Source organism: Dicentrarchus labrax, unplaced genomic scaffold (genome assembly GCF_905237075.1).
Source record: "Dicentrarchus labrax unplaced genomic scaffold, dlabrax2021, whole genome shotgun sequence".
NCBI classification, from domain to species: Eukaryota; Metazoa; Chordata; class Actinopteri; family Moronidae; genus Dicentrarchus; species Dicentrarchus labrax.
The window spans coordinates 11,573,490-11,645,578 of NW_026136708.1; the positions used below are offsets into that span (position 1 = coordinate 11,573,490).

The 72,089-nt window shown below is 39.6% G+C and overlaps 3 protein-coding genes across 5 annotated transcripts in view; 2 read left to right on the forward strand and 1 right to left on the reverse strand.

The window, feature by feature from the left end:
• Positions 1-4,963: 4,963 nt before the first annotated feature.
• batf (basic leucine zipper transcription factor, ATF-like) lies at positions 4,964-10,687 on the forward strand. The gene is made up of 3 exons (XM_051408556.1): positions 4,964-5,327; positions 6,359-6,463; positions 9,736-10,687. The coding sequence occupies exons 1-3, from the start codon at positions 5,265-5,267 to the stop codon at positions 9,940-9,942; spliced, it is 375 nt and encodes a 124-aa protein (XP_051264516.1). The 5' UTR covers positions 4,964-5,264; the 3' UTR covers positions 9,943-10,687.
• Positions 10,688-11,102: 415 nt separating this feature from the next.
• On the forward strand, positions 11,103-30,846 carry flvcr2b (FLVCR heme transporter 2b). Of its 3 annotated transcripts, none has more exons than XM_051408555.1 (11): positions 11,103-12,225; positions 15,628-15,769; positions 19,249-19,389; positions 20,555-20,622; positions 20,964-21,067; positions 22,346-22,456; positions 24,019-24,124; positions 25,007-25,118; positions 26,531-26,586; positions 28,442-28,590; positions 30,193-30,846. In XM_051408555.1, the coding sequence occupies exons 1-10, from the start codon at positions 11,638-11,640 to the stop codon at positions 28,520-28,522; spliced, it is 1,509 nt and encodes a 502-aa protein (XP_051264515.1). In that variant the 5' UTR covers positions 11,103-11,637; the 3' UTR covers positions 28,523-28,590; positions 30,193-30,846. The 3 variants fall into 3 exon arrangements, with proteins under 3 accessions (XP_051264515.1, XP_051264514.1, XP_051264513.1); XM_051408553.1 differs by lacking the exon at positions 11,103-12,225 and adding an exon at positions 14,408-15,208; XM_051408554.1 differs by lacking the exons at positions 11,103-12,225; positions 28,442-28,590 and adding an exon at positions 14,402-15,208.
• Positions 30,847-66,329: 35,483 nt separating this feature from the next.
• LOC127368565 (transforming growth factor beta-3 proprotein) overlaps positions 66,330-72,089 on the reverse strand; it is an 11,706-nt gene continuing 5,946 nt past the window's right edge. Inside the window, exons 3-7 of the mRNA XM_051409496.1 lie at positions 70,602-70,731; positions 70,369-70,476; positions 69,714-69,879; positions 69,400-69,553; positions 66,330-68,247 (exon numbers count right to left, since the gene is read on the reverse strand). Coding sequence (XP_051265456.1) covers positions 68,089-68,247; positions 69,400-69,553; positions 69,714-69,879; positions 70,369-70,476; positions 70,602-70,731 — 717 coding nt within the window. The 3' untranslated portion in view covers positions 66,330-68,088. The remainder of the gene's footprint in view (positions 68,248-69,399; positions 69,554-69,713; positions 69,880-70,368; positions 70,477-70,601; positions 70,732-72,089) is intronic.

Consider the following 72,089-nt stretch of genomic DNA (forward strand, 5'->3'; position numbering starts at 1 on the left):
CTAATTTTGCTAAGCCAACCTGAGGAGGCTGCAAGCGAAACGTGTTGCTCTCTCTAAAATAAAACACAGTAAAGTTATTCCAGTGTGCGGAGGTCAATTCTGATTGCTTACTACATGCTCCTGCGACCTGCCAGCACCCGACTGTTGTTGGCAGTGCATGGGCATTTTTGTTTACAAGACCCATATTTATGTTTGTGTGTTTGTTTCATTGGTTGTTTGTAAAGCACTGTGTAACTGTGTTAAAAAAAGTGCTATATAAATAAAGCTTTACTTACTTACACCAACCACACTGAACACTCCTCATCGTGTCCTGAAGGAGGAGCCAAACGCAAACCACACACATTAAACTGCTTCCTGTTGAGTTACTCATAAACACACTTTTCCATTCACATTTATCTGTGTTTCTGTGGGGATAGTTTCGTTCTAGTGAAAGTGAAGCAACTGTTCAAATGAAGAAAACACAGCACAAAAACACAGAGCTCCTCCACTAATGACAATAGATGTTTGTAGGTTCATTGGTCCAACAAGTATCTGAAGGGTTGTAAAGCTGTTGTACCAAAGTTAAGCATTTCTTCTCTGTGTGATTATGGAGTGAAAATATTGTATCTGATGTTTCGGATCTGCTGTTTGAACCCGCTGACAGATTATTTACATCCTCACATAAAAAATCCATCTAATTCTTCCCCTCTGCTTTTCTACCAACGTGCTGTTTGCAGACATAAAGTGCCATCAGGCTGTCGTCTTTTCAACCCAACATGAAGCTCACTGACATTAACTCCTGGGTGTTTTCTACAGTTTTGCCTAAAGATAAATGAATTAGCTATAACTTCACATTGTTTAACAATGTCTCAGGTGTTAAAAGACCTGGAGTTTATCTATTTCTCCTCAGTTGTTGCTGCAAAGAGGCAAAAAACCCCCACACAGGTCCAGCTTTCTAACTTGACTCTTCATGTTCACAATAGTGCCTAAATGTCAAAAGATGATGGTTGTCTCTTCCCACAGTGTGAGTACATGGACTGTTTGATCTTTTAAAAGGGTTAAAACATGTTTCAGTGAGGTTCAATCACATTTGGGTCAGAGTGTATCCTGTAGAGTTGTGGTGAGTAAACAGGTCTTTAAAATGTAGTAGTAAAAGATAAATAAAAGCTGGGTAAACTGGCTTCAGGGGGGCTTACATCATGATTGTATTACAGGATTTCTTGTTAGTCAGTTGACTGTTGAAAAGGGCAGAAAACCACAGAGACCCATCCTGATAACTTGACTTCATGTTCACAGCAGAGTGAAAAATCCCACAGATTAGTCGTTGCTGTTTTTCCACAGTGTGAGAAGATTGTTTTATCAAGGTGAAATGTTTCCCTCTGAGGGTTGATGACACGAGGATTGCTTAGAGATTTTAGATTTATTTCACACTGATAATGTTTTTGTTGACAGATAACAAAGTTTCAAAACAGCTCTGACTGATTATAAAGCTCTAAGAGGTAAATGTTGATTTTTTTACACACTGATTTTCTGTTGAGCTGTTGTTTGATTCTCATAATAAAACTTTGTTATTCTTCTCAGGTTGTCTTGTCAGTGATACTGTTGTATGTGTGTAAGTGACACATAAAGATGTGTTTGTGTGTAAATTGTTGTGACACTGCAGTTCTTGTAAAGTTACATCACTGTAGAGTTTCAGCACAAACAGATCAGCTGATTTATGATCACATCAAATCAGACATTAAAAACTTTTAGCAGTGAGAGTTAATCCAGGATCAACCTTCATCAATGCAGCTGCACTTTTCTTTCACGCGCTACGTGATGACGTCACATTACTCCAGATCAAAACTCTTGTGAGCTCGTGAGTCTGTCGCCGGGTGCGGTGGCGCGCGCCTGTAATCCAAGCTACCGGGAGGCTGAGGCTGGCGGATCGTTTGAGCTCAGGAGCTCTGAGCTGCAGCGGACTATGCCGATCGGGTGTCCGCACTAAGTTCGGTATCGATATGGTGCTCCTGGGGGAGCCCGGGACCACCAGGTCGCCTAAGGAGGGGTGCACCGGCCCAGGTCGGAAACGGAGCAGGTCAAAGCCCCCGTGCCGCTCAGTAGTGGGATCGCGCCTGTGAATAGACGCTGTAGTGCAGCCTGAGTAATACAGCGGGACCCAGTCTTTTTATACTCACCAATAAACTGCTCTCACTACACACACACTCACACATTAGATCTTTACACCACACTGCAGCTTCAGCACTCACTCTTCATCTTCTTATTCCATCAAACATCTTCACAAACCTGCTGCTCTGCTCGTCCTACACCGCCTCCCCCTGGAGGACACCTGCAACTACACCAACCACACTCAACACTCCTCATCGTGTCCTGCAGGTGGTCAGTATTACACAACAATAAGGAAGTTTGTTTTGTGTATTTGTTCCCATATGGACAGTTCACATTCAGTGGATCCTTATAAATTACCTTTAAATCAGTTTATTAGAAGGATGTAATGTAATCTAGGATTTTTTTTCCCATGGTGATCCAGTTGTGACAGAATTACAGATCAAAATCCAGCATGTTCTCATGAGGAAGTGTTGCCCCACATCTAAACTGATGCAATGTGCACACAATACAACATTTTGGAATAACTCGAAGAAATCTTCCTGTCTTGAATAATATTAAAACACAGAACGACCTTAAGGGCGGTTCTAAACCTAATATGAAACTGTGTAAGGGTGGGAATTTACCACCATGTTGTTTCCCAGATTCACAGTGGTCATACTCTTCTCTTTCTTGAGAAACAGGTGACTTCTGTGGTCAACCAGAAAGCATGCCAATTATAAAGTAGTGACCATTATTTTAAGGTGCAGTTACTGTTCATAAGTCTGAATATTGGTCAAGTATATGTGTCTAAAGAAGGCACACACAGTATCTGAGGGGTTAAAATATCATCATAACAGACTGGACTTTACACCTTCAATGACTCATGGCCTTTGTTTTGAAGTGAATATAACTGTGTTCAGCATAATTAAACCCACAATACGTGTGCTATTTGCGGTCAGTTCTTTACTTTCTCTCTATAATTCAGTGCTTATTAGAAACCTCCCACAGCCATTTCCCAGGAAGACGTAGCTCAAATGAAGGCAGCTCAGTTTTCTATCTAAATAAATTGCCCTTTAGGGTTTTTCCAAAGTAAAAGCCCTCAAGAAGAGGAGTGACTACTGTTGACAGCAGCAGTTAAAATTCATTTAAACCGTACTTATCGTTTCTGCTAAATTCTACTCAGGATTTTATGTTGTGCGGGCGAGCGTGTCTCTAGATTGAACTCTACTCCCTTTAATAAGCTGCTATCAGGTCTAGTAGCGAGTTCTTGCTAAGAGCTTGATTGAGCACCAGAGAGAAACAATTGTAAAAAAAAAGACCAAAAATCCACTTACAGTGCACTGAAATAATGTTGAATTAAATAGACAAACAAATACATGTCTCTTTGTGTTGCAATGATCACAATGCACTCCACATTGACTGTAAGACTGTATTTCAAGCACCTTCAGGTCATTTAAGGTTTTGGAAATATACTGAACACAGAAATTAGGCCGCACTAAGTCAAAGCCGTAGATTTGTTTTGTTTGTCTATATTTGTACTGTATTGTGTCTGCGTCCTGGTTAAAGCAGAATTTGACTAATCAGCTTTCCTCTGCGTTCTCTCTTTTCTTTATACAGTCTCAACTCTTTTGGACAGCGTTAAATGCCAAGCATTAGAAATGTCTGCCCTTGCCCAAGCGCTTCAAAATTCCTGTGATGGTAGAACATGTTTTTGTGTGGGAGGGCTGTTCTGCCAAGCAAAGCTGTTTTGGTCCTGATTCTTTTTTTTTTTTTTTCTCACAAGAAAATCTTGTTCTTGCATCACCAAATGCTACCTCGTGATGGGGGCAAACAAGAAAATAATAAGAGCTCACATATGCAGCCTCGCCGCCGTCACCCGAGTCTTTAACGCAGGTTTTTTATTGGACGTTAAAGCTGCAGTATGTGTCAGACACACACTGATGTTTCTTTTTTAGACGCTTTCTAAAGTCATACAGTGGGAACTCAAAAATCTTATTAACTTCCAACACGTTCAAACCCCTAAACCACTGTGTACATTCAGTGAATTCTCCTCAATCTGTACATTTTCTAGAAGATTCCCCACGTCTTCACAGAGTCATTTAGAGTGAAAGACAACGAGGGATTTCTAAGTGGGGTTCTGGGGAGCCCCTTGGACATTTCTCAATGCTCAAAGCCCTTGACATTGCCTCACCTTATTGCAGCTGGTGTGTTACAAAGCAAGAGAGCGCGCTACAGCTCTGGAAATTACCATGAAGCATGTGTAAGCCAGTCATCCATGTGGAGTTTTAGGATGCTCTGTCTCTTGAGGATTTATCGAAACATGATAGCATATGTGCCTGCTAAAAAAAGAGGAAGAGGGAATGCCCACGATGCCTGTCTAACACACTTGCACCCAGACAAAGCACCCCAAACACACACACACACACACACACACACACACTAAACACACATATAGGTCTAATAACTTGTGAAAAATAGGTTGCAGCAAGGTTAATATCTTGTCTTTTAGGAGAAAGTTAGTTTTTCTTTAATTTCGATTGTGCTGCTACCAAATATTAAGTTCTTCTTAAATTATTTCTTCCAGTATGTTTCACGTGTCAGGTAGGTAAAAAATTTAAAATCTTCCTGAGATGGCCAGTATCGCCCATATTTATTCAAATTGTACCTTATACCCTCAATATGTAATTTTTCTGGAGTTTACAAGATTACCTTATGTGCTTTAACTTTCCATCAGACATGTGACTTCCAGTCTATTGCAACTTACCCAGATGATTCTTACCAGAAGCCACATCTGATACAGCTAATTAGGCAGACAGCTAGTCTCACAGTGTATGTGTGTCAGAGAGAGAGAGAGAGAAAGAGAGAGGGAGGGAGAGAGAGAGAGAGAGAGAGAGAGAGAAAGAGAGGGAGGGAGAGAGAGAGAGAGAGAGCGAGACAGAGAGAGAGATAAAGGAAGAGAACACAAGCGAGAGAGTGAAAGAGAAGGAGGAGTGACAGAAAGGGAAAGAAAAGAGGGAAGAAAGAGACTCATTAAGCCAAGTTCCTCTCAGCACTCGTTCTGCTACACAGACTCTCTCTCTCCTCCTTTCTCTCTCTCTCTTTCTCTCTCACTCACACACACACACACACACACACACACTCAAAAACACAAAGCAGAAGTGGACAAAGACACACGGTTTCTGTCGCCGCAGTTGGCTATGGCTCAGGGCTCTGACAGCAATGACACAAGTTACAAGTCCCCATCTCCTGGAAGCAGACCGGTAAGTGTGTACTTTCATGTACTTTCTCGATAATGTGGCCAGTTTACCTGCTTACATCTGAAGCTCTATGGGTGTGTGGAGACGTACATTTTAAATACAAATCCTGGGGCTCAAATGCTACACATTTCTCCTAAACCTTAGATTGGATGTAGTGTTTGATGCATATTTGGTGGGCAGCAACAATCAGCAAGCTGGCTCTTTTCACAGCTCCTCAGAGTGTTTCACTTGCACACATGGGCTGCAGGCATGACTCGCTTCAAGTGTAGGCTTTTGTGAATTGCAAAATGTATCACTTATCCAAGCAGTGGGAATCCTTTGTTTTTGCAAGTCCTCAAACTGTGAATGATTTGAGAGCTGTCAGGAACAGCCAGAGTGGTAAATACAGTGTGTACTATACTGTTTCTGTGCATGTGAGACTCATCATCCTCAGTGCTGACTGGTTTCACGTGTGCCACTCTTGTAGCACATTGTTGCTTCTGTTCTTGGTCAAGAGTGTAGAAATATAACATTCAAATGCTGTTTTTTTACATGTTTGTACATGTTACAAGCTTGAGGTGGCTGGGGGGGGGCTTCACTTTATGTGGCTAAAGCAGTTTTAAAGCAGTATCAGTTGTTTTGGGTTTTCATTATGCGTTAACGGACGTTATAAATAATTTGTTATCTCTTTGATGTACAACTGACTCAGCATTTTGAAATGAGTTTAGTTATAACGATACCAAGAAAATCGAGTGTTCAGGACATGAAACAGGGTGTGCGTTATACCTAAGCGATGACTCAGCCACTCCCCGACCCTGCCCTTCACATTATGTGTTAAGTTTAGCCCATCTTCTGTCAAACTGTCATTAAAACAGATAACGCTTCCATTTCACACGTAAACCCTCCAGCAGGAGCCAGTGACATACACTGCTTCAGACTGATCTTAATCAGCAAATTCACTTTATCAGGTACAGGAAACTCTCTGTGCGTCTCACTTTGTCATTTGACGTTTATGAGTGTGCAAACAGTAACTATCAACACTTGTATTTTCATAGAGCTCCTCAGATGATGCGAAGAAGGTGATGAGGCGGGAAAAGAACCGGATTGCTGCTCAGAAGAGCAGGATGAGGCAAACTCAGAAAGCTGACAGCCTACATTTGGTAAGGAGACTTTTCTCTGCGGCACACACCGCCTTCTTCTTAAGACATTTGTCAAAGAGGATATTACATGTAATACTGCTGTTCCTTAATGAAGTACTGCACAGTTTAGAAGGACAATCAAGGATGGGAAATTGAATGATGACTCTGTACACAAGCTATATTTCTAGCCTGTTTAGTTTAGCAGATACAGCATTAGCTAGGGCATCCTTACAAAAGTTTGTATATAGTAATGAAGGGAAATCTATAATGAATATTGTCATCTCAATATTTTCCGTGAATAATGATAAAAGAGCAAAGGTGTCTGTGCAGCCAGAAGGCTCTGCCAACTGTTCAGTGTCCAATAGAAGTCCATATGTGGATGTGAACTTACAGTAACTGTGTCTGTAATACTTTCTAAGTGCCCATACAGCACTTTCAAGCATTTGGGAATGGGTTTGTACTATATTTACAAAATGCTACCTGACCATGTGGCGAATGTGTCATGGCTTCTGTTGGGCTGCACACTTGGACGCTGCTCTGTGTGTTTGCAGAAGCTTAAGGAATAAATTAGCACGTGTGGGCAATCACTCCCTTTTTGCAGTAGAATCCAGCACTAGAGATTGCAGCACTGAATTGCAACGCTTTGCTCATTGCCCCCATTGTTCTTTAATGCAGCTTGTTTCATGTGATAGTTGGTCGTTGCTGTAAGAGATCCCTCTTTGGTTTCAGCTTTGACTGCCAAGGTTCAGGTATTTGTCAGTGAGAGGCCACACATCTTCAATTTGTTTTCACATCTTCAGTTAATTAACGGACCTGTGTATGCAGCAGGTCTATGAACATTATGGCTTCTTCGGCAATTATGTAATTATCTTATGAACCTTTATAGCCTGCAATAACTCTACATGCTGTCACCTCTTACATCAGCACCCATTTCAGAGTACTGACCACACAGCCACTCGCTGTGTGACTTCCTCGTACGAGCAAAGATGATTTGTGCTGTACTGTAATTGTGGCACCATGATGCTTTCACAGCAGCTGTTTCTGTGAACTTTATCAGATGAACTGAAGACATTTTGACCTTCAGAAAAGCCACACAGTAGGCAGTAGTAGATCCATCGATTTGAGTTCACGAGAATCCTTCTCATGAATTACTGTTTCTCTCTAAATCTCTTTAAACCCTGTCATAGTCACAGAGACCAGGGGACCACAGCTCTGTGGTTTAGCTTTCATCGTCTCACTAGATAAACAGGAAGACGAATTTTCCCTCTCTATGACACGGTGGCTTATTTCCTGTTTCTTCAGTAGTATTTTTTTCTTCTGTGTAAATGAACTTGAAATTGTATGTCGTGGGCAGGAGGGGAGAAAAAGACAGTCACTTCTTGTAAAACACTGATAGCAGTGGGCTGTATTTGGCTAAGTGACGCAAGTGCAGGGGTTTGCCCAAAGGTTCTGTGACAGTAAGGACCCACAGCTCAGTATTATAATCTTTCGGCCACGGTATGATGACCTTTTCATTTAAGTGGAATATTTCTCCCCTGCTATTCCCACAACAAAGAAAAAAAATATTTTGACGTACTGTTTGCTCTACTTATATTATTTCGAAGGCGATCAGTACAAAACACACAAAAACTTGTTTTGGAAAATCTACTTACATCTTCCAAAGTGTTAGAATGGCAACTTTTCAGTATTTGTACTTTTACCTTGAAGTGAAGTAGCTAAGGCAAGCTGAGGTGTGCTCTGGGTTTTCTTTTATTTATTTTTATGTTTTTACTAACTCCCAAGCAACTTTTGGTCTTCATTCATTTCAGTATGTTTGTTTTTCAGGCCAGACAAATAAGTTGAATAGACTTAAACATTAATAGTTGCTCTACCTGAAGATAATGTGGTTTTATTACTTATGTTATGGTATAGTTGTAAAACAACAACAACAACAACAACAACAACAACAAAAACATGATTAACACCATCATTACCACCTGGTTTCAATATTATTATTATTATTATTATTATTATTATTATTATTATTGATAATACCATGTTAAGCAGGTTTTAAAAAAACATTTCAGCCCACATTACTCCCAACAAATACCTCATATTTATGATATGTAATATATGCTATATATATATTTGACTGGTCTTCATATAGCTTGTGTATCAAATAAAAATGGACTTAAAGAGACTTGCTGGATATACACAGCCCCAGTTTATACACATACACAGTTGAATTATAATTCCACTGAAAGTAGAGATGATGCCACCACAGATAACAAAAGTAGGATATCTTCATGTTGAATCTCACATCTACTGAACTGAATGGAAACTTTTGGCTGCTATGAGTTTAGGAAAACATGACAGAGAGTCTCCAGCCATGCTAGCAGCTCTGTGAGGCTGTGGGTCTACTGCTACTGCAACCACCAACACCATGTTGTGGGAGAAGTGATAGTAAAACAAGACAATAAGAGTACACACTGGATACTAATAGCCTGTAGAGTCTATAGCAGCGCTAGCAGCTCTGTGAAGTTGTACTGCGATGCTAAATGCTAACGCCAGCATGCTAACATTCAACCAGTCACAACATGCTAATGTTTAGCTGGTACGGTGTTTACCCTAGCTTAGTTTAGCGTGTTAACATGCTAACAGTAGCTAGTTAGCAATAAACACAACACACAACTGAAGCTATTGGGAATGTCATTAGTTTAGCAGGCCTGTATTCATTAACTAAAGTACTGAACACCTGATGGTGCTAGTTTAAAAGTGGCCACCAACTTATTACAAGTTATTTGAAAGGGTCGGCCCTCTCTAGACCCCGTGTTTGGTTTGTCCATTCTGGGCTACTGTAGAAAAATGGTGGTTCAACATGGCGAACTCTGTAGAAGAGGGACCCGCTCCCTCTGTAGAAGAAAACGGCTCATTGTAATGTTACGAAAACACAACAATTCTTATTTTCAGACGATTATACACTAATGAAAACATACCTATAGATATTATATTTAATTTCTGCCAATACATCCTCCTAAATATTACACACTGGACCTTTAAGATATAATCTGGACCAAACAGATGGACCAACAGATACCCATAGAGTGAATACATTCAAATAGAAATCATGCTTTGGAAAATGCTAAGGGGAACAAAATATACTTGAATTTCTGGTTAAGACTCAAAAGCATGCAAAGATTTGGCTTTTCCTCGAAAGAGTATCACTTCTGTGTCGTCTTATCTGACTTATCTAACCACACAGCCAAACCACAGTCACTTTCTGATCACTTATCCTGTCCCTGTGTGTTTCCCAGGAAAGTGAGAACCTGGAGAAGGAGAACGCTGCCCTGAGGAAGGAGGTGAAGCAGCTGACCGAAGAGGCCAAGTATCTGTCATCCGTGCTGAGCAGCCACGAACCTCTGTGCACCGGCCTGACTCCCCAGACCCCAGACCTCCTCTACCCTACTCATCACAGCAGCTATCACCACCAGCACATCACTGTACCACACTACCAGCACTGACCTGGATGACTACTGAGACGGCCGAAAGACGTGCTGCGAACAGATGACTGACCTCAATGGAGAGAAAGACTGACTGGAGATGTGTCTATAAATGTTAATCACTGTTCAAAACTGATCAAGGAGTAACATGACAGGCCAATATGTCTGCCAAACAATGACAGTATGGAACCCAAACTGTATGCAGTATTCAAAACTATTTATTTTGCTTCTGCTCATGTCTTTGCTTTAATCTGATAATATCAGTGATCTGTATGTGAACTTTCACGGCTCAATAAGTAGAATTATAAACCAGTCTTATGTTTACATTGGGAGAAAAAAAAAACATACTGTATGTTCAGGTGACTCAGATGACACAGTATTTTTGTAAATTGCTTATTTTTAGTGTCACAGAGAGATCCTCTGTCACCTCGTCATATTTTGAGTTTCTTGTGTTTATTAATGTGTTTTAGTCTGTAAATGTGGATCGATAATGCTCAGGAGCTTTTTGACAGATTTGATTGTGGACAAACAAGAATGTAAAGTCAAGATCCTCAAAAAAAGGCTTTTGGTTTACCAAAAAGAAATGACTGGCAGTGAGGAGAGGGCATTCAAAGGGTCTTGACTTGTGTATTGGTGATAATTGCTGGTACGTGACAAGACCCAGCAAAGATATTTATTAAATGTAATGCCTTTTAGGTGATTGTTTCTGACCTTGTTTCATGTCTGCATGCAACATGTAAAGTCTGAACTGGTGCTTCTAACAGGGGACATGTGGCCTTGGTGTTTTATTTCTTTGACGAGGGAGTCCCTAGATGGCACTGTTCACCATTATAAGAGATGCAGTTAGTGCAGCAACGTTGTAAAGCACAAAAATAGTAATGCACAGCCTGCCCTGTCTGGGTATGATTTCACATTTGTCCTTGAAGACAACTGATGCTTTCATGGTATTCACACTTTTTGTAACCAGTTTGTTATTAATAGGGCAAGAGGACCAAATAAATGATCAGTTATATTCAATTAGTTTAGACTGGGAAGTAAAGTAGAAGTTATTATAATGGGTTGTGTGTGTTCCACATATCCTACGACAGATATATTGCATCAGAGAGGAAATCGCTGACATTTAAGGACGTTACCAATTGTAACACTGTGAGATATCTCAGCGTTACAGGCTGTCCAGATAACACAAAGAACAGTGTATGAAACTCCGCCCTTGTGCCTGCGTTGTCCGACTTGTTTCAAGATCCCAAAGCGGTTTCTAGGTCCGGGTGGAGGGTCACAGCAGGCGCTCCTACACGTGTTAACACTGGGAAACTCGGCTTGAAAGAAAGGATCGCCACCATTCATGAAATTAACTGTAACTTGTTTAAACTGTGCAAGCTTTGTGCGTAAGTTCGGCTGCTGAGCAAACTTCAACTCGGGGGAGGAAATGAATTTATGGACCCGGCCGTTCCACAGAAAGTGGGAGTTGTAGAGCCGTCACTACTTGCTTATTAACTATTCAGATACACATACTGAAAGACATGTTTAGATTTACTTCTCCTTTTAGCTGACAACATGAAGTTGTAGGCCTGTCTGTCGTTAACGTGACGCGCTGGATGTTCACCCATGAAACAGGGCGACTTTCAACCACTTTCAGTTCAGTTTGCAGTGGTCTAACCCACACTAGTTGAGTGAAAGCTTCATACTCCATGAGTATATTGAGGAGATTCGTTTAATATGAGCGAGAAACAAGGGCTAGGAGATACTAAACTAAACGAGGATCAAACCAAGACGGACTTGGAGAACCATGTCAAGCCGGAGGCGGGTGACGCGGTGCAGCGCGCCGACGGGCAGAGTCAGCTGGACGGTCATGAAGCACCACGACCCACCCGTCTGTACAAGCGGCGGTGGATGATTGTCCTCCTGTTCAGCTCGTATTCACTGTGCAACTCCTTCCAATGGATACAGTACGGCATCATCAACAACATTTTCATGAAGTTCTACAACGTGGACGCCTTCACCATAGACTGGATGTCTATGATCTACATGCTGACATACATTCCCTTCATCTTCCCGGTGACCTGGCTGCTGGACAAGAAGGGGCTCCGGGTCATCGCGCTGGTGGCCACTGCGCTCAACTGTGCGGGGACGTGGATCAAAGTGGCCAGCGTCAGACCCAACCTGTTCCCCGTCACCTTTCTGGGGCAGTTCTGCTGCTCGTTCGCGCAGGTGTTCATCCTCGGGATGCCGTCGAGAATTGCGTCAGTGTGGTTCGGTTCGGAGGAGGTGTCCACCGCCTGCTCCATCGGAGTCTTCGGGAATCAGGTAGGCGGTAAACCAGGCTGTCCTCCAGTCAGTAACTAGGTCAAGTGGTCTCTTCATCTACTTGATCACTGATTTAGACATGTATTATCTCAATAACTAACCACTGATCATATGGACATCCCCACGTCTATTTGGCACGTGTGCGTAATTACGCACGTTCAAGCGACCACAGAGCGTCTCCTGTGCACCCAAGCCACAACACTGCATGCTGAGAATGTGGGGGGATGAGTGGCAGCAGTATACAGTGAAGCAGCTTGCGAGAAAATACATACAGGCATTTATATGTAACCTTTCATGGAGGTGTTGTAGCTCACTGTACAGAACAAACACGTTGTATCAGTGAGAGATGAAGACAACAGTTCATCTAATCATGTTATATTAAACTCAGTAGAGAAACAGATCCCTACACACAGATAAAACTGTCATTGCTCATAATTCATCAACATGAAACACAAGGATATTTGTTTCTAAGAGACCATAATAGCAAACACACAAAGGATACCATGAAAACAAGCTGTCTGTATGAAATACAATAGAGAGTTAAATGGACGCAGCTGAACACTTTATAATTCAATGCAGATGAGTCTGCCCTAAAAATGTTTTTTTTTTAAAAGGGGAACAAGCCACAGCCACACTGACAAAGTATCTCTTGTAGCTGTGAGTAAGTTCAGATGTCCTCAGATCCTCTGGAAAAGATGCTATTCCACATATGTTGGTCCTGGTCCAGGGAACACCTAAAGGAGAGTTGGACAAATTCTTAGAAAGAACATCATGTATATATATATATATACTGATATGTCTTCAGGCTTTGTGTGATAGAAAAACCAAACAGTCGCCAATGCCTGTACTTGGTGGCACATAATGTGCTCTAACTGCAGTGCATTCAAAACGTTCTTAGTTAGACCAGAGAAGTCTGCTAAGATACTGTAGTTTAGGCCTATATTAACTGTAATTAGTCAAAAAAAAACAGATCAAACTGTAAATAAAGAAGGACATAATTTTGAATGCAATATACCATTTATTACACGTTAAACACACAGAGCTGCAGGACATTACCCATGAAAACTGTTTTTTTTATCTCTTCTATTATGAAAACAAATCCACACACATACGACAACAGTTAGTGTGCTGCTATTGTATTATAAATTAGTAGCAGCAGGGCATTTGAAAATCCACTTGCAGCCAGACAGGAGTGCAAAGATCAGCATCGTGCCTCTGTTAATATAAGCTCCCAAGCCTCAGCTTTAACACATTGAACAAACAACACTTGAGTCAACTTTCAGTACATCAACTTCAAGCAAATGTCAGTGAAAAGTCATCACTTAGTGCTGGAGAATTTGCAGAGGGCAAGCTGGGTTTACTGGGTGCACTTTTAATAAGTAAGAAAAAACATTTGCTTTCAGATTGACATCTATAATTTAAGATGTTGTCTTTTAACAGATTTGCTTTCAACTTGCAATCTTGGTGTATCCGTCGTTTACAGACACCTAATCCAAATGTTCCTTCACACTATTGCACAGAGTCATTGGAGATATGAAGAGTTTATTTTCTTAACGTCAGAAGCACTGTCATTTATGCATGACATAGATATGAATTGACTCTCCTAGATATCCTGTACAAATTGAGCCTCAATTTGTGTCATCATTTATTTTATTGCATCCAAACTGCTTTTATATCAGCACATTTAATCATATCACACCCTTAAAGACATCTCATCGCATGCTTTATTGCCACATTATTGTCCTCTGATTCCAAAGTCTTGAATAACAGTTAATGTCAAGCACGGTCAGCACAAACTGACTGAGTTGTTCATTTTATAAATAATATAAAACAATTTAAAAGTCTGTGGTCTAAAATTTGAACGAAATGCGTACAAAATGTTGGAGGAAGGGGCTATTTTAAGTATTATCCTTAACAGTACAGGTGATCAATAACAAAGACATGAAAACATTAACCAGTTGCAGCAATGCCAAAATTTTTCTCACATTCAAATGAGTTAGCATTCACTAAAGACTTCATTAAAGTTCAACAGAGAAATGTTTGTTTTCTGGGCTTTCTCACTCTTATTTGGACAGTTAACTAAAGAGGCAATGCAGGGTCTGGATTGGTAGGAGTGGTTTAGGTAGAATTGAAAGATTTCCTATATTAACACCACATGACATGACTGAAGACATTGTGAATGGACTGCAGTAACTCCAGCTGTGCTCGCTCTCTGGCTTCTCTGAGAAAAGCGTCTTTCCACAACAGGCAGTTTGCACTCAGGACAGCGAGCCGTTAAGGACACAAGACCTCTCACCTCTCACGTACCAGGGGCCCGCTTCAGAACTTTAAAATGCCACAAAACAATACTTTGAAAGGCAACCATGAAAATTCTGACCTCGGTGGTGAGGAATGGCCGAGGTCCAAGGCTGCAAAGAACCTCGCTCCGGGCCTCGCTTCGCTGCAGTGGAGTCCGGGACCTTTGGGCAGAGCCATCTCCATTGGTTCACGGTTAGACATTGAGGCTTTACAGAGTGACCAAGTAGAATTGGTGTCCAAGGTCGAGACCAAACTTTACCATCGTCGCTGGGTAATGCTGTTTCTCTTCAGTGCCGTCTCAGCCAGCAATGCCTTCATGTGGCTTCAGTACGGCATTATTAGCAACATATTTATGCGCTTCTACAACATTGACTCTCTGGCCATTGACTGGTTGTCCATGATCTACCTGCTCACCTACATCCCACTTATTCTGCCCGTTCTGTGGCTTCTGGACAACAGGGGAATCCGGGATGTTGTCCTCGTTGGGTCAGCCTTTAACTGCATTGGTGCTTGGATAAAAATTGGTAGTGCCAGTCCAGAACTGTTCCCAGTCACCTTTTTTGGCCAGTTTGTGTGCTCAGTAGCCACTGTGTTTGTCCTTGGTATTCCCTCTTACCTTGCCTCAGTGTGGTTTGGAGAGAAAGAGGTTTCCACTGCTTGTTCCATAGGAGTTCTGGGAAACCAGGTTGGTCTGAATGTCTAATTAATCCATTTAATTTCTGCTTCTGCAGGAGGGTCCACATAGCGAGGCTGTCTGTAGATTATGCAGGGTTGCACTGGATGCCAGAGACACATAAGACTTCTAGTGTCCTGGTGCGAGAGTCCTGAGAAAATTGTGTTAACCATTCGCTGAAACCTTCTCGTTGAACTTTGTCTGTTTAGGCCGATCGGGAACTTGTGTGTTGAATTAGTCAGATGACATAGATGCTGTTAAAACATGCTCATATAGCAACCTGATTTGGTTGTAATAATATAAAAATATGGCTGTAATGTGTTGTGTTTCATTTATCTGCATGTGCGAATTTCAGATTATTGTATGGTTGTTGCAGCAAAAATATCAGTTTTTTTATTTAATTTGTGTTTTCTGTGTTCATTGTCTTAAAGCTGGGTATTGCCATTGGTTTCCTGGTGCCTCCGATCCTGGTGCCCAATGTGGATGACATGGACGAGCTGGCTCACCACATCAGCATTATGTTCTACATCACCGCAGGAGTGGCTACCTTACTCTTTATCCTCGTTGTCTTCGGTAAGATTTGCTAAGTAGCACATAAAGGGTCAGTCCACCCCAATAACAAAAAACTTGTATTTTCTTTCTTACTTATAGTGGTATCTAGAAATGCAGATTTTCTTTGTTTAATGTGTTTTGAGACTTGCATTTCTGAAATATTTCCTGCAACCCTAATACAATAGACTTACTTGATGACTTGATTTATGCTGCTCAAAGCACTGAAAACTGCATTTTTTGAAATTTGTATTGGGATTGTTTTCTCAATAGAAAGTAGTTCAAATGAAAACCGTTTGCTTCAAAGTCTGTGAATTATTCTAACCAAGATATAGTTTTAGGAGTAACAAAGTGGTGTTGTGCAGTAATTTTTAGATAATTTGTGAAGTTCAGAGCAAGATATCTTAAATCCTCAGCAGATGAAACGGAAACCTTCCGCATGGCTAGACACCATGAAGGGCAATATGTTTTTTGCAGTTTCGGCAGTTTTGGAATTTACATAAAATGTAGATGAACTGGATTTAAATGCAATTTTAAAACCGATTTTACTGTACCATGTAACCAAGGATTTTTTGTGAATGGATATAGAGATGAAGTGGTCACTGAAGCAGTCAAGTGAGTGAAATGAATGGTTTCAAAGTGTGTCATCACCTCACCCACAAAACCTTTCCACATTTTATACCTTCCCTCAGAAACTGTGTATTGTCTGGGCCTTTTTTACTCAGGCCAATGGGGTTTTCTTATTCAGTGGATCTACCTTACGATGGTTTTAATTTACAGCACTTACACTCTGACAAGAAGCACCATTCAGTGGACAAGAAAAGTGCTGACATGCATGTTTGCACCGACACAAAACCTTCACTGAAGGGGAGATTGACAAGAAAGATACCATTGTGGTACGAGTAAAGTCAGGAGAAATGTGCACAAAAGTACAAGATGTTACTGTGTAAAGTGTATGTTAGTTCTAGATATATTAGAAATATATTGATGACAAGGGATATTTTCTGGTAGAAGGAAGTACACTTCACGTGACAACCAGGAAATGAGTTGTCAGGGGAAATGCTTAGTTGTAGTCAGCTTTATATTTGCTTTTTGACCCTCTTTGTCTTTTTCCTACCATCTCCTTATATTTTATCTCAGAGTTTATGTTATTAATTAGCACCTCACATGTTATTTTTCTTGTGGAGGAAACTTGAATCATATAATTTAGAAGGGCGGTAGATTAAAAACAGAAGTGGTTAGTCAGAATATTGTAGCAAACAATGTTGTAAGTATGTAGCACTCTTCTAGAGAGAACACTGGTTTGGGTAGTTGTCAGAGGGGAGGAACAAGTTCGATGAAAAACAAAGCTGTTGTCCTACCAGAGCAGAGAGAGGGCGGGGGTGCTCGTAAGCGTCCTGCATTCAGAAACACAAAAGGAAGCTTGTCAAGGAATTCCGTAGTACAACATTCAGACTGACTCAACTGTTAGTATTTTGACATTTTTATTTATATGAGTCTGGTTCATTATTTATTTCAGTGATTTTTTTGTGACCCCATTTAAGAGCCTCGCTCTATCCAAAGGTTAAAAAATTCATACCAGCACCACCAAGCTCACTAATTAACACTTTTTTGTTTAATTTGTACACACGTAAAAATGGCATGTTGTTTTACTTTGGAATTATGTGTAATAATAATTAGACCTGTCCTGACACAGTGACTTATTTCGGTTTGGATTAAACAACTTAGATATAATGTGTGGCATGTTAATTGGTGAGATTTAGATGTGCCAATAAGCAGCTTTTTTACTGAGTAAAGCTAGCTGTTTCCCCCCTGTCTCACGACTGTAGCTTCATACATGCCGTACAGTCATGAGAGTGATATCTGTTTTCTGATGTAACTCTTGGCAAGAAAGCAAAAAAGCAAATTTTCAAAATGTTCCTTCGACAGAAAGTTCTTGCAGCCCTCATCGCAGTGTGCATGCCTCTGTGCATTTGTGGCCTTAGTCAAAGTGGGATTGTCCCCTCTCAGACCCTTTCATTTTAGAAAAATTAAAGAAATTAAATTAAATTTATCGTAGCTTTTTCCTATTTCCTACCCAAGTAATCATCTTGTGACCCCAAATAACTGAAAGATAGATATAATAGAGATAAAGCATAAAGATTCTGAATTAACAGACATCATGTAACTCAAAGCTTTTGCAGTCCTAAGCCTGAGCGTGCACTGTGTATATAGACTTTCTTCCACTTTCGGTCATGTGACGGCTGGTATTGGGCCAGGGATGTGACTTATGCCACTCTTGGTTACTCCAGTGAGATAATTCACACCAGTTGGCCACAGTAGTTTCATGATATGACACATATACTCACACACATAGCACACCCTCACACATACATGCAAGATGCCATGTGTGAGGGTTGTCCTGCTGGCCGGGCCATCTGTAGCCCTGCAACAGGCCTGTGAGTCAGCAGGGCAGACAAAGTCCCAGGATTCAGAGATTTGCATAAACTGTGTGCAAAGAGAGGTGAGAGAAGAAGTTTGGCTGCTGCTTTCCTCCAAACAAACCGTCAGCCAAAGTTAACCACAGAGAAAGTCTGCATTAAGACCTAACGTGAGTGCATCTGGTTGACTGAATAAGGGGAATCCCTGCGGGTGTTCAAGGCACATTACCATGCCCAAACTGTTTTACAAGTTATCAGTATGAGCACTCCAAAGACTAATATGAATAAAACTTTGAGTTTCCTTTGAATATCAATGACCACACAGCTGAGATCATGTATAACCTAAGTTTCTTTATGTACTGTCATAGCAACTGTATCTAAGAGCAGCTTTATAGGATAAGTGAGAACCGGTTGCTAAACACAAATCCTCAGGTCAGGTTTGCTGGGGGGGTAGAAAAGGCTGGCTCAGCTCCAAGAACTACAAAGACAGACATCTGTGTTTCCCCATGAGGCTGGAGGGCACGTGCTTTCACCCAGGAAAAAAGAAGACTAACACAAACAGGTCACATCACACTTCAAATGATGACTGTTCTCTGGGTTTGAGTCTGTCTTTCATGGTGAGGAGTGTTGAGCGTACTCTACGTGTGTGGACCTGCCCCACCGTGTCTGGATGGGACCCATTTCACTTGAAATCTTTGCAGTTGTTTAGGATAATAGTTTACACTAAATACAAAAAGCTCCATGTGCTTCTCAGACCTGCATGCAGTTGGACATTTAGGAAGTTTTAGTTTATATAGCACCTTTCAAACAAATCAAATGCAATTCAAAGTGCTTTACAAGCAATTGACTGAAACTTTGAAACACTGTATAATATAAGAAAATAAAAAGTATAAATATACTCGAAACTCGAAAATTTTGAGGGCTGGCAAACTGACAGAATAAAGTACACATTGAAATATGGAATATTTTCGACAATAAAACACAACGACATAAGATTACACTGTACGCTCTGGTGTAGAAGATTTAAATAGTGTTGAGTTTGTTGTTATTTGTGTTAACTGTGTTTTTCTCTCCTTACGTCAGTCTTCCAGGAGCGTCCTAAACTTCCTCCGACTCAGGCCCAGGCCACAGCTCGTACCATCCCACCAGAGCAGTACTCCTACACAGCCTCCATCCTCAGGCTGCTCCGCAACAGGCCCTTCATCCTCCTCATCATCACTTATGGTTGGTCATCACTATCCTTCAAAGTACTAGTAATTGGTCTTACTGCAGACTACAAAAGAGTTCTTTAAAAGAGATTTAAAACAGGGTGTTGATGTAAAAATCTATATTTTAGGCTTTGTTTTTATTACCGCTCCATCTGTAGGTGAGGCTTGGTCGGCAAGGCATTCATAATAAATGCCATGAAAAAAAGGGGGAATTACTTATTTATTATCAGCACTGAATTCTCATAGTTACTGTTAAATTACGTGGTGCAACTCAAAATGTTTCATTGCCTGATTCAGGTATTAGTCAGTAATTATCCCTGATGATAGCTGTTATTTTAACATGGAAACACTAACAGGTTTCCAAGAAAGCCTCGACACTCTGCCTTTAAAGTGTAACGAGGTTTATCTTCCTCTCAAATCTCATAAAAATGCACACAAGCCATTAGTTATTCCAAAGCTCATAGAGATGAGACTTGAGTTTGTCCTGGAGGGGTTCAAAGTTTGTTTATGATCTGACAATGTTTAACGAATGTGATTGATCAGTGTGACACATGTTATGTAAAAGCATATTAAGTACGTTTCTTTCCAGTCGGTCAAGTCTGTCAAGTTTGTCAAGTGACAGCAACTGTCCAACAGCTGTGAGCAGTTAAAGTAAACTCTTTTCACTCCACCTGAGTGCCCTGACACGTGACATATCACTATTATTAGTGTGATAAGCTGTAGCTGCCAGTTATATCCAAGAAACTGTCTCATTTACAAAGTAATGCTTCAGTATAAATACTTAACTGTTATTTTTACATTTTATATACTCTCAGGATTTATTCTCTTAACAATTTTCCAGAAAAGTTAATGATCTTGTAAGTGTTTTTTTGTGTATTCTTTCTGTGTATGAGTTACTGACTATATCCAAAACCTTTGTTCAAGAGGAAAAGGATAGGTGCTTTTATCCTTTTATAGAAATCCTTGGTCTGGGTCAGCTCTCTGTTTAGGAAACTAGCCCGATCAGGTTCATTTGACACATCTGAAAACCAAAACCCTTCAAATGTTCACAATATTTAATGATTTGCTTGAGGAAGAGAGCACAATGCCTTCTTAACATTGTGAAAAGTTTCCTGGTAGATATGTTTGTCCTGTGGTTTGTGGTATGCATACTTTGTTTGACAGTATTTCCCAACACGCAGGTCTGAACGTTGGTTGTTTCTATGCTCTCGGCACCCTGCTGAACCGGATGATCATCGACCATTACCCTGTAAGTTATGCCTCCTGTCTCTATGTGGACATATGTATGTACTGTATAAAGCAGTGTTTTGCTTTAGTGTTTCCACTGTGTTAAAATCCGGTAAAAGATCTGTTGCCCAAAACTCTTGTTACACTTCCAATAGTGTGACATTTCAGCCTTTAACACCCAGAAATAATGTAACACAACATCAATAAACTGTACTGTGGTAATAGATTTAACAAATTAAGTTTTCTTTGACCAATGATCCGACACCAGATTCAGATTTCTCTGAAACTGCCTTGCCTTTTCTTGGTATGTACAGTTAGGGCATAACGTCACTAATTTATGTCCTGACTTCCATGAACCTTCAGGGAGAAGAGGTGAATGCTGGGAGGATTGGCCTCACCATAGTCATTGCGGGGATGGTCGGCTCCCTGATCTGCGGCATTTGGTTGGACAAAACTAAAACCTACAAGTAAGTGTTGGGATTCAAAAAGATGCACAGAGAGGGTTGTTGAAAATGTTGTGACTGACTGATTCGCATTTTATCCGCGTTCAATGTGACATTAGGCAGCCACATGCGCTTTTTAAATTGAGTTTATTGTCATTTGGCTTGTAATCTCGCTGTATATTTTGGTTATGTGTTGCCTGTTGGGGTTCTGTGTCTGTTTATCCAGGTGTTGCATGCTGCTCTAACAGTGCTCTCTCTGCCCTCTGGCTCCTGCCTCATGGGTCCTCCAGCTGTGTAATGACAGCAGTGGCCATCCTATGGGGGGCTTCACTCAAACCCCCCTCTGTCTTATTTACAAGAGTCTTGCTGTAAATGGGGGGAAAGCGGGTGTGTTTGTGACATACATGTGGGGACACATTCAGTCCCACCTGGCTTTGTTGTCAAGTTCAGATATTCTAATTACTCTGTGCTTGTTATTTGCATTACATTCATTTTCACTTTTTTAAAGAGCTGTATAAGATTTGAATTGATAGGACATATTTCTTCTTTCATATGCTGTTTATTGTTCTAATTGATTTCTTTTTAACCAGGAAAGTGCTACCACTTACTGTTATGATCACTAACCAATACCACTATAATCAATACTAATTTCATTTGTATGTCTGTATAAAATTTGTTTTTTGTCACAATCTTGTGTGTTTTCCCTCCAAACATGTCTTATATAATGATAATCTGTAATTACGTAATGCATTTTAAAGCATAACTTTTGTTTGTTTGTTTTCTTGTAAACAAACAAAAGTTATGTTTACATTCAGTGTTTCTATCCTTGAGGGCTAAAAAACATGTTGAATTCATTTCTTTCCTCATAAAAAGAAAAAGGCCATTTTCCACCCCAAGTTTTATACCTGCATTGTACCTAACATTAGCTAGTAAACACTCCATGTTGGCACGTTACTGCCACCTGTGGATCATCAGTGGAACAGTGGGAGACCATTTGCAGGAACATGAACGTGCGTCTGTTGTGTTTGCACAAAAACAAATAACACGGGGAAACATTGCTCCATAGTGCTACTAGTGGTCAAAAACCTTACAAGGTACCTTTTAATTCTGAAGCTGTCTGTAATGTTACATCTGGCTGCTTTTAATTTTAATAAATTGTTTTAAATCGCTTGAGAGGCTACTGTCTGGTACAGCGCCTACTGTACACACTTATCCACAAAAATTTAAAATGCAGCAACACTCTGAATGTATCATGGTGATGACGATTATAGTGTTCAGTGCTTTTCTCGTGTGTTTTTCCAGGCAGACAACCCTCGCAGTCTACTTCATGTCTCTGGTGGGGATGATAGTCTATGCTGCTACACTAAGTCTGGGACACCTCTGGGTGGTCTTCATCACCGCTGGATCTCTTGGGTATTCTTTCATTCATTTCTTTGTTTTTTTTTTGGGGGGGTATAGAAGTAATATAATCTAAGGATTTATTTTTTATATGTATTTCTGTATTTGTGTACAATACTGCATTCAAAATACACCTAATTTGTTTACTCAAAGGATGGAAAAATGAAATAATATGTATAAAGAAATATATTTACTACCAAATCCAATACAGGATGGATTATAGCAATGAGCAAGCTGGAGTGAGCTCAGTAATATCACATTTTAAGCTTTCCCCTCCACTGAATTCTGTTATGGTAATTCCTCAAAGGGCAATATTTCTGTTGACATTTGCAACAATAATTTACAGCTGTGTTTATTTAGCTTTCAACTTTGCCTTTCTACACACTGACCTGCTATTCAAACTCAGGATATATCCTGTTTATAGGAAAAATAAAATGTATGGATAAAGGTCACACCACATTTTGTATAATCATTTTTAACAGTTGACTTTACAGGTAAAAATGATCGTCAAGGCCGCCTACATGTTCCTCTCTTCTTTTGGAATTCAAACTTCATCTTTTACCAGATCCAGAAGTACTTTACACCCAGTTTTAACCTTTTTGTGGCTGTGTGGCTGTTGTGAAATACTTACACCTCTTCAGTAGCGCAGATTGGTCTGCCAGATTGTGCTCGTCCTTTTCTGTGAAGGCACACCTACATAATATAACATACATGCTCACATGCATGCCAGACAGTGTACATCATTCATGTGACTCAGGCTGAATTGTCAGATATTTCACAGAAAGCTTCATTTGTTAATGGAGACTAAATGAGCTCCAGCTAGCTTCACATTCCTGCTACTCGACTGATAAAGCAAACATTTCTTTAGTCATTTTCTTCCTGTGTGTACAACCATTGTCCCAAGTATTTTTCTTGCTTTTTCTTATCCCTAAACAGGCTCTTGATGGACATTAAGTATTACGTGTAATGAAAAAGCAACAACGTGCAAGAGCATCATGTTTGCTGCTCTATGTCCTTGTTATTGAAACACATTTATAGGCAGAGGAGGCGCACATAAATGTGACTGTGCCTGGAAATACAGTATGTACTGACTCAGGCTGATGTGTTTTGCTGCTGTTGTGATGTAAGTACCTAGTAATTTAGTTTCATTTTTTGTCACTTCAGTTGAAGGATGACATGGTGTTATTGAGTGAGAAAATCCTCTGATGTAACTGGTATGCTTTCAAAACCTGTTGTTCTTTATAACAATGGATGCTCTTTTACAGCAACCAAGGGCAAGGGCGTTAGTCTTAAGTTCAGTCATTTAGTAGGTACAAAGTTCACATCCACTTGCTAGGTATTATAAAGAGGGAGGGGCAAAACACATCACCAGTGCAGCCTGTGCAGGAGGTGTCTTTTTGTGACAAATTACTTAATCCTACACATGTGAAATCCAGGATATATATTATTGAAATTTAGATCAAATTAGTATCAGAAATGTTGGCAGAAAGAAGAGCTGCAATTAAATCAACTTGTGATTCTATATGATTAACCTGTTTACTGTGTGTCTCTGTGCTCCTGTGCTCCTGTGTGTCCAGATTCTTCATGACAGGTTACCTGCCGCTGGGCTTTGAGTTTGCGGTCGAGCTGACGTACCCAGAGTCCGAGGGAACCTCCTCCGGACTCCTCAACTGTTCAGCACAGGTGCAGCTCAGTGATATCTCAGCATAATGGTGCAGAAAAGCCCAGTGAATCACCAAAGAGACAGCATGAGAACAAATGTTTGAATTTTTACTGATTTTAGAGAAAAAAGTGAGTCATTCCCCTTCACTACTCAGTATCAATGCAGGTTTCCAAGAAAACGTTGGCTCATACATTAAAGTAGAACAATATTACAATTAATAACAGTAAAACTCTGCAGAATTTGTCCAGTCAAATGTGCTAAAATCCTGATTTGACTTGAAAGTTTGCAGATCAGTTTTTGTTTCTTGCAGACCGGGGCATGTTTCACCACATCTGCAACACTAGTGCGGTGCCCGTTTAATATGTGCCTGTTCAGAACGGGCTGATTGCTTGGTATTGCTTCTTGCAGCTTGCAGCGAGTAACGGGTAAACCGACTATTGGGGTGCATCCCTCAGTAAGTGTGAAGTTGGTCAGATGAAAATCGAAGGACAGAGACTCTTTCCATTTAGCTAGATGCAAGATGCAATTTGCAGCATTAGACAAAACAAACGTACAAACATACATGCAAATCAAGCATGAACACTGAAAAATTACGCTGCTACCATTTACAACCCGCCTGTAAGCAGTGATTACAAAAGAGTTGTGTGACCCTGGGATAGCTGACTGGAGGTATTAGCACCAAAATACTCCGGGTTTTCCCTGAATGGAGCATTTTTGGCTGCAGGGAACTCTGGGAAATACTGATGCCACATCTGATAGGCCTTAGCTGTAGAGTGATGGCACATTTGTTTTGCATTGTTTGTGTTGTTGTTGTTGTGGCTGTGGCTGTGAGGGTGTTCGTGCTTGTCTGTGCACGCAAACACCATCTTTATTCCTAACTATTGCATGTTCTGCATGCACAGGTGTTTGGCATCATATTCACCATTTGCCAGGGTAAGATCATCGACCACTTTGGCACACTGGCAGGAAACATCTTCCTCTGTGTCTTTCTTCTAATCGGCACAATAATGACAGGTAAGACCTTTGTGACTATGAGGAATATGCTGTATAGAGTCATAGCCAGCTACTGATTTTAATATCATATACTGCGATGCTTAAGAATGGTCTTTGTCTGTCACTGTTTCTGTTATGAGTTTACTAATGTTCCTGTGGGAAAATATTTAATTCCAATAATGTGGTGGTTATTGTAACTTCAAGGTCTGTTTCAGTGTTGTGTTATGATACAGATGAATATTTCCAACACAATGACAAATGTGTTTTTATTGTTGAATATGCTTAACAGATAGTTTTATTACCTCCTTACAGGAAAACTATTTAAACCCTGGGAGCAGTTCAGGGTTTAGAGTTCTTGGAATTTTTTCATTTCCTTCGAATGGTTAAAGTAAAAACAGAATATTGTGTTGTGTTTAACTTAAGCTTGGGAAAGAAATTGGGTAACCATATGTTTTTGTCTTGTTCTGTCCCCCTCACTCAAAAGTGATTGTTTTTAATTAAGCAAAGCGCTAAGTTTCTAGAAAAACAATTGACTTGAGTAATGGAAAATGTTGCATACTGTCAGAAATGCTGCACATGCATACTGACACATGGTAGCAGTTTGTGTTCGGGTATTAAGTGTGAGATTTAATGCCTCAGTCAATGCAAAGTCACTTAAGTCTATTTGCATGGCCCATTGAGGGGTTTATGAGCAATGTATAACTTTTTAAAAAATGCTTTAGCCACTGAAGCGCTAAACTGTGAGCGCACTAGAAAAACACTGCAAGACTATTTAATGAGACCTTCTCATAAAGGTCAGCAGACTGACTCACTGTCCTTTGTAACTTACTCAGCATTTAGACATATGAGTGGACTTCTTGTTGTGGTCGTCATGCCAGTTTTAAAAGGAAAAGAACAGCTTTGTGAGAAAACCACAACTGAATTCCCACACGTTGATTTGACATATACTGTGTAAACCTATGTGCTGCCATCAAAATGCACATACAGTACAGTGTTGGCTCTCTGTAATGTATTCAGTTACAAAGGTTAGAATTCTTTGTGAAACATTCACTGTAAGTAGAAGGTTGAGGTTAATGATTAAGATGCCATCAAGCTGTTTTCATAATTTTGCAATGCGAAGTTTGAGGGTAAGTTAGGATGCATGATTTGAGTTAGGCTAACTGTATTTTATTGCATTCGTTGCCACACAGTCTTTGGAAATACTTTTAAAACTGTAAATTTAAATAGAGCCACTTTTATGATGATAGGCGCCATCTACTGGGTATTTACCTTTATTACATCATGTCATTCGATTCTAAACTAAAATCCATCTTCATATGCCATATGGATGGACAAATAAATAACTTTTATTACTTTGCTGTTTAGTAAAAGAAGAGTTGTGTGTCAGTATCTCATGCAGGCTTTACCTGTTCTGTGTCTCTATTTCCCTGCAGGCCTAATAAAGGCTGATCTGCGAAGACAAAATGCAAACATGTTGGCCAAAGCAGCAGTAAGTGTTAAAGTTTGTTTGTTTGTTTGTTGGGGATATACTAAAACGTGGTGGTGGTAGTATAATGTGGAATAGGCCTTTTTCATAGAAGACATTTTGACATGTGCCAGCAGGAAAAGGGTCCTAACGTACTGTCACTGTCATAGCTTACCTGGACATTTAAACTCAACAAGCCTTTTTCCTGCTATGACAAGTTAAAATGTCTGCTGTTAAAAAGGCCTATGTGTTAATTGTTTGCTTGTCATAAGTTTGCATGGAAGGCATGCAGGCAAAGTCACATGTGTGTCCTGTGCTGCTCCAGAAATAACTTACTCTGCGCTCCCCTTTTGTGTCTATTTTTGCTGTTGTCTTCAGTCGTCCCGCTTGCCTGTACCAATTCTCCGTAACATCTATTGTTGGATTTGACCTGATACAGTGTCTCTGCTGCATGTTGAGCTTTGTTGTAAAGCAGACAGTGTTGGGTAACACAGTAATGCATTACTGTAATTACATTACAGTTGTCTGTAACGCATTGATGTAATGCATTACAGACAGTGATCACATTACACTTGCTAATCAAATGTTGTTACTTGCGTTACATAAGTTCTTCAGTTATCTCCATAATGGCTGGTTAGAGAAAAAAAAGGCCTGTAAAGGCACATTTGAGCAACTTATTTGCTTGCTAGTGATAAACACATCAAATAAGCTGGACCAGTCTACTATAAAGCCGTAGTTTGGAGAGTTTGGCCCGTTGCCGTTCATATTACGTGATCTTCAGCAATGTTTCAGAGAAACGCAAAAGTATTGCAAAGAGTTGTGTAATTCATTTTCTACACTGTAAAAAGAGCATGTATCTGCTTGTATCTGCTTGCATATGCTTGCATGTTAAGAAGTGTATGAACTGCCAAATATCTTATTGAATTTGTCTGGTACCAACAGTTAATGTTTTGTTGCTATGATCCCCCTGTTTCTAACCCATACTGTCTCACCAACTCACCAAACTTTGGTAGAAGAAGAGCAAATTGAAGATAATGTTTGAATGTGACAAAAAAGCAACTGAAGCCAGGTTCCAGGACCCTGGACAGAATGTTCTTTATTGATGCCTGGGTGGGTCTCCAAGCTCTGTGGTGAAGTTACTGATGAGTGCTGACAGAAAATCATCTGTCAGATTCCTCACGTTTAATGCTGAGATACAGTGAAGAACAAAGGGTTCAATAATGAGCTTTCTGGTGGAGCGTTAAATGAGATGAATGATACCTTCTCTCTGTGAGATAGGAAACTAGAGCCAGGAGACAATTAGCTTAGCTTAGCATAAAGATGGAAGCAGGCTGGAACAGCTAGCCTGTCTCTTTTGAAGGGAACAACCAGCCTTTCTAATGGTCATTAATTAACACATTATATCTTGTTTGTTTACCTGGGAGTTGAGCTAGGCCAAGCTAACCTGCTGCTGATATGAAAGTGGTATTAGTACTGGCCAAAAATGAACAAACAATTATTTTCTACATAGTTTTGCAAGTTTGATACGTATCAAGTCTACACTGGTATTAAGTCTGTAAGCTTCAATACCAAATTTAAAAATGTACATTCTTGAAATACTCAAATTAGTGGTCCAGATCTGTGGCACTAAATGGTATCAATGTTCTTGTCTAACTCTCACAAATAAAGCAAATAAGCATATTTTCCAAATTGTTACCCAAACTGAATTGTGTTTGAACATAAAGAATAATTTAAGTGACTTTAATCACCTATAGAATACAAACATAAAAGAGGGAATTCATTAAAGCAAGAATTCAGAATCACAACAACTTCATCCCAGACTGGAGACTCACGCCTCTGTAAACACTGAATGAGAAGTGATCAGTAGCTGTTGTTTTAGGCGGAGGGGCAGATGTCGGGACAAGACTACGGAGCCACGGCACTAATCTCCCAGCCGCAGACTCCTCCTTATCAAGCCTGATCAATAAACCTTTCTGCTTCCACAATGAAATCTGCTCAAATCTTAGCTCGAGACACAAATGCACAAAGGTAGGAGCACAGAGCAATCACCAACACCTGCTGCACACCCTTCCACCTGTCTCTGTTAAATCTGCCTTCTCAGTCTCTCTCACTGAATAATATTCACACAATCTAGTACACATGGGAAAAAATATTACTAAACCAGTTTGTGATTTCTCCAACTGTATCTATAGAATTCCAGCTGAATCTAAATCAATTAATTTAATCTCAGATCATTAATCCCATCACAGCCTGAGCCTATGCATCTGATATGTATTTGACAATATAATGATTTAAAGAAGAAAATCGTACATGGGAGTGTCCTGGATTACTATGGATGACTTTCCAGGGAATTATTTTCCTGTGGGCATGGCTGACTGATTTAAACTCTGTCTGATCTGAAACAGCTTTATTTATGAAACTACGGTCTTATTTATTTATGCATCATTTTGTAATGTATCCATATACAGGCCCTTTTTCAAAGAGGACATTTTGACATGTGAAGCACAGGTGTAAATAATAAATGAACGATGGCTGAATCCCATTTAATTGCTTCAGTTTCAGGGTCCTGGTATTGATGCGTTTCCAAGAAAACATAGAAAACAAATGAGAATGATTGAGAGCTCATGAGAAGATCAACATGTGAAGTTGTTTTTGTGCCTTAAACTGCATGAAAAGGAAACCTCTCAGCTAGCTCGCAGTGCAGAATATTATCTCCAGTAAGCCTGGTCAGAGCCATGGATTATATAAAGGTGCAGGATGGTTTCTAACTGAAACCGCAGGTATAAATGCCCGACAGCTCACACTCTTACTGTGTGCTTAAGGCTAGTGAATGCAGAGTGTGAACATTTGATACCTTGGTGATCAGTTTGGAAATGGAAGGATGAGTCTTACGTTCAAATTCACCTCTACCAGCAATTTTTTCCTGTTTCCAGCAAGATGTCAGATTTCCAAGTACTGAAAATGTCCATAATTAAGCTATAATGACATTGTAGCAATGTGTTTTCTACCCATTGATTGATTGTTAACTAGTCTATAGACATTGCGTTAATGTTTTAGTTTTTTAGTGTAGTAGAGCCTTTCCAGAGAGTTAACACTCACAATAGCAACATCCTGACTCTGCATGACCTGAATGGAACAGAACCTCAGTTAGTATCATTAATAACGCCTGTGTTTATCCGACTATTTCATGTCAAAATGGCTGCTGATGCGCACATTGTCACAAATTCATGACTTAACTGACTGCCATCATTAATGTTATTAACACCTGTGCCCCTTCTATTGTGAGGAGTCAAAATGTCTCCTGGGAAAAAGGGTATTGATGTGCTTTTATTTGTCTATTTTTCATTTTCACCCAGCATGTAGTCAGTACACTCAAAAACTACACACAAGCAGCCATATTTCCTTACTAAAGCTAAAGAAAGCTGTTTTTCACAGAGTGTAGGAATGAGTGTAAGGTTTGTGCACACTGATAAGAAATAATGTACTGGGATGTTCACATGAACATGTGTTTATATGTATATATATATACTATTTTCAGTGATTATTTAGGTCTAAAATCTACAGACAAAAGAGAACTTCACTGTTGAATCCATAAAATTGTTGAATTAACATGCCTGTTTTGATTGATAGGGACCGTCTGACAGCCCGAGTGGGAACCTGGCTGAAACTTCTATCATCAGTGAAGCCAAGTTTTAGACGCGCACACACTAACATACAAGCCTTGAAAATGATCTCCTTTCTGTTACAGTGTAACATACTGAGATAGAACAACACAATCAGGAAGTCTTTAGACCCACTTCCCTTCTAAGAAGAGCTAGATATAGTGTTGTATTAACTATTTATAAAAAGAAATACGCTAAAATGCTGAATTAAATCTGATATTGAATGCATAATGTTGAGCATAAACATTCACTGTTGAGAAATATTTTTTTATATTTAAGTGTAAATTTAAGACTTAAAGAGACAAAAAATCTGAAATGTTTACCTGTCAGTATTTTAAGTGTACAGTTGATTGTGTACAGTACAAATAGGTACATTTGGCACAATGAATTTATGCTAATTTTGTTATTGCATACAACAGTTAATCATGTAAAAACACTGCATTGTTTTGAGTGATTTTGGTAGAATATCTTTGACATTGAAATAATTCATACAGCAGCATATTAAAGAGTCTCTAATCCATGGCAGTCCACAGTAAGGGATTACATACAGTTGTGTGATAGTATGTGTAATACTGTTCATGTTTACTTATTTAACATGAAATAAAACTATTTTATGAAGTTTCTTCTCTTCGTTTGGTGTTATGCTTTACATTACTGTGTGCCTCACAGTGAAAAGCCATAGGTCTTTGATGGTAGATAATACCAACAGCAGTAAAATGCTTTTAAAGCAGGACTTATACTTATAATAGGAGTATCTTTACATACAGGTACTCTTATATGTAAGTCAAAGATCTGAATGCTTCTTCCACCATTGATATATCTGTTCATCTTGGACTGGGTTGTTTATTGTTGGTCCTTATGCAGACCAAGGGTCTACAGTTTGACTTTTCTTAAAATAACACCACTCTGACAGCTCAACTGTGTCAAAGGTAAGAAAATAAACAAGAATAAACTTTCACATACATAGGAGTCTAACTTATAAGGTGCACCCCTTTTGACCACATGGTGGCAGCATTGTTGCATAGAAACAGCGTGGACTCCTTTAATGAACAAAAAGGCCCATGCAGGATTCAAAGTGAGGAGCATTAGAGAGACAAAAAAACATAATTAAAGCACATTGTTGATATAGTGTGTGTTCTCAAAGTCCTATTAATTGTTTATACTGTGATTTAATCAACTTTAGGCTACAGAGTCGCCTGAATAAAGCTGGGTTCTACTGATCTAAAGTGTTGTCTGAATAAATGACTACATTAAACATCTCATTGGCATAAATAGAGATAAAGTTGCCTCCGAGCAGCTCTGTTATGAGATCATCCTGACTTCAGGCCAGTACTCAGAGAGCAGCTCACATCTGACTGATTCTCTGATGATCTCATTGTTCTCCAGTTAGCTTACTGATCCTTGGCATAGATTGGTTGTTAAAGTTTCTGTCAGGAGTTTTTCCTGGTACTACAGGTTCATTAGCACATAGATCTGTGGAAATGCTACCCATTAATACAAAATCCAGCTGAGAGGATGACCTAAAAAGACCACTCTGCACTCTTGCACTCTTATCTAACTCTTCATTTGAACAAATTTGTTTTACAACAGCTGCCAGTCAATGAAACTGTCATCAAATTTTATTATTTTAACATTTTCGTTCAGAAGAGAAGTAGGATGAGAAAAATTTAAAGGAGCAGAAGAAGGGATTTCTGTTTGGTTGTATTGACAAGGTACAAGACTGACATCATGCCCATGCAACACTGCCCCTTTCAGTCATTTGATGTGTCAACACTATTTATACTGTATTTCCTAGAGTTTCCTTCATTTTATGACCTTTATTAATGTGGAATATATGAACTGTAGACAGGAAGGTCACAAAAGGACGAGGACGAGTAGGGTGTGACCTCAGGCTCACTGACGGCCTGCCCACCCACATGTAGAGATGGATGTTTGAATAAGGCCCGTTGTATACATATGACATTTCAGAGTTGCTTGGAAGAACTTACTGTACATGCAAAAAATAGGTCACTTGGTTCTTAATAAAGTCTTTTGCTTGTTTGTTGTCGTTTCTTTCGTTCCTTGATTTTTCTGCTTTGAAACCCAGTAAAGTTTGTAAAGTGCAGATAAAGTCAGGTCTGCATGTGAAGGAGATTGGAGGAAGGATTATACTTTCTTTAAATAGATTTTGTGAGGTCACATGGAGATGGCTTGTAGAAAGACATCTCCATTGCTCAGTGCTAGTCTTGGTATTGCACAGACAAAAACATATTACCATCTCTTGCTTTCATATATGACATAGGTATGAGTGGACGGCACACATATGTTTTTCCACAGTATATGCAATATTTATAAATACTTGGAAGTTCATCACACTGATGCAAATTTGCCATGAAGAAGTCATACTCACTGATTTGCAGTATTGCCCAAAATGGCCTAATATAATAAGGATATTTTGATTTTGGGCTAGACTTTAAAGAAAAAGTTTGACATTTTGCTTTCTTGCAGAAGATTGATTCCAATCTGATGTCTTGATGTGATAAGTATGGAGCTAAACCCAGGAGAAGATTAACTTAGCTTAGCATAAAGTCTGTTGACAGGGAAACTGTCCAATGGTTAAAAAAAAATCTGCCACCCAAGAGTTATGTAGTATAACTATTTATTGATGAACAGAGTTTATATGTCTGCTCTGCAGCAATATTTTTTAACTGTAGGCAAAGTCAGGATACCCACTATCCTGTCTCAAGTTCCATAGTTTAAGGTCCAATGTGTAACATTTCCAAGGACTTATTTGTAGAAATGTAATAAGATATTCCTTGGTATGTTTTCATTAGTTTATAATCCCCTGCAATTCGTGTTTTTTAACAGGTTGGAAAGCTGAGCTGTATTCAGTTGGTTGCAATCTGCAACAACACCGCTAGATGCCACTAAATCCTACACTCTGTACCTTTAATGCACATTATCAATGTTCAATTTCCCAAAATGTCAAACTGTTCTTTAAAAGGATAGCTAACTCTGTATGAATGGCATTTCCCAGTTTTATCTGACAGTGTATATCATCACATCGTCCTCTCTAAGACATGGGTGCACACAGCCCTGCAGAAATGGCGGTGTGACAGATGATCAGTTTTACCAGCATTACCACATGATGGCTGATGGTGTACCGCAATCTCATGGTGCACAGCCTGTAAGCATGAATACTGAATACTCCTCTATGAGTATCAACGGCCTGATGATTTATCCTCCAATGCTGTTGCATGATGGTCACGTACGTCATTTCCCTGAGGGTGGCTGATCCTATCTGCCTGCTGGCGCTTCACAGATATTATCAACTATCCACACTATGATCCGTCCTGCACCCACAAACCAAAACTTGAAAATACACAGCTAAAATTACAAACACTATATTTAGTGTGTCAGAGGTGGGAGGAAAACAGCATTGTGCAATCATTTGTATGCTGTATGTCATAAAAGATTTAGGGACTAGATTGCAGGCCTCCTCACGACTGGTTAGGAACTAGAAATCAATTTGCTAATGACTAGTTAGTGTAGGAGTGTGGTTAGCCATCAGACTCATGAAGCACAAATTTGGAGGGAGAAATGTGGAGGGAGGAGGCTGACGCGAACTCAGAATGACGCAGTGCCTCCTGTTTGTGTTGACTGTTCAAACAGCAACAGAGATTGATGGTGTTGGCCACGTACTACACACAGTAGTAAAGAGGGAGCTGTGTGCACCCAAGCACAGACACAGGCGGGAATAAGAGAAATAGATAAAGCCTTATTACCTCTTTGTGGAGATGAGAAAAACAGAAACAGGAGCGCTAAAAAGTGAGAAGGTCTAGCTGACAAGGAGGATATCAAAACAACTGCAGAGGCAAAATACTTGAAAGAGAGGAGATGAAAGTATTAGAAAAGTGAAATCCAAGTAAGTGTGGTGAAGACTTTGTCATCCACAGATGGCCACTCGGTGTATTTTGGAGAGGCTGCCGAATGAGCACCTCATCCATGCACATTCTGGAGGAATATAACTCACTCACAGATGGACTGCAGAGAAGGGAGGTGCTGCTATGAAGTCAAACTGTAAACTGAATCTTGAAATTTAACACTGGCACGGCGCCAGAGGAGTGTGCTTGGTACCAGTGTTTTTCTTCTTCCTCACTCCACAGAAAAGATAAAGACTTCTCTCATTTTCTTAGTTCAGTCACTCTGTTTGTGTGTGTGTGTGTGTGTGTGTGTGTGTGTGTGTGTGTGTGTGTGTGTGTGTGTGTGTGTGTGTGTGTGTGTGTGTGTGTGTGTGTGTAAAGCCTAATGAATGCTTGAAATACCAAACACAGAAAATGTATATTTGGTTTTCTATTCTGAACATACCAAAACACACGTCTCTTTGGTGTTCTTGGTGTTTGCCGATGATTGGAGAATGCAGATAGAAAATGAAAAGAAGCCATATCTCTTCTTCTGGTGTACAAACCCGTAGAGATTGTGTTATATATTACATCTCATAAAGATGATTTAGGTTTTTATGCAGACTGCCCTCGTCAAAACTACTTTGACATTCATTAAATCTTTTTTTTCGCTCATTAAACAATCCCTCCTCTTTAATTATCTCAAATCTTAAATAACTTTTTCTGTCATGGTGAGTTTCATGTGGTTTACCAGGATTACAGCAAAAAAAAGTTTGGGTGCCACACTAGTATTTGCCTTCAATTCTGTCACACAAAAAGGGCGTCTCAATGTGTGTTGTGGCTGTGTTGATTAGCTACTGCAGTTGGGGACTAATTTCTTCCAGTGTTCCCCGAGGCTTATGTGTTGTTTTCATTTTATTGTTCATGGGAAAAATGGCTCAGCCGGTAAAAATGGAAAAATCACTTAAATTTTCCTCCACTACTGAGCTACTGTTTTGGCCTTCAGAGTGCACTCCACTGCCTACGCAGCCGTTCAGAGACTGGATGTCCATTAAATGGTTTATGTTTATAGGCATGTGGAGGTAAAGGTGCAACCAAATCCTGTCAGTGACACATTGTAATGACCGACTGTACTGCAGGACATATGGAACTTTTTTTTTTTTTACGGTACAGCACACTTAATGACAAGTGAGGTATTCATGCAGTAGTTTGCAGAAAAAACTCCCCTTATTTACCTTGATCTACCTTTAAATTTTTCTTCTGGGAGCAGGAGAGGCCTGGGTCATAGCTTTCGGAGGAGGTTTCTCTGGCCGCCTCAGGTTTCAAAGCTGGCAGGCTGATCAGAGCGCAGAAGGTTTGTGAGCCTTGGCACTAACACACAGCACCAGGCTTTGAGGACCCAGATTAACCTGCACAGTAGTTAAATAAACACACATCCATGCGTGGCCGCATGAATGGACGTTTCATCACCGCTTGCCACATTTCCGTGATCGTACTGGACTCACACCCTACTGCACTCCATGATGCAATTAAAAATAACAGACTCAAAAACATATGTGGAGTATTGACTGGCAGAGAAGTATAGGTATAGGTATAGTATGCACTTCATTGTAAACTCCCTAAATTACCCTAACTCCTTCACTTTTGGAGCTTTTTCCATGATTTGTCTTCTCAAGATTTGGTTTATATGTTAGTTAGTTGTGAGCTGCTACCCATGCTCACTGATCAAGTCCTTCATTGTGCACTTTGGTCCCAGTTAAATTACCTCAAGCCCAAATTGGCTTGACACCAGTGTGTATAACAGTCTGTGGCAGAGTGGGGGCTGACTTTCAGACAACTGCAGGACGGGAGCTTAGTGGGGTGTGAGGTAAACCCCTACGGCGGCGGGTCGTGTTAAAACAGCAGAGGCAGGGGGGGTGCAGGGCTTGTGTTTGTACACAGGGAACCCCGGGCAGCTCAGTAAAAAAGAGCTTTATTATTTAGGCCTTTGCCAAGCAGAGATCAGGGTGGAAAATACACAGGATCCCCGGCGCCAAGTCCCTTGCTCTCGGAAAATCCGCCCCAGAAGCGTCCAAGCAAAGGGCCTGGATTTAATCACCCACTGCGGCATTTGTCCTCAGTCTGAAGACAGAAAGCTACAATCAATCTACATCAATGTGACTCTCAATCCCTCCAATAGCAATCATATTAAAAAGACACGTTTTCTATTATGTGAGTAACCCTCAATTTTAATTCTGGACACGAATTCAGAAAATGACTGATGTCTGTTAATAGAAACTGTCAAACATTTACTTGTTCTGGCAAAAAAGTCGTACCTTTTCACATCCACTGATAATATACACACATGCACTGTGTCGTAGTGACATAATATTTACTGTCCTGTATGTGAGGAATTGTGTTTTGCTAAAGACAAAATATGTCATACACTGTAAAGTCCAAACATTATCTCAACTAAATTCTGCTTAGAAATCTTCATTTTGACATTTTTCCTTTCAAATTAAGAATTGTGAAATACAGCAGAAGTGTTTTTCCATTGTTTAAAACAAGGGTCTGAATCCAGTGAACCAGAAGGATGTGTAATGTTGAAAATGGTTGCATGGATCTAAGCTTTCAGACACAGGAATCTGTCACTGTTCCCATTTGCTTTTGGACAAATCCAATAGAAAGCATTCAATCAGAGCCAAAGTGCTCATGAGTGCAGCAAGATCTTGGACATCCAGTATTATAAAGTTCAATATGACTGGTGATGTACAAAAAAAAAGTCAATAGATGGATAAATGGCTTCAAGCCATATCTGCTTTCTGTGTTTGTTGGGGTTGTGAGTTTGTTTGGAAACTTCAACGCCATTAGACAGACAGTCCATTTGGCAATTTACACCACTTGTCTTATCCATGAACACATCAGAAGGCAAACAATACACATGAAAAAGTGTGGAAAATAATATCTGAGCACTATGAAAGCCATTTCAAAACAGATATCCCAAAGTGTAGAGTTGCTACAGTTTTGGCCAATAACCTCTATTTGGCGACAAATGTGAGGCCTGACAGAAGAAATCCTCAGACAGCTGTTTCTGTTGTTTTCTAGCATCTTCTCTCACACCCTGGCCACAGGCAGAGTCCTCTCTGCTTCAAATCATCCACCTTCAGTCTTCTGCCCAGAAAAGACAAGGTTGCTTGCATCCCAGACCACAAGCCAGAGTCAATGACCTCAACCCTAAGGAAGATGAGCAAGTGCTTGGTTTTGTCCCTCACCAGATGTGTCACACACTCATCAATATTTGATTCCTTTCACTTTGCCTGCATGAAGAGTTGAATTGGGTTTGAATTCAACTGTTCATTCAGTGTCCACTGCTAAAATTCCCAGTTAGATGCATGGATGGCAGAGCTGTAGCTAAATGCTCGCTACAAAGCTAACACCATTAAAGTAAAAGTTGTGGTAGAGAGAGAAACTGCCAACTTATACTTTCAGATGTCATAGAAATTGCCAAGCTACGGGCCTGTATCACCAGCTAGAGCAAGAAACACTCTGAGCAATGATGAGTCAGCTGCTGGCACAACAGAGCAGGGGACCTTATAGTGAGGGTTGTTAGTAACAAAGGGAGAGATATAGCATACACAGTTACAGCTTCCTACAACGGGTTACAAATGCTTGTCTGCTTACCTTTAAAATCTCGTAGCTGAAGTTGTGAAAAGAAACACCTAAGCCTAGAAAATAAACACTGGCTTTAATCAAAAGAGGCCTTTTTGCCCCCCCCCAAAAAAAAATCCTCTGGAGCGGCAAAACATATCTGAGCCCTATAATAGTAATTTTGTGCTGCAGATCAACCATACAGAAACAAACAAACAAATCTGTCCATGCACTGTTAAATTCTCTATTTTCCACTAAGACTTTTCCTTTTTCGATCGGGAATCCTTAGCTAGCATAGCCAGGGAGACTCAAGAGTAGTAGTCGGGAAAAGGTACCAAGTTAGGACGTAACACATGTTTCAGCTGACAAAATGTAATGTTTGTAATGTAAAAAATGTTTTTTAATTGGTGTGTAATGGCTACACATTTTTACAATTGAAGAATGTTATAATCAATTTAGGCGAAAAACAGTGATAAATGTTATAAAAAATCACAGTTCCCATCTCTGGTGGTCAGGAAGAATTCCCAGAACTACAGTTACATTCATAACTCATCACCTCAACCCCACTCACACTGAGCTCTTGCCACATCTGGACATAAAACTGCACTAACGTCACTAACATCTCCTCTGTTCCTTAATGCTATTAAATGTTTATAAAAAATGACATGGATGTAGGAAAAGAGCTGCGTTTAGATTGTTCACATTAATATTTCTGAATCCCTGAAACCTTCCTTTCTAAATATATGTCTGAATGATCAAACAATCTGAATATCATCTTAAGTTTCTTGTCGCGTCAGACTTCATTTAAGCAACATCTCTGCAATTACTGTGCTGAGTACAATAGCTCAAAGAAAAGGCAGCCAAACCAACAAAAATAAGATCAAGGCTGTAATAAAGCAGAAAATAGTCTCTGACACACTGACATTTATTGAGATCACGATCATCTGCCAGGAGCTGTCACCTTTCTCTGTATTCCTGCACAGGTTTGCTTTTGTACTTGCACAGCTCATTAAAGAAATCATCGCTCTCTCTTCAACGTTAGGCTCAGAAAACAAGCCTTAGCAATCAGATCTTATTTTTTCTTTTTATTCTCAGTATAACTACATCATGCTACACTGTTCCAAAGCACTGCTGGACACCAACGCCCACCAACATGTGTTCAAAGAGAAGCTGCTCTGAGACAAATACTCCTGAGATCAATCACCTGCCATAAAGAGGGAAAATTTAGCCCCATCACCTCCACGTCCACTTTGATCCACCAAACAGGTCCGGAGATCAGAAGAAAACTGGATTCTTCATGTGACAATCATCATCTGGATGAAGATGTTAGAAAGTTAGGGCAGAGAGAGTTATATTCACAACACACCCTGTTTGTGATTCACCAAACAAACACAGCTGCTGTTGGCCGATAGCATCCAGGCAGCCATCCAGCCTTAACACTGCTGAAAAGTACAGTAAGTACATAACTGAAAACACACACACAAATAGATTTCCTTCTAAGCCACAGTTTTAAATTGATCACCACATTTATTACAGGTGAATACACATGTAAGATGTAATTTTGAGTTACAGATCACATTTAAACATTTACCAGTAAGTGTTTCTTAGTGGTATCATACATTTTATTGTTTGCCTCCTGTTTTTATGTTTGCATTAGTGCATTTCACAATCAAAAAGGAAAGCATGAAAGGTTAGTTACATGAAGTTGTTGCCTTGTTTAAAAGACCAGTTGTTATAGGTTTAGGGTTTTCTTCCGTCTTTGCCTGTTTTATCTCCAGTTTTGATTGTCTGCCCCGTCCTGTTTATGTAGTCTTTGTGTTCCCTTGTTCAGTTTATCCTGGTTTCTTTGTGCTTGCTTGCTTCCCTTGTGGCTTTCTTGCTTTTTATGTACCTGAATCTCTTTTTCCTGCCTGTCTACCTGTTCCTGTCTGTAAGCTGAACTTAACCGAAGTTATCCTACCTCCTGTGCTGTCTTACATTTGGACCCATTCCTGCTTTAAAAGTCCAGTGACTTTGAGAGTGATAACAAGTCCCAGTCTTGTGTTTGATTTTTGTTGTGGGGCTACCATAACAAAAATCAGATTGTACCTATAAATTATTGATTTTATTTATATATCCCTTTGTTTGGTTATTTTTCTTTTTTCTGCATACCGTCTTTATACATATACAGACCCTCCTCCTAATCTTTACCTCAAAGCTGCACTAATCCATTTGTCATAATTTATCATCATCCATTTATCCTGTTATTACTGTTTTGGTTCACTCTCACTGCTCTCGTCAGCCACCCATGGAGTCAGCAAGCAGCAACCATTTGAAAAACTTGAGAAAATATGTGAATGTTATGTTTACAGCCTGTAACGCCAAGTGGCCAGAAAATCAGTGAAACTTTAATGTAAGATGAAGCACAGGTTTAAATAATAAAACGAATGATGGCTGAATTCCTCTTAGCTGCTTCAGTTTCAGGACATACTGGGACACTTGACTATACCAGAGCCATTGATAATGTTATTAGTAACATGTGAGCTTTTTCTACTGCGACATGTCAAAATGTCTGCTGGTATAAGTGTACGATGGTGAAACTGAAACAAAAATAAAGTGTAATGTGTATGGAACTGTCAGAATCGGCTACTAAATTATTTTCTTTTGGGGTAACAATGTAAATCAAGAACAACAAAGAAGATTTGCTGAAATAAATCTTTAAAGCACCTGCTCTTGTGGTCCATGGTGCACAATCTTTGTCCTCTTTGATTTACTCTGTGTTAAAAACCTGCTGTTGAGTCATTGTCTGGCCCCCTCAGGCTAAACTTGGTCCAGGATCCTCTGGCCGGCTCTCGTTTGTTCGTCTCACTATTGGACAGAGCAGGTGTATGAATCACCACACGGATCTCTGATTTGCTGCATCAGCTGTCTGTCTGTTTGCCTTTTTGCCCTTCTGGCTGACTATCATGTAAACTCTTCATGTTTGGATTTTAGTGAGGTAAGAAAACGCCATTCCTCTGGAAATGATCCCTTGGCAAGAAAAGGTCAACTGTGAATGTGATCACTGAGAGTGAAAAGGGAAGTTACATCAGCCCTCCAGTAAGCCAGGTTAGTGAATTACGATCAATCATAGTCTGAGACTTCTACAAAGCCCAATGAATGTGTAGCAACGGCAAGAGCTGGCTTTGGCTTGGTTAAGGCAACTACCGAACCCACCGTCTCTCCAGTCTTGGATTTATTATTTAATTATTTAGAATTTATCAAAAAAGACATATTCCTAACACACCCAGTGTTTAACTAACTATAGCATGCATGAGGGGATCTGTGTTTCACTTAACAGCATTATGCTTTGGTCAAGTGAGGATTTTTTTTTTCTTGTGGGTAGGAATACATGAAAGCTTACAGCACTGGTTCTCAACCTGTGAGGCCTTCTTGTTTTTAAGAGGTGTAAGAAAACTTATATATATACAGCAGGTGTATATCTCAGAATGTCATTCATGTATGTGAATAAAATTAAATGAGCGGACAAATCAAACGCTGGCTTTAGGAGGCCTTTCATGTTTTTTGCAAGTTTTGCAGCCACTGTAGTTTCTCCTGCGTGCTTGGAGGGCTGAGCTGGATTCAAATGATTGCAATCTGCAGCTTCACCACTATGCCACTAACGCCTGCACACTGGTCCAGTTTTGAGTCTGTAAGCCCTCTTTATCCCAGTTTACCCTCTTCTCCTGTGTAAGGGAAGTTACCAAAGTTATTTTTTAATCCCACACAGCAATTAGCCCTTGCTTTTGTCTTGGCCTTTTTGTATTCCATTCAAAACATCAGTCATCGCACAAAAATGTGTGAGTGATGCAACAGATATCCGTCTTAGAGAAATACAGGCTGACGATGCATCACATACAGTTGGTTGTTGGGGTTTTCCCCCCACTCACTGCTGAGCCTGCTGGAAGCAAAACTAAAGTTAATCACAAGCTAAAATGAAGATTTAATGATCCATGAGGGGAACTTTGGTTGCTTTATCAGCAAATAGCAGAAGGATATAATAGAGAAAAAAGTTAATGTGAATGGTCTGCACTTATATGGGACTTTTGTAGCAGGAAAAAGCCTTCATAATACTTCATAATACTTCATAATACTCACTTCAATCTATCTAAAAAATAGTAAAACAAGTACACAATGTGCTTTTTGAATACACAATATGATAGACTATTATTGAGGCTTTTTATCAGGCAATGCAATCATAAAAATTACAGTTGAAAAGAAATAAAATTTTCTCAGGACCACCAGGGTATAAACAATAATAATATCATAGTATAGTTATGACGTTTGATATTCAGATGTGAAAAATACTGGTACTACTACTAATACTACTTCATTATAAACTCTCAGACAGGTTTTCTTATCCTGTAATATGAAAAAATTAAAATTAATATAGTTCTCTCAGTCTTTTGGCAGAAGTGTGAAGTCCTTCCTGTGACTCTATTTCCTATAGTCTTGGCCACCATTGCTCTCTTGAGATGACGTAAAATGCTTTGCTGGTTTAAAACTAATATTGTTGTATGGGATTTGCAAGGAAATTAGGGTTTTGCTTGAAGCCTACAGGGCCCTTCGGCAAGCTGTTCCCAGTGAAAAGTGATCTTATGGAGGCTCCAATCATCTTTATGCCCTTTACAATAAACTCTAGTTTGTGTTCAATAAAGAAGAGATTACTAGTTTAGAAGAATACATACATAAGAATGTCTCCCTTAGATAAAAATACCATCACAATCAGAACAGGATTGAGTTTATAACACAATTCTTTCGCTGTATATATTGACAAATGTGAATCACATAGTGCAGATTGTTATGGTTTTATACATGGTGTCAGTGTTCAAAGTCACTAGCGGTTATATTTCTCATTTGCTTCTAAAACCACGCATTATGGAGTGGCTGCTACTTGCACCGAGTCCTGGTGTCTGTTTTCGCAACAGCCCAAAAAAAACACTGTGCTGCCACGATCTCTCACTCTACGCTCCACATCAATCCCTAGTGTGGACTGCCGATGCCTTTTCCTCTGCATATGACTCTTATTAGTTTGATATGAAAACCCGGCTTCATCTTTATTCTCATGGTCGAGAGCCATTCTCACTGTGTGTGATTTTCAACCTCCCATCTGTAGTCTATGCTGCTTCAAATCAGTCCCCCACCAACAGGCCACAAAAAGACTTATTTGTTTTGGAAGTACGGTGGAGTGGTTTTGCACAACCCTGGTGTTCAAATAATACAGTTATAGTGTGACTCCTGGATCAGATTTTTGTCTATAATTGCAACAGTAAATTGAGATTTTGGAGGAAATTTACATTCGAGCCATTACCCTTTTCTTCTAGGTCAGAATTCCAGTTACATTAGAACATACTATGGATGGATGTTTCTCATAGTACCGCCATTAAACTGAATGACCTGCTGTTCTTTTGAAGCCTTTGTTATATTGGGAGCTGCTCAAGGAGCCACTGGGAGGGAGGTTTCAGGATAAGGTGTCCTTGCACTGTCAACACTTAAAGAAATCAAAGCCTCCTTGTCCCATCCTGTGTGAAAACGCCCTCATGTTTTCAATTTCCCAGCGAGTGGTGGACTTTTGACTCTTTTTCACAATACTTTTCACACTAAAATCCCCCTAATGTAGGAGTCTCGTGTGGCATGTTAAAGCCTGCAGAGCTGCTGACATGTGCACCAGCTTTAGCTTTCACAGCTAACGTCATCCCGCCATCACTATAGGGTTTTATCTGGCTGATTGTCATTCAAAATAAATTAAAAATCAAAATACTGGACCCATGTACTGAGGCTGAGTCCTTGCTGCAGTGGCCCAGGGTTTGAATCCGACCTGCGGCCCTTTGCTGCGTGTCATCCCCTCTCTCTCTACCCCCCTTTCCTGTCTATCTTCGGCTGTCACTATCACATAAAGCCCCCCCCCCAACAAAAAAAATATATATATAAAATTATTGAGCACAGTTTCAGTTGTGATTTCAAACATTTCAAGAATGACTTTTAACAACTGAGAATATAAACTTTCCATACAGAAAAATTTGAGATGAGTGGACAGACAACAATGCCATAGAGTTATAAACAAAAAACCCTCTACTAACAACAGGATTGAGTTGCAGTATTTTGTATCTAAACTCCTCCTTTAAGTCCTCATAACTAGCTAGTTTCAAACTAGTGATTTACTAAATGGGTTGCATCATTAAAGTCTTAGCTAGTAAAGCTTTTAGTATTGTTTAACATTTGTTGTGACATTGAATCAAAAGCAGTTAACGGGAAGTCACTGCATGAGCTAAAACCTCAGAAAAGTCTTCAGTAAGTAAGGAGAATATTAACTTTAACTGCCAATATTTCCTGAATGCAGTGTGTGTTTCTTTCAACTCTCAACATGAATGTAAAGGAAATAACGAGTCAATAAAAGTACAGTGCAGTTGCATCAATTATATTAAGGATTAAAACATCAGATCATAGACGCAGGAAAATGTTTGGTCTGTTAAAATAACTCCACTCTGGATTCTTTGCCCTTGTGCTGCTTTGAAGTTGTAGTCTCCTGCTGAATGTTGCTTCAGATCGGTCAGTCCACCACAGGCAACAGAAATATGGCAAACTGTAAAGTTTGCCTTGTACTCATTCCCACTGACAGGGCTGACACACTCATGATCCGTCAGATCTGTATTTGGACCGCCTCTTTTTTTTACAGGCGGATTTGAGCTGGAGGTATTCGCCGTCTTTTTGAAAAAAAAATGTGGATCTGAGTCTGATGGGTAAAAATGATAAAGTGACAAAGTGACATTTGGCTCAGGACACAGTGTCTCCACTGTCCCTCTCGCGGCCGGAGGTAGATGAGTTAAACAGTCTGATGGCCAGAGGAAGAAAAGACTTCCTCTGGCGTTGTGTGTTACATCGGGGGGGAATGAGTCTGTTGTTGAAGGTGCTTCTGCTCGAGGTTAGCACCTGGTGGAGAGGGTGAGCATTGTTGTCTAGGATACTGTGCAGTTAACACAGTATCCTCCTCTCAAACACCACCACCAAAGAGTCCAGTTGGACCCCCAGGACGGAGCCAGCCTTCCTGATGATCCTGCTGATCTTCTTCGTCTGCTGCCCTCAGCCTGCTCAACTCTTCATAAACAATTTTGTTTACTAATTCCTCAGGGAAAATCATACATAGCCAAAGGTTTAGTGATGGAAACATGCTTAATGCACACAGAGTCAATAAAACATCTTCTTTTTGTGGTTTTGCCTCATGCAGAAGCCTCAACTTATTAGCTGCTTCATCTTTAGCATATTTTAATTTGTCCGATACCGAGCTGAATTTTCTTTACCATGAACAGTTTGATCCACCCACATCTACTACCCACTTTAATATCTAATTGGTACAGCTCCCCAAGCTTTACAAGGACCACATGGCCGCGTGGTTGCTGTGTGATACGTGTTAAGGCTGAAGCTGGTCATTTGAAGTTGCCTGTATATCTGTACCAGATGGGGCAGAGCCCGGCAAGCCATGGCTGTCAACTTCTTCACTTCCATCCAATTTGCAAGTGAGACATTTCAGAATAAGAATGATGGATGTGTTTTCCCTGCTGATGCTTAATGTGACACAACTGTTAGAAAAATAACTGAAGACCGCCCAACAGTGTCAGGCAGAATCACAGCATTTCTCTGGTGGATATAATATTTCACTACACTTGACTTTTAGAAGACAGTATAGGGAATGTAGCCTCTCCTTCTGTTTGTAGGGTGATGCTGTCACCTCTTATCTTGATTAATGTCTGATAAAAGAGGGACGCATGGAGCAAACAAATGAGGAAAAAAGTCAGTGTGAGGAGAAAGGTGATGCTGAAAGGTGACTCCATGTGTGTGGTCTCCCAGTATCAGATGCCCTATAGGGAGACATGCACGCACCATGTTGATATTCAAAAGCCTTGGATGTTTGTTTAAAGTGAGTAATTGATACTTGCCACTGGAAGAATTTCCCCCAATTTGGCACAGAGTGTGAGAACAAGGGGAGTCCAGTTTGCCATGTCTGCCTGCTGTCGGCATGTGTTATGCTACGGGAAATACGCTGGCCCTGGTCCTCCTGCTTCTTTGGAGTTCACTGCAATGGCAGCACCAGACCACACATACTGCCACTTTTATGGTTTTCGGCTGAGGATTCCTACTGTCGCTGCCAAATTGCCTATTATTGAAACTTTCAATAAACAAGCAAAGAAATGTAATGCCTTTGTTTGGTTTGGAACTGCAGTTGAAACACTTTAAGACCAGTTTGTAGGACACCAAAGAATGAACCATTTGAGGAGAGCGCAGACATCTCAAATTGAAAATATGAGCTCTTACTGGAAGGCCCTGGAAGATTAGTAGCATTCCCATGAAACGCACACTAACTGAATTCATCTTTTGAATTACTTGCTGCTGCTGCTGCTGCTGCTGCTTCTGCAGAGAAGTGTCTTCCCAGCCCCTTGAGAACTTGATGATCACTGGTCCATTTAAAAAGACACTAAAGTGGCCATGTCTTCTTTGATCTCAGCCTCTTTGACACCTTAAAACACGACATGAAAAAGTGCACTAAAGAGGCTTAGCCGCGGCAGGATTCCACCTCAGCTGTTATCATTGCCAGCATGGCGTTGCCTCAGAAAAGGGAGGATCTTTGCACTTTGTTTTGATGGTCGCTACTTACACCGCCAGCATCTCCTCTCATGCGCAAAATGGTGCTTGAATATCATTTTGATCATTTCATTCTTCTCCTTTCAGCTGCCCTCATTCTTGTGTCAGTACAAAGTGTGGGCCCTAATCCTTTAATGAATGTCTTCTTCTGGGGCTTCACATGGCAGCACATTCCAACCTCAGTGGACAGTGAACAGCTGGATGACTGCAGCACAGGGTGTTTTATTTTATCCCGCATTGTCAGATGTTCACGTTTGCAGAGCACAATTTATCTTTGTACATATCAGGGATGACAGCTGAACTGGGATGAATGGAGAGGCAAGCTGAAGACTCACGCACAAGCAAAATGGAATCAGTTACTGGATGGACATCACTCACTCATTTCTGATCATAAAACCTACACTGGAAACTTCCTTTTAGTGTTTTTGTGGTTCTGGGTGACTTGCAAGATGTTTGACAGTTTCCTCTGAGAGTGGACAGGCCTTCATTTGAATATTTGGTTTGATTAATGCAGGCAGAGAAGGAAAAAAGTACCATCATATTCTACTCAAGCTGAATAATTGCTTCCTCAGTCAGGGTAAAAGTAATTGCTTACAGTACTGCAAAAAAAAAATCATTTGGGTTAAATGTTTTTTTGGGGTGAAATGTTTCTGTTTTGGAATAATTCGATGCATTGTTATCAGCTCAAGATTTGGGTTTGTTTCCTTTTCAAAGAAGCTTAAATGTACTACAAGGAGTTTTCAACTGGTTATGAAACTAAATGTAATACTGATGCCTCTACATGACCTACATAAACAAACAAGACCATCAAGATTGGCCGTTCGGCAGAATAAAAAATAACAACAGCAAAGAAGTTGATGTACTCACTATCTGAAAAAATACACAGATATAATAGATTATATTTTGGAAAAGATAAATCAAAACACATCATTTTAAATTCAGTACAGTACACTGTCTATAATTAATACTGTCAGTATTTTCATACATGGAGGTATTTCCTCTCAAAACATGAGACAGTGACTTACTGAGAGCAACTATCCTCTCTCCACCACAGCATCCAACCAAGATTTTTATGTTCTTTCTCTACAAACAGGTGCAAAAACAAACAATGGTTTCTATAACCATCGGGGAGGATGTATTATCCACATTCTTCTCATTCTTCTGAATGCTGCAACCCTGAAATTAGTGGTCCTCAAGGTCATCTAATCTATGAAACCCAGCTATTACCTTTTTATTTCCAAGCTCCCTTTCCAACTGTCTTCCTTCTTTATCACCCATATATATACGCCCATGACCCTCCGTACAAATGCTGCTGCTTGGCGATGCGAGTCCTGCTGAGCCGGACACAAGGATAAAACTGCAATTAATTACATCATCCTCACAGGCTAAAGGGGCCAGATAATTGTCCCCTCACTGCAAAATCTCAGCACAATAATAGCTCCCAAGGTAGTGCTAGTGATGCCAAATAACACAATCACAGGCTCTCGCAGTCCAGAGGGGCACGCATTTTGTGTTTGTTCAGTTTCAGTTGTAGATAAGACGGTGGGAAATTCATGGTGCATGGATGAGGTTAGAAATACAGCAGATTGCTTATGGCAGTCATCCCCAGTGTTTAATAACACCTCATCAGAAAGACAAGAGCCTCAGTACATCAAAATGTTGAAGGCTTTCTGTGGCTCAGAAAATCACTGAACAGACATCCCTGCAACAGATAATGTAACAACGTGTTAAACATGAAAAATATCTGTAATGAAACCTAGTAAGGTAATGCATTCTCAGATAATTTAACTTTTAGGGTTTAGTATGCTTGAAATGTATACAAGGTTATCTGACTCCTTGCCTCCTCCTGGCTGCATCCCACTGCCTCCCCAACCTCTCTCCACAAACGTCTCTTGTCTGTCTTTGTGAGCTCGATGCAATGAATCGTACAAATGGGGATAATGGTGGGTACTTTTGGGCAATTCCTTTTCGAAAGTAGTCATGGTGTTGTGCTGAGATGTACACATGAAAAGTGGGAGCCATTGTTGGATTGTCTGTTTTGGAAAATTACAAAAATCGGAGTCAATTAAATTGTGATGTCAGAAAAGCATGGGAAGCTGTTAGCCAGTCCGACAAATATCTTTGTTTGTACCGTGTTGATGCCTTTAATAAGAATGCGATTAGATGTAGGACATAGTTAGACGTTTCACTTCAAGCGTTTTAAAATATTTGTTTTATGTGAAAGTCCGATCAGTGTTGATTGTAAATGTAGTCAGCTGAAGTAATGCATTGCTCAGTGTGTGCTTCTTCAGGCACCAGCAATGTCATTTGACACATACATTAATGTAGTTGGTCTCAAAGAAGAACCTCAGGCTAATTCAGCTTGGAGCTTGAATGTAACGATATAGCTATGTGCGAAAAAGAAATGATCCAACTGCAGGAATCCTTTTGCCTGACAATGCAGTGTAACTTTGATTGGCACCCAGCAGCTCACTTAGCTTGCTCAGTGGCAAGCTAAGCTAAGATGACCGTCAGAAGCTCGCAGGCAATGCATCGTGGTACATGTAGACTTGGCTCACGGAGCAGGAGAACTCTTTCTCGGTCACTAAAGCACGCACTGAGGAATTAATTGCCGTAACTGGACATCCACATAAAATGTGTCAACTTTTCCCTTCAGTTTAAATGGTTCTAAATGTATGATGTATACATATGTAGCCTAATTTATGTATTTATGCAAAATGCAAAGAAAAATGTAGTGCAGTGAAAAATTTAGTGTCTATAGCATTTACATTTTGCCAAAATTAAGAGAAGTTAAAACTTTATCAATCCTAGAAGGGGAATTAAGCATTGTAGGCAGGTCAAGAGTAAACCATGAAGTGTTTACTACGTAGGGAGAAGTGAATGTTTGAGTAAGAGGGGATTTCAGACAGGTTCTAAGTCATTTGAGGGGCATTTTATTACAATTTCACATGATATTAATCAACATAATGGTACACCATCAAATGCTACAGTACACAGCATCTGTGGAAAATTCAGGATTATCTGGATATTATAGCTTCACAAAGTGCCCTACCTTACATCTTGGTGTAAAAAAGCGAACAGGAGACATTAACATTTCTTTATCCAACATTAACCTTTTGACATCAGAAAGCCATGTTGGCTTCCTCCTCAGCATTCCTTTTCTCTGATACCTCCCAGATGACTGCTTGCACCTGTGAGACGCCCACCGATATATGAGTAAATCGGCCCAGGGAGTAATTGTCATGCTACCAGTGTTTTATAATCCTCACTGACAGATGTGGTGAATACTGCAGCGATATTTACTGTATTAGTGGACGTTGTTTAAGTGCAGCTCGTGCTTACTGATTCTTTGAAGAGCTACTATCAAAGTCTTGGCTTGAAGTTGGCGTGAGATTTCTTTGCTGTTTAAATGCTGCCACATATGTCATGATATAAATGCAATCATTTTCCATTTCCACATTAATACCTGTGCAAATTATGCCTTTACAGTATGTTCCACCTGTACTATTGGCTCTATAAAAACGTAAATATTGGCCATGGGAGCAGTGAATAGCCTTTAATTTGAGCCATTCATTCTCAGATGCACAATGAAGCCAAACCGGCGAGACACTAAACTCCTACAGCTTCTGTAAAAATTGGCGGTTTGAATGTGCTCTATCAAAATATTGTATGGCTTCAGACATACCACAGCGTGTATTTGCAGTAAAACGATAATGGAGAGAACAGAAGTACATGCTCCGTCTCTTCCGTTATCAATCTGTCATCCACCTCTCATTGTCCTCCAGCCCAACCATGTCTTTACCAGTTAGCCATGCAGTCACTTTTTCCCCCGGTGAATTATCGCTTTACATTTACTGTGTGGTATCTTAGAGGCTCTTGAGAGCGAGGACGGCATTGCGATCTCATGGAAACTTGATGCGGGAGCCAGCGGGGAAGAGAGGGTTAGAGAGAGAGATACAAAGAAAATTTTACGGCTGGTCAGGGAAGATTGCCTCTAGTAAGACATTTTAAGAACCATGTCTCCTAATCTTATACCCCCAGTCTACAATAACCAGCCATTCCCAGAGTGCTATATATCCTGTTTGGATTAACTCATGAGCTATAAAGATATTTTCTACGTCGAAAAGCTAGATATGTGAAATGCAGACTTGTAGCTGCAGCAGAACTGCAGGGCCAAAGTATTATAATCTATTTTTCAGTCTGATACTGATTGTATCAGCTGTGGTGGTAAAGGCAAACACCCCTCTGGTATGATGCTGTGAAATGAAAAAGTTCTTTGGGCTGACATCCATGATAAGATATGATTCAACACACAGGCACACTGCTCTTATTGATGTCATGTTACTGAAAATATATCTTCTCAGCTCCCTCAGCCAAGCCAGGATCATCACTTGGGCCAATGTTTTCTTTGCTTTTCAGGCTTCTAGCCAATATAATGTAGTCTAATGCCAGCGGGTTGCTAGGCAGGCATCTCAATGACCTTCTATAATGGTATTCATTCTTGAGAAAAGACAGAAGGAACATCAAAGCAAAAAGCCCCTAAAGCTTGTGTCGTCTCTGTGTGGAATGAAGTTGAGCTAGTGTGTTTTTCGGTGTGTTTGTGGCTATGGCCATAACCCTGTAGCTTCCTGGACTGAAATTGTATCTTTACAGACCTAGCCACAATAATGACCTCTCCCAGTGAGCTTTTTTCTGAGATTTCTATACTCCCGCAGGGACACCAACATTTAACTGGCAAATTAACAATGGGAAGATCAACTTTCCTTGTAATTAATTTCTGTGGCATTTTTATGGGCACTTACTTTGGGGTATTGGGTCACAGTTAGTAAAACTTAAAGGTAAGTGTAATAGTCTCAGAGGGGTCTTTACTGTGGAGGATAAACTGATATAATCTTTGGAAATGGAAAGTTTTTAAAATGGTTTGCAGCTTCTTGGTTTTGTTTGTTTTTTCATGAGCTTTCCCTCAATATCTGGACTCTGAACCCATATTTATGTTTGCCTGCATTTGTCTGGTCATTTTATCTACCACAACTTGTAATGAGCAGAATAAGCTTAAAATTATAGATTGCAATGTATTACATGCGATACATGGCTTGCAGTGTAATGCTCAAAATCACAGTACAGTGCCCATAATAGATGTAAAACATATTACTACTTCTATATTAGATATGAGAAAGGAATAAAAAACAGGGTTGTGACCTTGGTAAGTATTTGTGAGTAATATTAGGACAGTGCAAGCATGACAAAGTCAATTATGTAGGATTATAATCGATCCAATAATGCACTAAATCCAATATAAGATCTCAGATAAAGAAAATCCAAGTAATGGTTTCAATAAAATGTAAAAGAAAATGAAAGAACCATGAATATGTCCAATACCAGTGTATGTATACCTGCGTATGTCAAAACTAAACTAAAACATTTTCACTTTCACCTTTTAAAAGAGTTGTTGTAACAGCCTTTGTTGAATTTATAACCTTCACTTTCAGTGTTACACACTAGTAGGAAAAAGTATGAGTCAAACTGTGTTCAGGTTGGACCAACACAATTCTCATACCCATCACAAACCTGCTGTTTGGCAAAAGATTGCTCTACTGTCCAAACCAATAAATGCTATTGCAGACTTAGAGCAGATATATGCTTATTAACTTTCTAACCAAGAGTTAGTTAAAAAGATCAATTCCACTCTGGCATACTTTATATATGTAGGTAGAGCCAGCAAGTGATTGGCCTTGCTAAGAAGGAAACTTGGAAACATTTTAAAAGTTAAAAAATCCACCTGCATTTCTTAAACGTATACAGTTTTACTGGTTATGAAACCTTCGCAATTTGATATTAATACCTCTATATGACCCACATAAACAAACCATTTCTACATCATTAATCTCAATGTCTGGCAACTGGTCGAATTCAGCAAGATTCCCCATACAATCGGTGGTAACGGCAGTGAAAACACTACTGCTTTTGTCCACAGGGGCCGCTGTTTTTACATTTTTCCTTTTTTATACAGATTACACAAATTAAATATGTGTTCATTAGTGAGCTTTAGATATGTTGATTGACAACCTTTTTGACCTATGAACAGAGCCAGCCCTTGGCCCTAGCTTCATAGTTAATTCAAGCTTTAAGCATTATAATCCTTTAAGAGCGAGGTTATGGTTTGCTGCCTTATGGTAACATCTGTATATATTGTACATCTGCATATAAAGCTTTACACACTTAGACTCTGTACTCCCATATTTTCAGGTTTTGATTCATGAGACTAATCACTTTTTTTTCACAATAATGTTTTTTTAAAAGCATACATTTTTCGGGGGAATTGGCTGAGTTTAAGATTAACATCTAATCTGATTTCAGCCAAAGAATCCTAACACAAGTCTGTTATAAATCTGTTCTCCAACCACATCTGTAGATATACTTGATCATAATAGAGAGACTTCAATGGATCTGCCATGTGGAGCTAACCAACAACATACCTGAACAACCTCCAAATTTCCCTGGTGTCTATTTTTAACTCTAGGTCTTGCTGGATGTGCTTTAGCAAAAAGTAATTTTTGGAACATATGGTACAATTTAGAATTGGGATCATAGGACCAGTTTTAAAATGGGAGTGCAAACAGGAAATTTGGCTGAAGCGAGCATAAAATACTTTTAGTTTCACTTGTATCACATTTAAGAACTTTACTCTCTGAGTTTGTCCATCAGAGGTTCAGATGGGGAAAAACAATCCATTAAGAATTAATATACTGAGTGAGGGGCTCAAATAATCATGAGAGATGTGGGAGAAACATGGGTAATTTCTCATAGGGTTATTCTTAGTTCCTCAAAGCAATACATTAATCATGCGTCCTGTCACATAATCCTGTTCAGTTGACTTTTATATACAGTAATAGATCTTTTTTGAAGAAGAAAGCTGGACATGAAATTCAATTCTTTTTCCTTTTCTTTGTTGTAAATTCTTGGCAGTATGCAGTGATTAAATTGGCAATTGCATGGTTGAGTTCATGTAACCTCTTTTAAGTAAAAGCATCCAAAATCCTGACAATCCAAGAAAGCTAATTGAGAAGCTGAAAAGAGAAAGAGTGCCGAAATGAAAAACAACTCTGAAAAAAACTCTTTCCCACCTTCCTTCTGGTAAATCAGAGCCAGATGAGAAGCTATGCACCCCGATCCCCCCGAGGTAAGACAACCCTGCTCACATTTGGTGGTGTAGGAAGTATTCAGATCCTATTCTTAGGTAAAAATATCAATACCACGCCATGAAAATACTCAATACAAGAAAAAGTCCAGCAATGAAAATGTACTTATTAAAAGTATGTAAGTATAAGGGAAATATAAAATATAGGAAAATGTGCTTAAAGTATTAAAAGTAATACTATTATATATTATTATCTATATATTATTAGATTATTATTACTCATGCATTCATGTAAAAGGATTTTACTGGACTATATCTAATTATTATTTTCTCCATTAATGGATTAATAGACTAATGTTTTCAACTGTAATTGTAGCTCTCTGGCAAATCCTAAAATCAGAAGTCTAAAACTACCCTTGAACCCTTCTGAACAGCCACTGAATATTCTAAAATTTTACCTCACTACCTCATGGAGCCGAAAAGGGACAAAAAACTGTCAGAGCAAAAGAGGCCTGAACTTGGAACCGCAAAAAAGCTAATGTGGCTAATATACAACTAAAGCTGTCAGATAAATGTAGTGACGTAAAGTGAAGGTGAAGAAGGAGGCCTTACAGGCTTGGTTGGCCCGGGTTTCACCTTAAGCAGCCGACAGCACAGGGAGGCCAGAGGGGCTGCAGCTTCAGCAGTCGCTGGTGTGGGAAAAGTTCGGGGAGGCCATGGAGACGGACTTTCTGTTGGCCTCAAGGAAGTTCTGGCAAACTTTTCATCAACTGAGCAGGGCTTGGCTCAGTCTGTTTTCAGTTGGGGAGGAGAAGAAAATACGGAAATTAAGTACAAGTACTTAAGTAATCTGTACTTAATGACATTCCACCGTTGGTGAGCGGCTACATGCTAATGAGAGCCCGGTGAGCCTGCTAGACAGCTGGCAGAGGCCATTAGAGACAAACCTGCACCTCCTCATTCTCAGGCTGGGCAACAACTTTGCCAGACTATGCTCCCAGCAGCTCTGGCACTGTGCTCCGTAATTGTCAATGTCTCAGTCTGAAGTTGCAATCTTTATGTGGGATCCACTCCCAGTTGCATTTGAATAGCTGTGATTGATCAGTGCTGAAGGGCTGCGATTATGTAAGACAGTGGTTTTATTTTCTTTGATATTTTAGCTCGTATTAGCAAGATGACACATTTTTGACTCAAACATATCAGTAAAACCACACCATGTTTGCATTTGATTGCCTCCAAGCACAGCACTCTCTGTGTGAGGCCTAATTTTTGGAAGAGAAGTCATGCCTTGGGATTCATTTATCAAATTCATCTGATAAATGCCGTTTGATAGCAATAGTAAGCAAACTATCAGTAAACCAGCAGACGCCTGAATGTCACAGCCACCCAGCATGTATGGGACACTCACCACTGCTGGGAAATTCATTACAGATATTGTTTACTTTCTGACTCACGCTTTACAATGCGTAGGGTGGGGTTCAGCCTGGATGTCGTGGCACTGTTCGGTTGCCTCTACATCTATAGATTAAAGAGTTAAAATAAGTCTTTACTGGTTTCCTTCAAGAGGGGGCCTGAGTTTATCATTCATGAAATAATAGCTCCCAGAACCAATTTCAAAATGTGTTGCCCGTCTCTTTTACCTTACAGTAAGTTTGTAATTTTCTGGGTGTTTGATGGTTGACCTGCTGCCTCAGTAGTTTTGAGGCTGGTGAATCAGCGAAGTGTGTGCTGGTTTCTCCTCAGTGGAGGTATTGGGTGAAGCCTGAACCCCTACATTATAGCATTATGTCATTTAAAGTAAAAAATGATAACAGATGTTCTTGCAACCCCCCCCCCCGGGGGAGCGGGCACTGAACACTATAGATCTTACACTAATTCAGGGTGGTGAAACAGTTCAAACGCAGACCTCGGTTTTGGTATAAAGTCAAAACACTTAAAGAATAGCAGATTTCATTGGCAAGGTGTTTTGAGTTTATGTTCTTGATTAATGTTTTGCAAAATAATAAGATGTGAACATCTTATCTTAAAGCGTTTCTTGGCAAAGCACAAATGATTTTACGATAAGCTAAAGGGGTAGGGGGATTCTTCTCTAGAAATTCCCTGATACATTTCACCATAAACTCATTTTTAAGTGTCTCTGGACAGTTTTATTTCCTGAAAAGAGGGCGGATTGCTCTTAGATCTCCATCTTTTGTTTAGTAGCCTCGAATTCTTATCAGATTGTAATGGATGGAGTGAAATCTAAGCCAGAAGTAGAGATTATGGCAGTCGTGGGACTTTGAAAATTGTCAGACTCTGGGGTTATTGCCCACATTTACAGCACTGATGAAAGAACCAAGCCTATGACTGATCTGATGTAATCAAGCGAGACAAGGTGTAATTGTCAAGGCTGAAAAGAAAATCCTGCTCAAGCATAAGAAATGCTTCCTTACTCAAATGTTGCTGGAGAATGAAAAGTAGAGCTGTGTTTAAAATGCATTCATGGAAACGTTTCCTGGTGGCCGTCGTAATTATCCAAACTGTCAAAAGACACCTAAAAGAGGAAGCTTTGGGCAACGTTGATTGCAAGTGTATGGTAAACCATGTATAATGGTGGAAAGTAAATTAACTAAAACAGAGGCCATGTGAGACTGTGGTGGGTAATGGCAGGTTACACGCTGTGCTGTGTTATGCTGTTATGCTGTTATGCTATGCTGAGGTTTAAGTCTCATCCTGAATTATTATAAACGTCTGTCACTGCTGACTCTTCAAAATGCACAGCTAGATTTAGAAATGTTTCATAGAAGATGCAAAAAAAATATTCACACCGTATATTATATTTGTAAGTGAGTATATTTGTGTGAAATGTATGAAGTGTGCAAGCTTAAAGTATTCAAAGATTTCTGCTGCATATGGTTTCTTTACATTACCAGGCTGACAACAGACTGCTGGCAGAGTCTTTGCAACTTACCAGTAAATCCACTGTAGACAAACTCCCTCTGTTGTTTGCCTTACTGTGATAGAGTTGCTTATCTTTGTGTGTATGTGGTAGCATATATTTTCTCTTTGACACCTCAAATATAAACTCAAATGAGCTGTTCTGAGACCATAAATATACTGTACAAGAGCAGAGAGGGAGCAGAGAGGTTGAGTTTAATGTGTTTTGGAAACTTTTTGAGACTATTGTTTATATAGTTTTTTAGTGTTTACCATTCTTTTGTTAGCATTAAACCTGCCATTTTTAATTTTGTTTAACTCATCAGACAGAATACACAACTATAGGTGGGTTTTTTAACTATTTAAATAAATAAAACATACGTAGGAGAAATCAACTATTACCTTACCAACCAAAAACATTTAATAAGGTTAAAGAATAATATTTTAAATAGTGGATTAATTAGTGTAGGCACAGAGACGAGTGTGCTTGAAATCTATCAAGAAAACCTGGGAAAGTTGTTGGGCACCAAGTGTGGAGTCTCAAGAGCTCTACACAACCAAGTGTGTTTAAACAGGGTCTTTGTTGCAGCAACTAGTAGCTCAGTGTTAGTTGACCATTTCTTCAAAAAGGAAATTCAACAGCAATGCTAAATGGGCGTGGGAATGGGGTATCTGTAGCGAGGCTATATAAATCTCTGTTAGCTAGACTAAATGGCAGAGTGTGGCTAGTTAGCAAGCACAACGCAGTAATAAGCCTTGAAAGCGCCGCTCTGCCCTTGTCTAACAGTTTAGATGCCAGCAAGGGTTCAGCCACATCAGGTTTGCGAGGTGAAGTGCAAAAAGATTGAGAAGAGGCTGTGTAACGTATTTCATAACCCCAGGGGACGGTGGGACTTTCTCCACTTGCAACAGTCTCATTGGCCTTGACACGCCTGTTGAAAGATTTTCTTCAGGTTGGTCTAGCGAGTACGCAACCCCCAGTACTTCTGTGTTGTACCGAGTATACCGACCGAAGGGGAACCAATCGCATCAAACAACTTGGCAACATCCAGGTAAAGATGTCTGTCCTTCCAAAATAACTATTCAGCAAGCTAATAAGCTTCAGCTGGAAAGACACAAACATGTCTTGCTGCTGGACAAATGGCAGCTTGGGGCCTGTTGGTAATATTGATCAATTTGATGGTGTGACTGTCAAAAGAAATAGTATCACATCAACATGCTTAGCAGGTTTGCAGTGTACATTTGGCAAATCTGTTGATGTTAAAGGATCCTATGTAGATGCGCCAAAGAGTAAGTGAAAACATAATGCTGTAAAAAATAAAATTACTGACTTGAGAAATTAATTAAAATAGCTGAATTACTCAATAAAGCTTCTCAAGTGGAAATGCTATTTGTTATTCCATCTTTGGAAATTTTAATAGTAAAACGATTGTTTTTAACGCAGGGTGGTTTCTGTTTCCCATTACACTGATTATGTTTGTGGTGCTGAAAAGATAAAACTGAATTTAAATCTTAATCCGTGTAATAAAAGAAACATGTTAGTCACTGGGCTGGAGAAGTGGACCGTTGGACGGCCCGCAGCTTGACTACAAGGATGTTTGTTATTTGCCTTTTGCAAACATAACTAAACACAGCTGATCAGATCAGTTTACAGCCACAGTGAAACCACTATTTCATTTGGAAGAGAATACAAAGGGAAATCGGATTGGGGTCTGGAGATGGAGGGGTGAACATCAGTGACAGAGGAAGAAGACATCTTATTTTGTATGTTTACAGATACGATTTGGCCATCTGGACAAATTAGATTATCTGAGCATTAGAGAAAAGAGAAACCGAACCAGCAACAGTTTATTTTGAGGCATTTAATTTTACTGGAAACACCTTCATACGACAAAAAACACTTACAGTTTAGCTCCCTGTGAGGCCATTTCCATCAGGACCTCAGTGACTGTATTTAAGAGACAGTTTGCCAAGTCTTGGTGTGTTGGAGCATGTAGTGGGAATGTGAGAGGGGACTGCCCATATTAGTTTTTGTTTACAGTGACGACAGGATGTGGCTTGAAAACTATGCAATGTTTGTTTAAATATCATAGCGACTTACAGATTATAAATCCTACGTGTGAGCCAAAGGATCACTGTTACACTGGAAATTTAATCTAATCATGCTACCACATGACTTAAAAAAAACCTCCAGTGGGCTCACATTATTTGTGTCAGGGTATAAATTATAGAGATGAATCCATGTTGTAGGCGCAAGTAGAAATGCCACCGTTGCTGCAGTGGTACCTCACTTGTAAACCCGCACTTTTTATAGGCAATATATCTGACCAGCAGATCCAGTAGAACCAGTTATTGGAAATAAAGTCATCAAATGCCATCAAAATTAGGGTTATAATCTACAAAACAACTTGATGTCTTTCCTGGCAGAAGGGCTGTGCTGTTATTAGCTGCTCTGACAAAATAAACTTTGGTAAAAAACGGACAGTAAAAGCCACAAGCATCTGCTCCATGAACTAAATTTTACTTTTATAAATCTCCATTAAATCGTCACGTTTTTGGTTGTATTCTTGGCAGCTTGTCAATGATGGACCAGTCATAGCCAAGGAGAGCCAAGTGATCTGCCTACACTTACTTTACTACAGTTACTTTACAGTATCATGTGTTTAAGATTTTTTTAATTAAATGAGTTCCCTTTCTTCTGATTACATGTAAAGGATTCGTGGAGTTTGAGTTTAAAGTGTAAATCATAAGCTAGCAAGTAATTCCTGCTACTGTAGCTACTCCACACACACACCAGACCGTGGAACTTGGATAGAAGTAGTACGTGGAATGTTAGTTTATGTCATAATTAATTTCAGACTAGCGTTTTGAGACTGAATAACTTTAAAATTCACCCAAACATTTCTTCTTTCACTGTCTATGTCACTGTGTTCAGTTCTCTGCCACCACAGTAACACAGATCTATTCAGGAAAAGGGTCATCTTGAGACAAAGCCTCGATTCTCAGGGGGTCACAGTCAAAAAGGTGTATAAAATACATATATATAATAAAGGGATTCAAAGTTATACTGTTGTACTCTACACCATGTTATCTTAACTGCTATTTCAAAATAGTTATTAATACAACTCTCACCCCATTAATTTAGATTATTGAAAAAGAAAAACATGTTAAAAAACTAAATTAACACATATAATTTAATGATCTGTTATGGCCACATTTTAGACTTAGTGATAAGCTTATGTTCAATAATAAAAAGACATGTATTTGGAAAAACAAAACCTATTTATTGATTTCTAATGACAGATTTTTCTATTCAAAGCTTTCCTAATGTGCCACAATAATGTTTTTGAGTTAAAATATGCCTATATTTTCTTATTTCCTGTTTTGCATATATTTCTGCCACCCCTTAAAGTCTCCATGCTACCCTCTTGCCCCCCATGAATATTTCTCTAGTACAAACGTCCATGGAGGATTTTAGGCCTGCTGTATAATACAACGCACACACACAAACACATTGTGTGAGACGTAGAGCAGCCAGTTGCCTATGGAGCGCTGCCAGCCAAAGGAGTCATGAGGTCTCGTGCAGATTAATGGGGAGGCACAAACCAAACATGTTTCTCATTGACTTTGTGGACGAACAGCATGTCTCTGCTTCTGCTGGTTGCTTGGAAACGGCAAGGCAGAAATATCTTGTTACTAATAGAAGAGTAATTACAGCGCTATTAGAGATGTACAAATTTTTACTTTTTCCACTTTTGTTGAGTAATGTTGGCAATAAGTTGTGTATGTTAATGGACAAAAGTCGAACAGCGCAGTTTCCTGTATCCATGAGTAACTGATGGTTATATCATGTTTGAAGCAGCTGGACATTTGAACAGTTAGGTTATTGTTAAAACTGAAATACTTTTCTTCACTCGGGAAACTGCAACACACATTTGAGTTTGTTGCTTTTGGTCAAACTGCACCAGACCAACGATACTCTATGAGTGCATTTCAGTGGTTTATCATCACTGGTAGCTTGAAGTCTGAACAACCCATTATTGTTCACCAGTCCTTGTTTAAAGGCCAAATCCTCAATTGGTGTAACAGCTTCTGTTAAACCCCAACTGTGGCATCTATGGTCCACTTACAGCCCATGAATGTACACACTCCAAATTAAAAGTAGACCATGACAGTTGGGCTGGAAAGGAGACTTTACCCCAGCTTCAACTACAGCTGGAGGATATTATGCATATTATATTAGGTTTTACAACTTAGGCGTAGCACATAAAGTGGTAAAAAAAAACAGAGTGCTGCTGTAGGCACCTGTTTAAAGACCTTTTTAGGAAATACCTGGTTTTCATTTATCAACTATATTCCGAACTCTACAGTATATGAAACACCTGCAGACTTTCCTGTCTATGGACCAACATTAGGTGCAATCCAGTTTAATGACCCTTAACTACAAACAGTACAGCACTGTACTGTACCTGTGTTTGGACTGTTCGTATTTCCAGTACTTTCTTCAGGCAAGGTTGTATGATGAAAGTAAGTTCAAGAAATCCTTTGTTTTCAGCCTTTCTTACATCTGCTGAGGCCTCTTGCAGCTCACTGACTTGGTGACTTTAAGCTTTGTGTTTCTTAGCCTTTATCCAGGTGGTATAAATCTCTTGCTCTTTGTTAGGAAGAAACCGCTGCGTAGCTTTTTTCACCAGTTTGAGTCCCAGTAACTCTGAGAACATACAGTATGCCCAGACAGGCAGAAAGATAATAAACTTAGCAGAACCACTTAAGTCCTCATTGTGGAGCTTGTGCAGGAGAAAGCGCCCTGCTGACACTGTCTCCATTACCTGTTTGAGTGGAGGCAGCTGTATAAGAGGCTGTTAAGGATATGACCTCCCTCATCAATCTGGTTTGCACTTCTGGGATAAATTCTGGGGAGAAAGCCGGTGTTATCATTACCTAGAGGGTGATCTAACCAAAATTACCGCTCAGGTGTCCACAATACTCTCTTTTTCTCACAACCCATATTATGGACATGCCGAACACACATACTGTGCATATAGGATGCCACACAGACGTCCTGCTTTATCCTCAGTCCTCATGTTTCTCTGAGAGTTACTATAGTAGTAGGTAAAGCAGCAGGGCCTGTAACTTGATGTAAATGGAGAAGGTGTTTACAACTACAGAGAGACAAAATAAATGAGCTAGAGGAAACCTAAATCCCACCGCTGGCAGTGTTACAGAGATTCCTTAAACAAAGGAGTCCTTTTTATCGTTTTATTGTCAGGATGTTGTACAGATTGACTGTTTGTGTATGTGACTGTGTCTTCCTGCGTGTTTCATGATGTGAGTGCCGACATTCTTTCTTTCTTTAGGATTATTTAAAGATTGAAAGCTTTTAGAGGACAATATTGTATTTCTGATGTAATGTCATAAAAGATCAACCCCCAGGAATTACATTATATACGACTAAACTTACAAAATGCAGGGCTGTGACACTGGAGACCGGGGTTCACAGTCTGCATCCCATATGTGGTTAGGTTCAGGCAACAAAAACACTTTGCATAAGGTTGATGAAAAGATGGTGTTTTCATTGAAATATTGAAAAAGTAAACACATCCTGTCTTGTGCTTCCAGTCAGTCTTGACTTTTTTATTATTTAACCAAAATCACAATCTTTCTCTCATCTTAACCAAGTGCTGAGCCCATAACCATAAAACCATTGCAAGCAGACCTTGTATTTCTACAAGCTAATACTGCAAAACAAATTGCAATCAACATTTTGCAGATATGTTCAGCGTTCTGCAACTTTTCAGAGATGATCATTAAAATATACTCAAAATGTATTTGAAGTTGCAAATGAGTGGTATATAAACATACCACAAACGGCTAAAAGATAATGCTGAATGCTTATAAAAACAGAAGCACAAGTGGTGAAAAGTCATGAAGTCTAATTCAGTAATATAATGTTTGTGATATATTGTTAACATTAGCCACCATAAGCTGCTGATCATACCAGAACAATTAAGGTTATAGAAACAAAACCCCTACTGGGGCATTCAGACTGAAGCAGCCTTACTTTAAAACAAAGCATGGTGGCTGCTCTGGTGGGAGCGTGTTGTTTAGGGTACCAATGAGGCAATGAAATACTATCCATGAAGTCCAGTTTCAGTGGTAGATTAATGTGTTCAAGATCTGGATACTGGAAACAAAGAATTGCCAAAGGCTTCTTGTTTCTGTGTTTGCTTCCGGGTTTATGCGGCCCACTGAATATGCACAGTAGTGTTTCTCCAGCTGATTCTAACCTTAAGTTCCCGCTCGGCCACTAGACTTTACATTGTGTTGACATCACATTTTTAAATCACCTTTCTCTGCTCCACAAACGTTTTACAAATATAAAAACTGCATGGATCAAAAATTCATAATAGAAAGTGTTTGTTTGCTTGTTTGCTGTTCGAGGTGTCCAGTTAACAGTTTTACAGACGTCTCTTTTATAATGGAAGTCTAATGCTTTTTGTCCAAAACACTGGACAACGGTTTGTGATACTTAAACAGGATTTTTTAATTTCTGGAAAGTTGTCATGGTTGCAACTATTTTGACGGCAGCAACAATTGTATCTTTCGCCAAGATTATCGTGAGATAAACAGTAAAAAAAGATTTTTCATGTTACGAAGTGAATCCACCAGAAATGTGCGCTTGGATGTATTTGATTGGCCAACGTAGCGCCTTATTAGATAACATTGCAGATAAAGTTGAGTTGAGGTTTGACTTTATTGCCTGATGACCATGTGTTTTTTATGTCGGAGCCCCCCCACTGCAATATCAGACTAGTTCCATACAAATAAACGAGAGGACTGAGTTTATGTATTGAAGTGTATTGAATGGAGCAAGGCTGCATTGTATTGCTTTTAAATTCCATTTTAATTTATAAGATTAGAGAATATGTTTTTATTCTTTCAAAAGTTACAGTTTTGCCTTTCTGGCATCTTATAAACCTAAATTTCTTCTTTTTTTATTTTTTTTTTACATCTAACTATCTCTGAACTGTCCTGTATGCAATTCAAACTTGCAAACTTCTTTTCCCAGGGTAATAAATTTTACATAATGTTGTATCCTGATTTAAAGGGTGTGCAAATTATAATCTCACACTGTCTCTGTCTCTCTCCCTTTCCTACACAGTCCCTATTTTCCCTCCCTCTCTCTCCACACGCGCACACCATCCCTCTATTATTGGAATACTGTCACGGAAACACACACACTCTGCTGTAATATAATGCTGTAGTTTGATCCAGACCTCCCATTCATTTGTTTAGCTATAAAGGTCTATGAAGTTGATATGTGTTTACATATTTGTTCACCCCTTCACTCTTTTCCAGTAACTATGGCCACTGGCTTGACTTGTATATATGTGTGTGTGTATATGTAAGTGTGTGTGTGTGTGTGTGTGTGTGTGTGTGTGCGTGCGTGCGTGTGCGTGCGTGCGTGCGTGCGTGCGTGCGTGCGTGTGTGTGTGCTTGTCCCATTTCTGAATTACACAACTCTTTCCACCCTGGGTCCTGAGAACTGGTCTGATGTGACCTGATGATTTTATTGGAGCAACAGTCTTTTTGAGGACTCTCTCTCTCTCTCTCTCTCTCTCACACACACACACACACACACACACACACACACACTTACTTTCCCTCTGTGTCTCTGTCTCTCACTTCCCCCTCTCAATTTTTTTCTCCCTCCACATCTGTTAATCTGCTCAGGGAATAGCAGCAGACAGAGTTTTCCAAACCTCTGTGCATTTACGTGTCATGCAATTCATCATTGGTAAGTTGTGGAAGAGCACAAGTTCTGAGAAAGTCAAACTCCAACCCAGAAATGGACCCTGAACTTTAATCAGATTATGGCTTGCTCATCCAGTAGCCGGGAGCTGGAAATAGGTTTATAGCAGGTTTGGGGTTGAGGTGGTCAGTTTGCGCCCAAAAGGAGTAAACAATGCTCTTATCTGCATCTTCAAACCATCCTTGAGAGTCCATCTGCTATAAAAAAAAGTCCACGCTCAGCTATAAAAAGTCCATGCTCAGCAGAATCCAGATAATTTTTACTCCTTTTTTTTTTTTTTTTTTAATATTCAATAATTTTCAAAAGGATGCATGCAATTAAATGAGAGAGGCAAGATGAGATACAGTTACCTGCTGAGGTTCTTTTTGGATCCATTTAGGTGGTGCACCAAATTCTAAACTTTAAGACAACCACTCCCCATCACTCCAGCGTGAGCTTTACCGTATGTCTCACACTGTGAGCGTTTCACTGTCTGTGTGGTGCTTTGCTGAACAATGTGGCTAGCCGGTCGCTACGTGAGCCAAAATGACTTGCATGAATAGAAAGAGCCAAGCCAAGCTACTGCCTCTGTTAGGAAAGGCGTCACCACTGCTATAGCCCCTCAGCTTGCTTCCATTACACTGACATGGGAAAAGATACTCTGGAAGAATCAGCAATTTTAATTTACTCTCACTTAAGAGTCCGCCCAGTGAATAGCCACCCAGGTTTGGTTGCATATTCTGACTTAAGTAAACAGTGACATACAGTAGTTGCAGAGCAGTTGGTGTATGTGATATATTAAACTTCTGAGAGCTTTGGGACAAATGGTGGACTTCAGTTTACGTAAGTGACATGACCTTTGCTTGTTTTTGCTGAAGGTTAAAAGTCAATCATGCATAGGGCACGGCTGCTCTTTACCAGTAATGTGTGTTTGTTAGTACAGGGCTGTCTGCAAAGCCATTAAAGCCCCGACCCCTGCTTTTAGACCTCGTCGTGCCCTCTGGTCTTTGTGTTTCCATCATGGTTCATCTCTGATTGATTGTGACAGGGAACAATAACGGGCACACAGAGAAAGGGAATTCTCTCTGGCTACTTGTCAGTCCATATTAGCTCAACCCAACCAACCCCCAAATCTGTGCAACTGATTGCCAGCCCAGTAGCAGAAGATGACATAAAAATGTATACCAGTTTCTAAAAAGCCACCCTTAATAAAGGCTTTATAATGAGTAAATAATGGCTTTATTAATAAAACATATAGTAATGCTATATAGATCCATAATAAGCCAGTAATAAGAACAACGTTTGGATTAGGTTGAGGTAAGACCAGGGTGTTTTTTCTCTTTCATTAACAACTGTTAATGTATCTAACACATGCAATCAATTCTGCAGTTACACATGTTAATAAAATCATAAAGCTTCATGAGTTCCTCACTTTCAAAATAAGTTTGCGGTTCTTATGTTAGTAGTTAATTCATGGATACACTGCAAGGGCTTCTCATAAACCACAAATTTAGTTGCAAATGTTAATAAGTTAAGACATAATACTTGCAGATGCTCGACAGATCTTTTTTATTGTCATCCTGATGAATTCAAGAGCTAAAAAGACCAAGCACTTGTCATGCTGGCGGAGCTAACTAGAAGGTGGTACCAAATGTATAAAACGTTTCTCAGGTTTATGTGTGATTTATACTGACCATTTTATGAAAAATCTGAAAATAAAGAGATGCCTGCACATTAATATGTTCTGAAAATAAGAGTAATTGCTTTTTGCCTGGGAAAGCTGTTAAGCAACAATCCCTGAGAAAGAGAAGTTGAATTTATTACTCTGCTAGAAAAAAAGCCTCTGCACTGCGCCTGCAGGAAACAGGTGGGACTGGTGAGATTCAAGTAAGAAAAATTATGTTCATATGGAACCAAAACATTTGGAGAAAATAGCATTTTAAATGACATTTCAACATGGCAGACAAGACCAGTGGGTAAATTCATTATTTCCTATTTTGGAGTTAAATATTTTTACAGATCTATTACATTTGATTATTTAATAAATGCATTGTAATTGCTGGAGTGATTCTTAAGATTTAAAAAGGGCTCATACAGATTTTTGCATGTTGTGTTTTTAATAATAACCACGATCAACAAGTCAATCAAACAATGCCAAAAACGTCACCTAAATGTCATCTAAAGGCAAGATGACTCTGACCGGGTGAATGTCAAACAGTACAGGGATTCAGAATCGTTCTCCTTACTCTGAGAAAAATTAGGTCTAACTGTACATCCAGCCACCGTCATGTTATGACTTTTTTCCCCCCTCCCTCTTTATTTTTTTGTTCCATTAGGGCTTCATACTGTAAAAGAGCACCAAAACAAACAGAGACCGAGCAGAGGGAATGAAAGACTGCAGTGTTTTGGGAACACCGGAGTTCTGACTTCACATGCGATTCCTTATCAGCTGGCTGGAGTGAAGGGTGACAGGTGAGTTGACAGGAGAGTATGACTTAAAAAAAAAACAAGAAGTAAACAGCTGCATTTTTAAAGTCACATGACATTTCCTGTTATTGGTGGAGAAAAGTGCTCTGATTTAGTCCCCTTTTAATACAATAAGTCAAACTAAATTGCATATGGACAAAGCAGTTGCATATTCTATCTTAATCACAAGAAAATGTAACAGTAGCCATAGTTTCAAATAAAAGTGCTTCCACCATGGACAACGGAGATACACGTCAATTTATGCCCCAGTTAGTGAAACAATCACTATATGACAGTTGCATAACAGACCAAATCTGCTATTAATGTAAAAGAAATCTCATAAAAACATGTTGCATAACACGTGTTCTTTTCCAGTATATTCTTTGATGTCCCAGAAATAATTTGAACCTGTTAGGGGTAAGGACTTCCAGTGAATGGCAGTGTGCTCATGGCTAGTTTCCATCACAGTTCTTCCCTTCCATACAGGTCCCCACTTTTTCTCCTTCTTCTTCCTTTTCTTCTTCTTCATCATCCTCTTCTTCCATCCATTCTAATAGATGCACCGCAAAAAAAAGGCCATTGCTGCTGGCTGGCCAAAAATGAAAAGCTTGGCTCAACTTCTTTGTTCATTCACTTTCCATTGCAAATCCAACAGGCATTCTCTCAGCTCTCCTTTTCCCTGACCACAGCTATGGCTTTGGATACAGCAGCAAGTCTGTCCTTTCTCCTTTTGTGTTTGAAGATAATGTCCACTATTTAAAGGGAAGGGAAATTAAGTTCAAGGTAAAAATCCAGCCTGAAAAGGACTTTTTGACCATTCAGGAGAGCACAGCCTATATTTGACTATTAACAATGTCACCCCAAGGCTAGAAACAGGAAAGCTGCTCTACTGACAATGTAGAGACTGTGACTTAAGTAACACAAAGTAAGTCTCCTTCGTTCATTGTCCATAAAGCAGCTCCCGGTTGTTTCTTCTTTTTGTCACAGATAGTTTTGTACAGGGATCTCTGCAATCTAGCTTTAGTAGTGTGCTCTCAACCTTCACAAAGCTAGAAAGAAATATTTTAAAATCATACTTTGATTGCAAGATGAAGTTTGGTTTGGGCTGGAGTGAGTTATTATGAGGAAAATTACTACTTGTCATCCAGAACTGAGTGAGGGGGAGGGGAAAAAACAAAACAAGACAAAGAAAAAATGATGACCTCAAGTTTTTAGGAAAATCTGCACCCTTAACAATGAATGACCTCCAGAGTGGTGTTCAAATCTAAGCCAAGAGGCCACAGGGTCAGTCTAAGTATTTGTCACAGCTAAGAGTCCAAAAGTCAACGAGCATGGGTTTCGTCAGTATCTAGTAAAATCCTGCCATACTACCTCTTCTTTCATGTCTTCTCAGCTACACTTGCAAGACTTGACAATCATGTTGGAGAGCTGCTCCACTTTGGGGGTTCGTCCAGAGTAGTAGAGTATAGTGAGGGGTTCCAGGTCTTGAGGGACACAGCAGGGCGAGGCCGATGCCTCCGGATTCAGAGTGTTGTACAGGCTCAGCAGCTATTGGAAAGCACACAGAAGAGATCGAAAGTTACTTTCAATAAAGCATACAGTTGTATTATAGTCAGTGTCTGAATCTTGGCTAGTTTAAATCAGTGTAATAGCTAGACTCTGAGACTGATATACTTATCTATATGACAATCTAATATGCTTTGTTTCCACATTTTCTGCCAGATCAAGGTCTATAAAATAATGTTTGCTTGTCTAAAAGTTTTTTTTGGACACACAGCAGTGCTGAAACATACAGTGCATGTGCAGGCTCAGGAACCAAAACATCAAGTTAAAAGAAGTTAAAAATTAACCCTGTCACTAAGGCTATTGCAATTACCCCAATAATGAACGGGGAGAGGAGGGAGAGTGCAGGTAATTAGGACAAGCAGATACTGTTATAAAGCATTGTCCCACTGCACCCCCTACAAAATAATTTGCAAAAACAACAAAAATTAGGGTAATACCGCATACTGTGCTGTTGAGCCACACTTGTTACCAAGGTCAAGAATAAACTTTACACTCAACACTGTCAACAGTTTTTATAGGGACTATTTCTTCAGTAACACGTAGTTCCAAAGAAATCTGTTCACTGTCAGGAATAATTATTATTATCCAGAGCAAACAGGTCATGATTTATGGAAAGGCATGTTGATCTTGTGTGTCAATATGTTTAATATTCAGGTGGATTCAGGCTGATTCACTATCAGCTCTGAACACATGGTGCATCCTAAGTGTGAAGGACAGTGTGAATGTGAAGGGAAGTAAAACAATTACATAAATATTATAACAGTATATTATAACAATATTTTTTGTTGGTGGCACGTTATTTTTTCTGTGTCAATGTTCTCTCTCTATCTGGCTCCTCGATCGCAATTTGGATCAAGTCTAATTATTTATGGGTCCATTTTGGATTATTGTATGTCGGTCAGGATCAGACAGGTTTTCCATGGGTCTCAGATTGAGTCTAACGTTTTTGTCCTGTAAACACCTCTAGGTGGAGGCAGAGGTCTCAGAGGTGGATATCCTAAAATCTAGGCAAATAAAGCTAGAACTGTATGTCTACTTAACATTAGAATAAATTAAACTATGCTTTTGTTTTTTTCAATGTGGAAAGTTTCCCACGAACTCTCTTGTTTTGTATCTCTGTTAGGAACTTCTTACCGAGCTGTGTGTTGTATCTGAGCTCCTCAGGTAAGGGCAGGGCCCGGAGCAGTAGTTGGCATCATAACCACTGGGCTCATGGATCCACTTCCAGTCCAAGTCACGCCGGAAATCGATGTGGAGCCGGCGAACACAGCAGCTCTCCTCTGTGTTTCTGTGATGAGGATGCACAACAGTAGTGTAATCAGTCATATACCAAGTATGACAGTAATCAGCTTTTCACATTCAGGCAGTTATGAAATTTGAAGAATTTGATGAACTGACCCAAAGACTGTACAAGTATGTATGACTTATGTGACTTATGAATCCCTTACGAGAAACAGTAGTTTGTGTCCAGCGCTCTCTTGCGTCGGCGTGTGGACTGAGTGTCCAGGCGGTGGGGTGGGATCATCATGAGGATAAGGTGAGGCAGGTTCTGTTCCTTTTTCTTGTTCAGGTGATCCAGATCCAGGCGTTTGTGCTCCTCATCTCCATCCACGCCTTAATTATAGACATGATCGAGGTACACTTAAACCAACCATTTAGTGGCTTTTTTCCTTTTTTCGTAATTGCCCTCAATCTGAGCATACAATTTGCTAAATTATTGACTATAAACCTGCCATGCCTGTAATTCTTTTACACAATGCAGAAGAAAAAATAAGAAAAAAAAGGCTTTTGTCTGACAAATTGTTTCTAAAAGAACAAATAAAATATATGTCTGTTCTTAGTCTTTTGAGGCAAAAGTTTAATCGGGTAATGGTTCACCTTCAATATAAAGACAGCACTACCTATAATTAAACCACATTGTACCAAACTACCCAAAGTGATAAATACACAAATGATCTGATATTATTTGCCACAATTAAGGCAGACTTTAAACATGAATAAAGAAGATGGCAAGACAGCATTAACATTTGCAGAAATTAGATTAAAGGAACAACCAACACCTGGCATCAATAAGTTATAAGACAAAATGTCATTGAAGCCCACCTTTAAACTTCACCTCCAGCACCTCGTTCTCATTGTCAATGATGTCTCCATTTGGGTTGAAGGTGTGGCAAGGACAGTGCACACTGATTTCCAAACCCAGATTAGTTCCTGATGGCAAACAATTATGAAAAAGAGGGTTTTCAATTGAAGTATTCATTTAAAAAAGAAGCCCAAGTCAGCAAATCTCCTGCTATCGTTGTAGACTCAACAAATTACAGTGACCTCAGTCTCACCTCTGTTCATCAGCCATTCCCGCACTGTTTCAGTCACATCGAAAGAGACCCACTCTTCAGTACCTTTGGTTAGCACGTTCTTGGCTCCAATGTAGCGTTGTTTCCTAATGTGTTCATTTGGCCTCACAATCTGCAAAGCAATAACACGCGGTCACTCACGCTTTAACAAAATAACATGTAGAATAGAGTGAACACCAGACAGGATGAGAAGAAGAAGATGTCATTTGTTAAACTCATGTCTTTGTTGTAATTATCTAATTAGAGTTTTGATAACTTGTAATGAATTATGTTATGAGCTAAGATAATTACATGATGATTACAGCATGCAAGAAAAAGTGAATAAAAGGGACATTAGATTCAATAAGGCCACTGAAATGATTGAGTCTGCAGAAATGCTAGCTTTAAATTCATGTCATGTTTGTGTCCACCAAATGAATGTAAGTCCAATATTCACTCTTCTTTTAGCTCTGTTTTTCTCTCCTGGTGGAAATATGTGGCTCTTAAGTTTACTAGCTGTTACTTTCTTCAGCAGCTAGCTAGTTGCTTGCCTTGTCTGTACTGAATGTTGTTTTTGGCTCAGTAAGAAAGAATTTATTAAAGCTTGCTTGCTGAAAACAGGTGCCTGGTGGAAAGTTGTGCAGAGTTGGATGTTAATTCTCTGTGGGTTTTGTCACTGCATGCAACCGCTTTTACATTACACCTAGTTTTTTTTATTCTTTCACAGTATAAAAATATTGATTTAGTGACATTGCGAAGTGCTTTTGGTTAAAAGGAAACTTGGTGGTTGTTCTGTGTGTTCAGTGGGAGCACCTAACATAGCCTAAAGGTAGTGCTAATGCTAAGTTATAACTCCTGACCTGTCTTTCAGGTCATGCCTTGTGTCCAGAGTAAAACAACAATACACATTTATTATTCCCATCTGGATGAAAAGTAGTAAGTAAATCAAGAATTACTCTGTCCTGTATTCCCCTTAGTAAAATGTTCATAATGTTGGTAAAATGAGACATGGGTTTGTCTGCACATTGCTCCTGATTGTCTGCATATGGTGGTATTTTTTATTATTTTATTTAAATAATTATCTTTGTATTGGACCGTTAATGCAAAGGATATTATGCCTGAATAATAGGGACCTGATGACATTAACTCCAACTTAGAGATGTTGTATCATATTATCACTCAGCACACCCTTTGTTACAGCTTAATAAACTTTGCATATGGTTTTGAGGACTTAATGTAAAAGACCTCTACATAACCAAAATGAGGGCCATATTCTTTCTGGGCTGCCAGGATCCCTGTCCCGATTCTGCAAACATTCTGCAGGCCTGTTGAGCTTTTTGGCTTTTGGTCTGGCTGTCACCCACGTCTGCAACCACAATCTGATTATTGTTGGCTCTCTTTGTCAATTAGGGCTTGAAATCATGTGGTGGAGAACAACTAACCAGCTTATGTAAGATGCGTTCTTGACAGACTAGAACTGAACTATCTAGT

What these genes read in the sequence shown, in the direction of transcription:
- batf (XM_051408556.1), top strand. Translation starts at nt 5,265, where the DNA reads ATGGCTCAGGGCTCTGACAGCAATGACACAAGTTACAAGTCCCCATCT. An exon ending in CATCTCCTGGAAGCAGACCG is followed by an intron (nt 5,328 to 6,358) that starts GTAAGTGTGTAC and finishes GTATTTTCATAG; the next exon opens with AGCTCCTCAGATGATGCGAA. An exon ending in AAGCTGACAGCCTACATTTG is followed by an intron (nt 6,464 to 9,735) that starts GTAAGGAGACTT and finishes TGTGTTTCCCAG; the next exon opens with GAAAGTGAGAACCTGGAGAA.
- flvcr2b (XM_051408553.1), top strand. Translation starts at nt 14,558, where the DNA reads ATGCCACAAAACAATACTTTGAAAGGCAACCATGAAAATTCTGACCTC. An exon ending in TAGGAGTTCTGGGAAACCAG is followed by an intron (nt 15,209 to 15,627) that starts GTTGGTCTGAAT and finishes ATTGTCTTAAAG; the next exon opens with CTGGGTATTGCCATTGGTTT. An exon ending in TGATCATCGACCATTACCCT is followed by an intron (nt 20,623 to 20,963) that starts GTAAGTTATGCC and finishes ATGAACCTTCAG; the next exon opens with GGAGAAGAGGTGAATGCTGG.